The 63,564-nt window shown below is 43.1% G+C and overlaps 1 protein-coding gene across 1 annotated transcript; it reads right to left on the bottom strand.

Moving 5' to 3' along the window:
* Positions 1-3,681: 3,681 nt before the first annotated feature.
* ndp (norrin cystine knot growth factor NDP) lies at positions 3,682-40,347 on the bottom strand. The gene is given in 4 exon segments (XM_034187106.1): positions 3,682-4,670; positions 4,673-4,811; positions 14,029-14,455; positions 40,229-40,347. Coding segments are annotated over 3 exon segments (429 nt in total). The 5' UTR covers positions 14,236-14,455; positions 40,229-40,347; the 3' UTR covers positions 3,682-4,587.
* Positions 40,348-63,564: the final 23,217 nt, after the last annotated feature.

The raw sequence follows: 63,564 nt of genomic DNA, 5'->3' as shown, positions 1-63,564 counted from the left end.
CTATCACAGATAAAACACCTACTATCACCACCAAAACATTCAGTATCACTACCAAAACATCTACTATCACAGCTAAAACACCTACTATCACAACCAAAACATCTACTCTCACCACCAAAACACCTACTATCGCTGCCAGAATATCCACCACGACTGCCATAACACCCAATATCACCACCAAACTACTCCCTATCACCTCCAAAATACCCACTATCACCACCAAAATACCTACCATGACTGCCAAAACACCCACTATCACAGCCAAACACCCCTATCACCGCTAAAACACCACTATCACCGCCAAAATACTCACTATCCCTGCCAAAATACACACTATCCCTGCCAAATCATCCACTATAACTGCTAAAACACCCATTGTCACCAGCAAAATATGCACTATCATCACCAAAATACCCGCTATCACCACCAAAACATCCGCTATCACAGATAAAACACCTACTATCACCACCAAAACATTCAGTATCACTACCAAAACATCTACTATCACAGCTAAAACACCTACTATCACAACCAAAACATCTACTCTCACCACCAAAACACCTACTATCGCTGCCAGAATATCCACCACGACTGCCATAACACCCAATATCACCACCAAACTACTCCCTATCACCTCCAAAATACACACATCACCACCAAAATACCTACCACGACTGCCAAAACACCCACTATCACAGCCAAACACCCCTATCACCGCAAAACACCACTATCACCGCCAAAATACTCACTATCCCTGCCAAAATACACACTATCCCTGCCAAATCATCCACTATAACTGCTAAAACACCCATTGTCACCAGCAAATATGCACTATCATCACCAAAATACCTACCACGACGCCAAAACATCCACTATCACTGCCAAAATACCCGCTATCACCACCAAAAATATACACAGATAAAACACCTACTATCACCACCAAAACATTCAGTATCATCACCAAAACATCCACTATCACAGATAAAACACCTACTATCACCACCAAACATCCAATCTCACCACCAAAACACCTACTATCGCTGTTAGAATACCCACCACGACTGCCAAAACACCCATATCACCCAAACTACTCCCTATCAGCGCCAAAATGTACGCTATCACCACCAAAGTACCCACCATCACCGCCAAAATATGCACTATCACTGCCGAAATGCTCACTAACCACCAAAATACCTACCACGACTGCCAAAACACCCACTATGACTGTCAAAATACCCACCCTTACCACCAAAATACACACTATCACTGCCGAAATACACACTATCACTGTCCAAATACAAGCTATCACCTCCAAAATACACACTATCAACTACATTCAGTACCAAGCCTCATTTCTTTAAAAAATTCCATATGGTCATAAAAGATCATTAAGATCCATTCACAGCTTTTTGAGTTCAGTGTTATGTCTGTATGTTGCTACATAAAATCTTCAAATACAACATTCTTCTGGATGGGCTGCATAATATATTCAAGATTGCTGCAAAAATGATCTATTATTTCAGAGGAAATTATTCATTTGCTTGCAAAATGTTATCGAAGTACATTATAATGAAAAATAAATTTGAACGAGATGTTCCTGAATGCTTCAAACTTCTTCTGGAAGTTTGATCTAAAATTTGTTCTGGATCAAATTCAAAGTAAAATCGCTCATTTTTCTAGGATGCCATCCATTTTCAAATTTTTATCAACATCTTCTCACAACTTTTTGAGATAAATGTTGCTATGTGCCAAACATTCTTCTAGTTCTCAGTTCCAGAATATATTCCAGATCACCTCCAAAGTGGAATTACTTATTTCTTGGCACATTATGCATCTTCTCATCAAACTGAAATCCATTCAATAATTTTTGAGTTGTCCTGCTAACGAGCAGTGAAAGCCAGGAGTCTGCACAGAGGTTTATTATCAACAGGAATGAAACACTGAAGTTTTCATTTGCATTCAGCACATGTTGGACACACTGGAAGAGGGACACGCTGCTGAAACAAGCGTGAAGTGTGTGTCTAGTCTGCATGTGTCAGGCCGTGTGCTTTGATCCAAGCAGCTGCTGAGACTCTGGTCACTCAAAACACGTGTTGTACAGGTAAACAAACAGGAGGACTGGACATTAACGCTGACTACAGATAAAATGCCAGAATCAGCCCCAATCAGAGCCGCAATGATCACTGGGATCTTGTTATTGTCATTAAAGAAACATTGCAGTTGAAAACTCTATTTTTGTTCAATTCCAAAAAAAAAAAAAAAAAAAATGGTACTTAGGTACTAATTGATAGTAAAAAATTAGTATCAGATTAGAAAATAATTTGCAACATTACTGATACTAAAATAACAAATATATATTAATAATATTTAATGCTGTTGTACCTGCATTAATGGTAAATGTCCACCAGATGAAGATATTGGTCCATTTCAAGAACCTTGAGTACAGTTTGCTGTGGCACACGACAACAAACCTGTTGCTTATAGTTGTTGTTGATGTGTGTATAAGCTCCCATCAAATTCTCTGACTATTTTGGTAAATTGTCTGCAGGAAGTGAAAACTTGGTTGGCTCAAAACTTTCTAATTCTCAATGAGAATAAAACTGAAGTAGTTAGTTTTGGCCCTGCATGGTCATCTGGTTCATATGATGTGCTTGGTCCTTTGTCTTCCTGTGTGCATGATTCTGTCAGAAATTTGGGGGTCATTTTTGACAGCTCCTTCAAAATGGACAAGCAAATTAATTCTGTGGTAAAGGCCAGTTTCTACCAACTTCGAATTTTGAGAAAAGTGAAGGCTTACCTCCCAGCGTGTGATTTTTGAGCGAGTTATTCATTTGTTTATAACATCTCATTTAGATTATTGTAACTCACTCTACTGTGGACTGGACCAGTCGTCTCTAAAGCGTCTGCAGCAGGTTCAGAACGCTGCTGCATGACTGCTCACGGGGATGAGGAAACGAGAGCACATCACCCCTGTGTTAGCCTCGCTCCATTGGCTCCCAGTCACATTCAGGATTGATTTTAAGATTCTGCTGCTTGTGTTCAAGTGTTTAAATGGTTTGGCTCCCGAATACCTCTCTGAGCTTTTGACTCCTTATGTTCCGGTCAGATCAGTGAGGTCAGAAAGCCAGCTTTTATTAAATGTGCCCAGATCTCGATTAAAAACTCGAGGTGTTCGGGCTTTTTCGGTGGCTGCTCCTAAACTCTGGAACAGTTTGCCTTTGCCTATCAGAGCTGCTCCATCTCTAGAGTCTTTTAAATCTGTTCTTAAGACTCATTTTTATGCTTTGGCTTTTAATACAATTTAAGCTGTGTGTGTCTGGTTTTATGTGTTTTCGTATATTTTGGAATTTTAATGCTCTGTTTTGGTGGTATGGTTTTTGATATTGTTTTTACTGTGAAACACTTTGGGCAGCTGCTGTTGTTGTAAATGTGCTATATAAATAAAATTGACATTGACATTGACATTGTTTCTGTATTTTTGTTTTTGCACTGTGAGAGACAACTTAAAAATAGTGTTGTCATTTATGTTATTGTTTTAATCTTTGTTTTAAAAAATGCTTTATTTGTCATCCCCCCACCCCATGATATTGAAAATAGTTGAGTATTGTCCAGAGTATCAGTATCTAATTTGAAATTCTGGTATCGTCACAACCCTAATCCAAACTATATATCAGGACTTTGAAATATTTGTGTTTTATTGCAGAAGAAACCACACTTGGAACAACTTGTTCATTTTAAATTCAGACAAAACCAGTTGTGCGTTCTGCATTTGTGAATGGCACACACATCGGGAATGAACTACATGTAAGAGTGATGTCATAATGACACTTCATGACACATGACATAAAAACCTCCATTTTTAGAAAGGCTGAAACTGCAGTTTTACCAACGTGGACGTGAACATCACGAAGGTTCAGACGGATTCGTGAGCACTGAACCCGCTGACCGTCTGTTGCATGTATTTATACAAGCTGCCAAACAAACAAACGTTTGTCGTGTTTGTGTATTGTCCACCTGGTGATGTCAGAGCTGACCGCGTTTTACAGCCAGTCTGCAGGGATCCTTAAAGCTCCACTTATTCTCATCGAGCCTCATCGTATCCCATGATGCTTTTCAGAAAAGTCTGCAGGGGCTTCATGGAGCTGGCAGCACTGTTACAAACATTTGTAATGAGCTCAGTGCGTGTGTGTGTTATGAATTATAGAGGCTTGCAGTGAGAGCAAGGAGGGTCTCAAACCCATGGGGCGCCTGTCAAAACACGCTTCCATATGGTTGACACTGATTGTATTTACTGTACAGTATCTATGGCTTAGTGGCGAGGAAGCGGCGGGATGGCGTTGAAGTACCGAAGGTTTGTTTTCAAAGATATCCTGTTCTGTTTGAGTCCCAAAGGCTGCAGGTCAACCTTATGGCCGGTCTGAGGGTGTACGACTGCTCCAAGCGATCATCCCCCAGACAAAAACAAGCGTCTCAAGTTGTCGTCCTCCCGGGCAGGTTTTTGATCCAGTAATCAACCAGAACACTGCGTTAAAGCTTTGGGCCAAGAGGATGCTGGGTCTTCACGGTTTGGGAGCTGCTGCTCCCAGCTCAGCTGCACTCCTCACAGTTGCAGGCCAGGATGTATCTGTAGGTGGCGGTAATGCGCGTGCCGCCGGCACAGCGCAGCCTGATGCCTTCAGCTTGGATGTGTGCGGCCGGCAGCAGGAGCAGGTGCTCTTAAAGGGCTGTTTGAGCACCGAGCTGAAGGAGATGAGCGGGTCGGAGCGGGTCGTGTGGCTGCAGTGACCCTCGCAGCGCGCCAGCAACACCATCTGAAACACAGCACAGAGCGAAAAAGCACTCAAAGAGCGTATAACCCCGCCAAGATTCAACAGACTTTATGTTCCTGGTGAAAGTTTCCTGTTTTACTGTGAAGGTGGTCCTGTGATCCTGATCTGGTTCTCTCAGCTTTTATTGCTGATCTGTAATCTTGATCTTTGATACTGACGTTTGAGCCTAATCACTAAACTTTGTTCCTGATGATCAATGTTTGATCCTCATCTTTGGTCCTGAGTGTTGACCTTTGATCATGTTTGCTTGTGGTTGCTGACCTATGATCCTGATTCTGATGTTTCTTCTTTCATCTGTGATTAATGATCTTTAATCTCAATCCTTGATACTGGCCTTTGAGACTGGTCACTATACCTTTATGCTGATGACCAGTGTTTGTTCTTCATCTTTGATCTTGAGTGTAGACTTTTGTGTCTGACGATTCATGTTTCTTTGTGATTGCTGATGTGTGATCCAGATCGTTGTTCTGGATCTCTCATCTTTGATTGCTGATCATGAATATTCATATTTGATACTGACATTAGGGCCTGATCATTGCACTTTGATCCTAATGTCCAGGGTTAGTTCCTAAATCTTAATCCTGAGTATCTTATATGTTTGTTCCATGTGATCCTAATCCTGATCTTTGTTCTGGTTCTCTCATCTGTGATTGGTGATCATGAATATTGATCTTTGATACTACTATTTGGGCTTGATCATAATAAATAATAAATTTTATTTGTACCACACTTTATAATTGAATGCAAATCTCAAAGTGCACATAAAACAGCAATAAAAGAGATAAGATAGGATAAAATTACAATACATCATACATACATTAGTTAAAAACTAGCTGTAAGCTTTTCTAAAAAGGAAGGTTTTTAATCCTTTCTTAAAAGCATCCACCGTCTGTGGGGCCCTGAGGTGGTCTGGGAGGGCATTCCACAGGCGGGGAGCAGCAGCCTCGAAGGCCCGGTCCCCCATGGTCTTGAGCCGTGTCCTGGGCGGGAGCAGACGGTGCTGTTGGCCTGACCGGGTTCTGCCAGAGGTATGTGGAGTGAGGAGGTCAGTGAGGTAGGTGGGGTCATCACCATGGAGACAGTGGTGGGTGTGCAGAAGGATCTTGTGCTCTATACGGAAGTGAATAGGAAGCCAGTGGAGGGTGTGAAGGATGGGGGTGATGTGCTCGTGTTTCCGCACCCTCATCAGGACCCTGGCAGCGCTGTTCTGGACATACTGGAGCTTTTGAATGCTTGTGCCAGGGATCCCGATGAGGAGTGCGTTACAATAGTCCAACCTGGAGGAGACAAAGGCATGGACGAGCCTCTCCGCAGCCAAAAGGGAAAGTGAAGAACGGAGTTTGGAAATATTACGGAGGTGGAAAAAGGAGGTTTTGCAGATGTTATTGACATGATTGTCAAAAAAAGCTGGGGGTCAAACCTGACCCCGAGATTGGTAACAGAGGGAGAGAGAGGAATGCTGTGGCCAAAAAGAGAAATTGAAGTAATGAGAGAGGAGTGGAGTTGGTGAGGAGTACCGGTTTGAATGGCTTCAGTTTTTGAGCCATTCAGCTGCAGGAAGTTCTGTCTCATCCATGCCCCTATCTCCTCCAGGCAGGAGTTGAGGCGGGAAATGGTGGCAGAGAAAGGAACGGAGGGAGTGATCTTGATGTAAAGCTGTGTGATCATTGCACTTTGTTCCTGAGTATTGAGCTTTGATCCCGATCACTCATGTTTGTTCCTGATTGCAGACCTGTGATCCTGATCTTTCTTGTTTATCACTCATCTTTAACTTTAATCTTTGATCCCAATGTCCAAGTTTATATCCAAAACTTTGATCCTGACCATTCATGTTTCTTCCTGATTGCTGACATGTGATCCTGATCTTTGTTGTTTATCACTCATCTTTAATTTCTTATCTTTGATCCTACCTGCTAAACTTTGATCCTGATCACTCCTTTGTCTTTGAACCCTGACAGGCAGGTTATGTTTTCAGTACTGATGGTCTTGGTTTAATCTAGTCATGATATACATCGATTTTTCTGGACCATAGAGCAGGAGCGAACCGAGGCATCCAGGGGTACAAGGAAAATAACAAACTGAAAAGGAGCGCTCATGTTAGTTTTACACAGCAGAATTTTCCCACTAAAAACTCCTTACAAATGCACATCATTATTTACAAAAAAAGAGAGTGAGGCCCAGGAGCACAGTGAACCTTGCCCAAGGGACATGTGTGATTTTCCTGCCTGACAGGGAATTGAACCGAGGACCCCGTGGCCACAATTTTTGTCTCTCTGACGTCTGTCATGTGATACACACAGTTTAACTGTGTGATTAAGCAAAAAAAAAAAAAGACCAATTTAATCCAGAATCTCAAAAAAGAATCTCACCAAAGTGTAACAGGTTGATGATAATGTCGATCGTTTTGCCAAATGTTCTGAAAGTCAGTGACAGTGTTACGAAAATCCTTCCAGCAAACAAAGCGGTTGGTGCACAACACTTTTATAGAAACAACACAACTATGCTTGAAGTAAAATGTAGGTTAGTTAAAAAAAAGTTGAAGGTAAAAATTACTTTTCTTAGCTTCAGATCTGCACCATAATGTAATTGGTTCTTGGTCTTTGTCGTCTTTGGTGGTCCACCCCCCACCACTCAATATCCAATAGGATTGCTTGTATGAATGCTGGTGATAATCCAAGCAGCCAACAGTCATCGGTCTGAAACTGTCCTGGCGGAGTTCAGGCTTTCAGCTGTGGAATGCACAGTCAAATCATTCAGCACTCTTCTTCATGACCTTCAGGTTTATCCTGCTTCAGGGTTTTCTGCGCACAATGAGGCAGTGTTTGAGTCCCGTCTGAGACTCAACCACCTGTTTGAAACATCTCCCGGACGAGGTCCTGCACCTGCAGGCTGAGCGATAGCGACGAGGCCGCTGGCTCGCTCCTGCACCTGCTGACCCTCAAAGCGCCGGCCCCGATCACACACGTGGAAGCCACGTTTGAAGTCCATATGTTGATGCCAGACTCATGTATGTGGAGCATGTATGCGGTGAGCCGGGAGAAACGTGGAGGGAAGAAGCTTTCCTCACACCCGCGCAGTGTTGTGACTGTCCCGCTGTGGGTTACCACATTCCTGGCGCCGCTCTAAACACTCTCCTGTGTCATGTCCTTCACTCAGCTGCTGCGTGCTGCCACCCGTGTATCCACTTTGACAAAAGCCTGTCTGGGGCCACAGCAGGACGGACATTTGTCTTTGTCCCGCCTGCGGATCAGCCTGCTGAACAGAGATGGCTCCTCGTCTCTGAAGTCTTCCCGTTCCTCCGTTCATTCATGACGCGTTGGATATTAAAAGAGTGGCGAATGTCTGCGTGTGCAGAGTGGACTGGTCTGCAGCTCAGGTTAGACCTGTTCAGCATCTGAGGCCACCGTACTGATGGAGCTGAAGGAAAACTTTAACAGCATTGACTGCAGCAGATCTGAAGGGATTGAAAGGCAAAGCTAATCAATTTATCAATTGATTTACACCCTGAATAAATTTTGTGTCAAAACTCAAAGAAACATGTCAGGTCTGGAAGCATCTATTGGTTCTACACCCAGAAGCCACCTTGGGTCCTCAATGGCAACCACCCAAGTATCCTCACGCCTACCTCAGCCAGGTCAAATGTGGGCGTGACCTTTGCCTTCAATTGCAGTTGGGGTCCACAACACTCAGAAACCTGCATGCTGGGTCACACACTGAGACACGCGCCACATAGCCAAAAGGCTGAAGATCCCTCACAATGCAAGTGCAAGCAGCAGCTCCAGTGGAACCCAAGGATTCTCCGTAGAGACTTAGTACCAAAACATCTAGTCCTCATCTTAAATCACCAGTTATCATCAAAGTCTCACAACCATATAGCAAGACAGGAAGCACCTGGACCCTAAAGACTTGGACCTTCATTCTCCTGCAAAGATATTGGAATCAGCAAACGCCTCTGTCCACCAGCCTTATGTCTCCATAAGCTCTTCCCAGGTGTCTCTTGATCTCAAAGTCCGAGGACTCAAGATATGAATGTCAGTGCTGAGACAAGTGAATGCCTCTTCAAGTTCAACACTCAATACAGACACACCTCTGATGGCTGAGTCCAGTAAGTCATTAAAAGCATAGATCTTAGTCTTTACCCAGGACCATTGCAAACCAAAACACTGCAATTCCTCAGTAACTTTCTGAAGTGCTGCACTTGGGGTATCCATTGATTCCACAAAGATCACAACATCATCTGCACAGTGAAGGTCTGTCACCCTTTTCTTGCCAACAAAGGGACCAAATATGTTAGTTTCTACAATTCTACCCAACACCCAGTTTGTGCAAGCACTGAACAGTGTTGGAGCTAGAACACATCCCTGAGGAATGCCAATTTTCAAGAGCTTCTGTCCCTACTCTGTACAGCACTGTCAAGTGTTTTCTTGGGGATCCCACAAATTCTCAGGATGTCCCATAGAGGAGCCCAGCCAACCAATTCTAACACTTGGAGAAAGCTGACATAGGCTGCAAAGAAGCACAGTCAATATCTTGAAAAAGACTTTGTGTCTCAAGATAAAACTTGAGACACAAAGTCACCTCACCAAGACCTCAGACAATGTCCATGTTGGGTGCATTTCAATAGCAGCTGTGGCCACCAGGGGGCTGAGTCTCTGGAACATAGTGTGTGTGACAACACCTCAATGTCTTCATAGATCATGATGAAATTTTCTAGTGTAAATTACATCTTGCTAAGACCTTTCACAAGGTTGATGCTGGGCTCTGTGAAGCAGGTTGGAACTAGTATTACCTTTGTTATTAAAACACTCTTTGAGTGAGTTCAACTTTGACCCACATGAGGGAAGCGGATGATCTGCCGCCATCTCCACACAATCAGAACTAAAAACAACTCCAAAAGAACACGTCACTCACGCGAGGTGAGCTGTGCTGGTACAACAACAGGGATTTAAGTGAAACTTACATTTCTGGCAGGATTCAGTGGATCATCAGTCTGTTTACACAAAGTGGCCGCATCCAATTTATTTGACGTAGATCACCGATCACGAGTGCAAAAACCAGACAGAGCACCACGTCCCGTGTATCCACTTTTCATTTTCAATCTTCACTCCATTCCTTTCCCCTGGCAGAGGTCATCCACCTCAGCCAAAACTAAATCCCAGCTGAGACCCAGAACATGTGTGCAGTGAGACCCGAGTCCAGCACCACACACAGTGCCTAACACATGGAGCCTGACATACAGAGTGTGACACACAGAGCCAACCTGGTCTCGTGGCAAACCGTGATTCAACTGCACGAAATATACATTAATCTATTGGTTTGTGATATTGTGACAAAAAGCGCCTCATTTTCATCACGGCAGCACAAATTCAGTCTAATTCATTCCGTGATGGCTGCACGAAATTAAAAGTGAAGCGGGGGGTCGGGTGGTTATGGTTAGGGTGGAGGGAAGGAGTAGGATTAGGTTATGGTTAAGGTTAGGGTTGGGGGTAGGAGTAGGGTTAGGTAATAATGAGTTTACAAAAACCCATCATGAAATTTGACTCATTTCGTCCACAGGAGCATGAAAAAAAAAGTGACACTGGGCTGTGAGGCCTGACCCATGGAGCCTTACACATGGAGCCCAACACACGAGCCTGACACATGGTGCCTGACCCACGAGCCTGACACAAGGTGCCTGAAACACGGAGCCTGACACACAGAGCCTGACACACGGAGCCTGACACACAGACCCTGACACATGGTGCCATGACACACGAAGCTGAAACACGGAGCCTGACATACCACAGCCTGACACACGAGCCTGACACACAGCGCTTGACACAACGGTGCCTGACACTCGGAACCTGACACTCGGAGCCTGACACACGGAGCCTGACACACGGAGCCTGACACATGGATCCTGACACACAGAGCCTAAACACGGAGCCTGACACACAGAGCCTGACACACGGAGCTTGACACATGGTACCTGACACACGAAGCGGAAACACGGAGCCTGACATACAGAGCCTGACACACAGAGCCTGACACACGGCGCCTGACACATGGCGCCTGACACTCGGAGCCTGACACTCGGAGCTGACACATGGAGTGTGACTCCCCTCAAGCAACGAGGAGGCGATCACAAGTCAACACAGACACCCAACAGACGCAGGAGGTTCTTTAATGTCATTAAAAATGTACAAGAGAAATGTCAGGAAGAAGTGAAATTCATTCATTCATTTTTTTTCACTTGCTTTTCCACTTAAGGATGAGTGGGTGAGTGAGTTAACCACTCGGCTAATACTGCTGGAGATTCGCTGAAGATTGTGTGAGGAACAAATAGTGCGAATGTGCCACATTTTCATTTGCATCAAACACTACCCAGGTTATTGGTACCTGTCTGAGATTTGAGTGTCTTCTGTTTTTTATTTTAGTCAAAACTGAGAGATGAGAGAAATCAGCCTCCCTCCTCTCTCTCTCTCTCTCTCTCTCATCATCTCTCTCTCTCTCTCTCTCTCCTCTCTCTCTCTCTCTCTCTCCTCTCTCTCTCTCCTCATCTCTCCTCCTCTCTCTATCTCTCATTTTGCTTCATTCTAGCAAAATTTAATTAAATGAGAGGTGATGGTCGAGTGGTTAAGTGTTGGGCTTGACACCAGAGGATCCTCAGTTCAAATCCCAGCCTGACCTGGCGAGGTCCTTAGTCCCCTAGTTCAGGGGTGGGCAATCATGTGCCATGAAGGGCCAAGACCCTGCAGGTTTTCCTTGCAACCAATCACCTCAGCAGGTGATTTCATGAATGATCAAGTGTTTATGCTGAGGGGAGAAGCTCAGCACCAAACCACCTGCTGAGGTGAGTGTTGCAAGGAAAACCTGCAGGGTCTCGGCCCTCGTTGCCCACCCCTGCTCTAGTTGCTCCCGGTGTGTAGTGAGTACCTTGCATGGCAGCAGCCTGATATCAGGGTGAATGTGAGGCATTATTGTAAAACACTTTGAGCATCTGATGCAGATGGAAAAGCGCGATATAAATACAGTCCATCAATTAAATGACACATTTTTGAAATCTCATTTCAAAATTTAGTTTCCTCTGGCATTAGCTGTTCAAAGCTAATGCTAATAGGCCTAAACAGCAAACATTCACCTGCAGCGAGGTGGTTAAAAGCTGTGAGATGATATTAAACTGATCCATCAGCCTGCTAGCAGCTTACGCCACTCGCCCTATTGAAGTGTCAAATCCTGCAAAATCTTGCAAAACTTCGAAGAGTTTGCCGCGCTGTGAGATGTCATTAACATTGAGAAATGCATTGAGTCAGACTGATCAGGCTGCACTTTAACCGCTGCACACGGACAACAGCATTAACATCGCAACATAAAACTCTTTGTATATTACTGCCTAAAGCTCTCGTGAATATATTATCTGGGTTTATAGACATTGTTATTGTGTTTGTTTTATATAAAAATGTGAGAAGCTCAGGTTGTTTCTCCGATATTTTCAATGGGAATTGCTTTGAGCTGTGATCACTTCCTGTTCATGTCGTTGTGGGGGAAAGTGAAATTTGGTCTTTAACGTCCTGTTTATTGTCCTTTAAAACACTGTTTGTCCAGTTTGTTCCAGAGTAATATGTATAAATGTCTGAAATTCAGTTTGCATTCATGACGATCCACGCAGGTGAACTCTCCCCCAGTGCATAGTAAATGGACTGCATTTACAACTCCAATTCCAGTGAAGCTCAGACGTTGTGCAAAATGTAAATTAAAAACAGAATACAATGATTTGCAAATCCTTTTCAACCTATTTTCAATTGAATACACCACAAAGACAAGATATTTAATGTTCAAACTAATAAACTTTATTGTTTTTGTGCAAATATTTGCTCATTTTGAAATGGATGTCTGCAACATGTTTCAAAAAAGCTGGAACAGTGGTATGTTTACCACTGTGTTACATCACCTTTCCTTCTAACAACACTCAATAAGTGTTTGGGAACTGAGGACACTAATTGTTGAAGCTTTGTAGATGGAATTCTTTCCCATTCTTGCTTGATGTACAACTTCAGTTGTTCAACAGTCCAGGGTCTCCGTTGTCGTATTTTTCGCTTCATAATGCGCCACACATTTTCAATGGGCAACAGGTCTGGACTACAGGCAGGCCAGTCTCGTACCCACACTCTTTTACTACAAAGCCACGCTGTTCTGTTGTTAACTGACAATGGTTTTCTGAAGTGTTCCTGAGCCCACGCAGTAAGATCCTTTACAAAATGATGTTGTTTTTTTAATGCAGTGCTGCCTGAGGGATCAAAGGTCACGAGCATTCAATATTGGTTTTCGGCCTTGGTGCTTATATGTCGAAAGTTCTTCAGATTCTCTGAATCTTCTAATTATATTATGGACTGTAGATGATGGAATCCCTAAATTCCTTGCAATTGAACATTGAGAAACATTGTTCTTAAACTGTTGGACTATTTTTTTCACGCAGTTGTTCACAAAGTGGTGATCCTTGCCCCGTCTTTGCTTGTGAATGGCTGAGCCTTTGAGGGATGCTCCTTTTATACACAATCATGACACTCACCTGTTTCCAATTAACCTGCGGAATGTTCCAAATAGGTGTTCTTTGAGCATTCATCAACTTTCCCAGTCCTTTGTTGCCGCTGTCCCAGCTTTTGTGAAACATGTTGCAGGCATCCATTTCAAAATAAGCAAATATTTGCACAAAAATTAAAAATTTTATCAGTTTGAACATTAAATATTTTGTTTTTGTGGTGTATTCAATTGAATATATGTTGAAGGGGATTTGCAAATCATTGTATTCTGTTTTTATTTACATTTTACACAATGTCCCAACTTCACTGGAATTGGGGTTGTATATCGCGCTTTTCCAGCTGCATCAGAAACTCAAAGCGGTTTACACATCAATGCCTCACATTCACCCCGATGTGAGTCTCCTACCATGCAAGGTGCTCACTACACATCGGGAGCAACTAGGGGATTAAGGACCTTGCCCAAGGGTCCTTAGTGATTTTACAGTCAGGTTGAGATTTGAACTGAGGATCCTCTGGTGGGATTTGAACTGAGGATCCTCTGGTGTCAAGCCCAATGCTTTAACCACTAGACCATCACCTCCCCTGCATGCTGGGATTGGCTTCATCCTGACCGCCACCTTCATGTATCAAACCATCACCTTTACGAGTCGGGTCAGTATGTTCTGCTGGCCTTTCTTTACCTTGGAGTTGCACTTGTAGATTGGGTGTGTGATTGTCTCCACAAAGTGGTGTCTCATGCAGCGTTCAGGGTCAGCCTCGCCAAGGTGTGGGTGCACCGCTTTGTTGGCTTTGTTACTGTTGGTGCCATGGACCAAGCCCAGTAGGGGGCAGCATATCAGGACTAGCAGCAGACCAGACTGGGGGCCCACAGAGAGTGAAGGTTTCATGGTGGGGCCACCCCGAGGGTTGTGGTCCACACGGGGTTCCAACACCTCGGTCACTTTGTTTCCGCCTGTTTCTCTATCACCAAAAGGCGACGTCTCACTGTCACACTGACGGCTGCTGGTCGGCTGGAGGTTCAACGTCAGGATGCTGGAGGGAAAAACACAGGAGGGGGAGGGGCTGCTTTGGAGGGCTACATCATCTCACTGTCTGGATCCCATCAGTCTGGAGAAGAAGACAAATAGCAACATGTCAGTGGAAACCTGAAGTCATTTGAATGTGTCCAGAGGAGCAGTTGGGTTCAGTGTGTGAGGTGACGCTGAAGAACAGCCAGAACTACAGACTGAACCAGAGTCCTTTTGATTGTCGGACCACCTGAGTGATGTCCAAACCTCCTCTTGTGTGAGAACAACAAAGCTCAGTGGTTTTATGACAACCTATTGCAAAGTCCTGAGAAATCTTCACAGCAGTGGTGGCTCCAGGGTTTATTTTCAGTGGGTATGTAGGGGTGGTAACATTTTTTTACCAAGTGTGCATTGTGAAGTAATTTCCCAGCAACTACTACTTAAAAACACACAAAACAACAGTTATGCCTGGGTCCCACTGAATAATGAAGGATGACTAATGAGCCACGCAGCATGTTTTCTTTGCTATGAGAGGGTTTCTTCAACTATCGTGGGAGTTTCGTGGCTCTGAGAGGCATTATCTTCAGTTAACGAGGCTCCTCTCTGAGCGTGGCGCTAATTTCAAGAAATTCAAAATTTAGCAACAAAAGCGTGGGGCAGTTTGTGTACGAGTTACTGCGACGACTTAGAGGCATGTTTTGTGGTGCTTACGAGGCTGCTAAAAGCCCATTATCCATGTGTCTGGCAGCTATGCAGGACCTGAGAGGCTATTTTTGGAGTGGCTGCCCTCTTGCACACACAGTTCCACCTGCTCTGTGAGCCAGACACTGTATATAAAATAATTATTTTATAGCAGATTACTAATTTTCTGCCAAACCTTGGATGCTGAAAACACCTCTACTTGCTTGTGGAATCACAGAGAACTGTTTCATCTGGATGTTTTTTTTTCCTCTCTTTCCTGCTCCATGTGGAATGTATTTTGAACAGCTTAAGGTAACTATTTTTAATGTTTTTATAGCTTGATAAAACAGTTTCTGGCTGTAGAAGTATATCTATAGTTGATTTAATATCTTGTTAATGGATCACATGAGCTCCGCTGTGTGTGCGCACTGAGCCAGTGACTCATCATCACGCTCCAAATGAGCATTTAGGCAGAACGCCAGGTCACAAAAGAGTAAATTTTCAGTCAATATTGGACAAACACAAAGTTAAAATTTAGATGGCTGCGTGAAAGTGGATGTGTGTTTAACTGATTTCACCTGCTCAAAGTGATGTTAATCAGTGAAATCACCTGCTGGAGTGGGTGGTTGCACAGAAAGCCTGCACCCTCTCGGCCCTTTCTGGAACCGGTTTGAGACCTGTGCCCTAGGAGGTTAAACCTACAACTGTCCTCCCCTTAAATGAGGCCTGCCCACCAGCATATACATTTAGTCACGTCCCTCGTGATGCGAAGCAAGGCGGGGGTGTTGCTCTTATTTATAAATCTAGGTTTAGCTTATTAGCTGTTGGGGGCTACAAATATCACTCGTTTGAGCATTTGATTCTCCGCTCTGCTCAGGATATTACACATTGCCAAGGTCAGAAGAATAAAAATCAGTCGTATTACTTTGTCACTGTATCTAGGCCTCCTGGCCCATATTCTGAATTCTTAGATGAATTTGGTGCATTCATCTCTAACTTGTCAACTAGTGTAGATAACATTCTGATCATTGGTGACTTTAATATTCATATAAATAAGCCTTCTGATCCCCTCTGCAAATCATTTATGGAAATTGTGGATGCATTAGGATTTCGGCAATGCATTCAGGATTCAACGCACATTACTGAAAATACCCTGGATCTGGTTCTCGCACATGGTATTGCTGTCACGAATATTGACATCATGCCTCTTACATCAGTGGTGTCTGATCACTCACTTATTAAGTTTACAGTTTCGCTGCCGTGTTTAGTGGAAAAACAACCTTATATATCATTACGGCGATGCATCAACTCCTCAACTAAGACTGAACTCGAAGCTAGACTGCGTGATGTCTTAGCTTCACATTTGACAAATACCCAGTCAGTAGACAGACTTGTGGATAGTTTAAACTCAGTGCTCAAAACTACACTCGACATGATTGCACCACCTGTGTTAAAACCGTGCTCCCCCAAATCACAGTCACCTTGGTTCAATGATTATCTACGTGACCTCAAGCATAAAGCAAGAGGTCTAGAACGGAAATGGCGTTGTTCAAAATTAGACGTATTTCACCTTGCGTGGCATGATGCTATCTTAGACTGTAAGGATGCATTATTGACTACAAAGCAGACTTACTACTCTGATTTGATCAACAAAAACAAGCATAACTCAAAGTTCTTGTTCGACATGGTGGCAACACTTATGCATGGACAACCACCTGTAGTTCGCTCTCCTTTTACAGCACAAGATTTCCTGGATTATTTTGGGAAGAAAATAGAAGACATCAGGTTAAACATATCCCGGCATGCCTTAATCCAGCCACTACACCATGCTGTTGATGTGGGCGCCCCTACTGAGGTATTACCTAGATTTACAGAATTTGATAGTATCTCACTAGGCATGCTGACAAAACTCGTAATGTCAACAAAAAGCACAATCTGTTTATTTGATCCTATGCCAAGAAAACTGTTTAAGGACCTGTAGCCCACTCTTGGGCCGACTGTGCTGGAAATTATTAATCTTTCTTTAACTTCTGGATCTGTTCCGAAATGTTTCAAATCTGCAGTGATTAAACCATTACTTAAGAAACCTAATCTTGACCCTAGTGTATTGACAAACTATCGTCCGATATCAAATCTATCATTTTTCTCTAAAATTCTGGAAAAAGTGGTGTCACGGCAGCTTGTAGACTATCTTACTGAGAATAATCTCTTTGAGCCACTGCAGTCTGCTTTTAGAAAATATCATTCCACAGAGATGGCTCTCACTAAAGTGATGAATGATCTTCTGCTTACAATGGATTCAGACACCACTACGGTTCTGTTGCTGTTAGAGCTCAGTGCTGCATTTGATACCGTGGATCATCATATTCTACTTGATTGGCTGGAAAATCATTTTGGGATTACTGAGAGTGCCCTTGCATAGCTGACGTCATACTTGACCAGTCGTTTTCACTGTGTTTTGTACAGTAACACTACCTCTAACCTTAGTGACATGAAATTTGGGGTTCCACAGGAGTCCGTCTTAGGCCCCCTGCTTTTCTCCCTTTATATAGCACCCCTTGGGCACATATTGCGGCGTTTTGAGATTACCTTTCACTGCTATGCAGATGATACTCAGTTATACATGCCGATAACTGCTGGTAATCTCGTTCACATAAAATTCTTAGAAGATTGTCTTGCAGCAGTGAGAAGTTGGATGTCTAGAAACTTCCTACTTTTAAACTCTGATTTGAAATGATGGTTCTTGGTCCAGTGAGACATCGGCATCAATTTGACCAGTTAACGCTCAGCCTCGGCTTGTGTGTCATACATCACACTGACAAAGTGAGGAACCCTGGGGTAATGTTTGATCCTCCATTGTCCTTTGGCCTCCATATTAGAAATATTACTAGGACTGCTTTCTTCCACCTGCAAAATATAGCGAAGATTTGTCCCATCCTGTCTATGGCTGATGCTGAGACCCTGATCCATGCATTTATCACTTCTAGATTGGACTACTGTAATGTTCTATTTTCAGGTTTACCACAGTCTAGCATTAGGGGTCTCCAATTGGTTCAAAATGCTGCAGCCAGACTTTTGACACGAAGCAGAAAGTTTGACCACATTACACCCATTTTAGCATCCCTTCACTGGCTTCCTGTCCCAGTGAGATCAGATTTTAAGGTTCTGCTACTAACCTATAAAATTATTCATGGACTGGCACCTCCCTACCTAGCTGACCTAATTAAACCTTACGTACCGGCCCGGGATTTACGTTCTCAGGGTGCAGGACTACTTTGTGTCCCTAAGGTGAATAAGAAGTCTGCGGGTCACAGAGCTTTCTCTTATCGTGCCCCTGTTCTGTGGAATGATCTCCCTGCATCAATAAAACAGTCAGATTCTGTGGAGACTTTCAAGTCCAGACTTAAGACGCACTTATTTTCCCTTTCATATGGCTAGCATACTGGTACAGTTTTGTTTTATGCTTTTTAGTCTTTTAATTCATTTATTAGTAATTGGAGTGGGCTGCGGCCTCAACTTTACCTAAATTCTGGGTCTTTTAGTGAAGTTTAGGGCTAGTGGCCGGTGATCACCTTAGTATTTCTCTGTTTTTCTTGTTGATTAATGCTGGCAAATTATACAGTATTTTTTTGTCTTTCTGATGCCTGATTGTTTTTTTTCTCTCTGTTTAAGGTGCAGCTCCATCCAGAGATGGGAGTTGTATTCGTGTTGGCGATCCTCCTGTCCTGTGTGCCAATAGCATTTCTTGTATATTAATCCCTGAATTGTTCTGTGAATTGTTCTGTAATTTATGTTTGTAGCATGGCCCAAGCAAAGGGTCACCCCTTTGAGTCTGGTCTGCTTGAGGTTTCTTCCTCAGAGGGAGTTTTTCCTTACCACTGTTGCTCTGGGGGTTGGTAAGGTTAGACCTTACCTGTGTGAAGTGCTTTGAGGCAACTCTGTTGTGATTTAGCGCTATATAAATGAAAATAAATTGAAATTGAAACTGAAGGACTGGCTTAGTTTCACCAAATCCCCAAATAATAAAAAAAAAAAATCCCGTTGTTTAGCTCTTCAAATGACATAACGGCACGCATATTCTGACATTTTAAATGAGACATGTTGTCTCATCTACAGCCTAAAATTCACAGGGATACATTATTATTATAAATTCACAGTTCACAGGGATACAGAAGACAGTTGAAATAAAAGCTGGAACCAGTTTAAGTTTGCTGGTTTTGCACAATAAATGACTTACAGTAACCATTTATAAAAGTCATTTTTCTGTTGATCTGCTCGTCCTTTCAGCATGAAAGAGAAAACGTAACGATACCCGTACAAACACAAGAAATTCGTCCTCATTATTTTCTCATCATCTTGAACATGTGTTTTTGTTAAACAGACAAGAAATTTCGGTCCTGGCACGAAGGACTGGCAGCTTCAACACGTACAATTACACTCCCGGACCGCTAGCAAACACCAGATCTCTCACAAGCTGATCAGAGGATCTGATTAACAAGAACAACAGCCATTAGAGGGCTTAACAACTTAACAACCAGCCATCCCTTAGATCTGGACCTCTGTCTCACATAAGAGAGGCATATGACCTTTAATGCCAACATGTTTTCGGTCAGACGCACTTACGCCATGTAATGGAACACTTCTGCACAATGACAAACTTTGGACAACTTCCTCAAATAATCCAAGCAAGGAGCTTGAACAGCACAGGATATGCACAAAGGTCAGGTAAGGTCAGGGAGCGTTCACTGGTCCCACATTAAACACGGACAAATCAAGGTACTGGAACGGACCTAAAAGGGTAGAAATGTGTTGTACGGTACAACCACTGGACCTTTGAACACTGGCACACTCGAACATTCCCGGTGACCACATTTAAGACCATTTGCATACTTTCCAAGTTACTTTTTCTCTGTGAGTGTAGGGAACTGTCTTGGATCCTAAATGGCAACCACCAAGACAGATGACCGATCCATCTCCATCTTTCAAGGGTACCCATCTTTCTCGCACAGTACTGGTGGAAAAGACTGACTGAAAAGTAAGTCCACACCAGAGAACCTTCATGCACGGTCCCACGGAAAAGGCACGATATGATATGTAAATTAAATGAAATAAATTATAAGGAAGGAAAAAACAAAAATAAAACACTACTGTGTGAATTAAACGGTAGATGATTGTCTTTTCTTGCCCTCAGCAGACAAGAGTCCCCATCGTCATGATTGACATCTTTAAGTATCGTTGACAGAGGTGATGAATAAATTGTGGATCTGCTTCTAAATCAGAACCAGCAGGTCCACAATCAGTGTCGAGAAATGATCATTTTCACACTATCGAAAACAGCGGAATGGCCCATCTGCAGCTTCAGTTTTTTTCAGGGACGCTGTTCCAACGCTGGCGAGAAGTGCGTATATATACTGTATATATATATATAGAGAGAGAGAGAGAGAAAGAGAGAGAGAGAGAGAGAGAGAGAGAGAGAGAGAGAGAATTGTCCACCATTTAATTCACACAGTAGTTTTTTATGTTGTTTTTGCCTGCTTTATAATTTATTTTAGTTGTCTTTCCTCATTACCTGATTGTTGCCAAACTTGGTATGTGTGTTAGGCATGATGACTAGTGCTGGGCTGAAAAGATCGATTTGAAAAAAAAATACATACATATATATATATATATATATATATATATATATATGTGTGTGTGTGTGTGTATATATACTCGTATGTGTGTGTGTGTCGATCTGCGTAATCGATCTCTGGGAATCAAAATGATAATCTATTTAAAATTGGCGAATCAATCTTTTCAGCCCAGCACTAGTCATCATGCCTAACACACATACCAAGTTTGTCAACAATCAGTTAATGAGGAAAGACATTACTGTATTGACAAAATGTTTACAAAGTATGCACCAGTGACCTTCACCTTTGACCTTTGGAACCCAAAATCTATAGGGTTGTTGGGGTCATTAAGTGTAATGATATTCCAAGTTCACAAAAAAAAAAAAAAAAAAAAAACTGACTCATTGGATGAGCTAAATTCAGTTATGAGCAGGACTTCCATCTAATAAATATATGTAGCCCCAACTCAAATAAAGCACATCTATGCAAGATCATTTAATTTAGTTAGGACTACATACATTAATTAGGTGGAAATCCTGCTCATAATTGAATTGAGTTCATCCAATAAGTCAGGTTTTTGAGTGTTTGGTGACAACTGGGTGAAGACAACTGAAATATCAAAAGACTGAGTGAGTGACTGCAGAAAAGGAACTGATAAGAAAATGACTCGGCAGCACCGGCTGACGTGTTAAGACACCCTGTGCACCTGTCTGAAAGGAATGTCAGCTATGAGTCACCTGAAGCCTTGAAGCTGATACTGTTAGAGCAGCTGAAGGAAAACTTAAAATTCTAATTCGTGTTTGTAGTACTGAATTAAACAAACACAGGAGTGACAAAAAGCAAAACCTCGTGGGTGGATATGATCATTCAAATCACCCAGTCAGGCAGACTGCAGTTACTTTGCCTTCTCGCTTTCTAACTTGCACAAAAACAAAGCGATGACGTTCCGCTGATTGTCATCGGGCGGCTCCAGACAGCTGAGGCATCCCTGAGCTAACCACATTAGCATGCAAACAGCCTCAAATGTATTAGAGCAGAACATCCATCACTACAGGGTAACCACACATCGTAATTAACATCTCCGTCGGCGACTTCGAAAGCTGCTCATATCTATACGCAGCTATGACTGTCAGCTGGCTCACATAATAGGAGCTTTTAGGAAGATTTATGGAGCCAGAGTTCATTACGGCACAACGAGCCGTGCTGCAAAATACAAGCAGAGATGTGCGTCTGATTTTGCACCTGTGGTCATGTTGAGTGTTTTAGTTTTTGCCTGACAAAAATGCTGCTTTTACATCCCTGATGATGAGTATTCAGACTCTTAATATGTGTCTCTCTGGTCAATAGAGGTAATATACACAGCCCAGTCTCACGTTTTTTTTCGTGCTCCCTTGACCAAATGAGTCAAATTTTCGTGACGGGGTGGGTGCTGTAATTTGGGCGCTTGCAGTTAATATCTATGCATGTGAAATACGGTAATATAATATGCCCGAATGCATGTTTTATTGGGCGAGTGCTTTTGGCACTAATCTAACGCCATACAAATGTGACCAGAGGACGTATCTTTGTGGCCGGGACGGTGGTGGGATTCGAACACCGGACTACTCGAACTGAATACCAAAACTCTACCAGGTCAACCAAAGGGGATTCCCCGCTAGCGAAGCTAGCAGGAACATCTTTTCAATCTGGACTTCACCTTGCTACATATTTTCCCATCATTTTTTACTTTGTCCCGAAGTCACAGGTGCATTTAAGCATGTTCTGTGACTACCCACATCCTGCCGACAACGCCAGTTTGTGACCGGAGGACCTATCTTTGTGGCTGGGACGGCGGTGTGATTTGAACACCGGACTGCTCGAACTGAACCAAAACTCTACCAGGTCAACCAAAGGGGAATTCCCCGCTCAACAAGCTAGCAGGAACATCTTTTTAATCTGGACTTCACCTTGCTACACAAACAAAGTTTGTACCTTACATGAGCCTGTCTGAACAAGCCCAGACATGTCCCATTGTGCCAACATTCCCAATTAATCTAGTATATCAAAAATATCTGCAAGTTATCATGATAAAAAAAATTCCAACAAGTCCCAAAACTGTAAGTTCTCTAGTTTTCATGTCTATCGATGATAATTTTTCAGAGCTGAACATGAAGCAGTTTTTATGGCGTTACTGATAGAAACTCTACTCATTCCCTTACTCATGTCTGTGCTAACTCTGCTAATCGCAGCAAACATCATAACCACAAGCTTAAAAATCACATAGTAGCCTAAAAGTATATATATCTTAGAAAAACATGTGATCAGAATACATTGTTACAAACAAGTTCAGCCAACCAATTCTTGAGTCAACAACATGCTAACTGTCCAAGCTAGCTACGCTGTGACTCAGCATTCTTTTTTTTGTGACTTGAGTCTTTTCACACTACTTATTCTCAAAGCACTAGCAGTTTATTTCTTGTAATATCAAAGACTAAACACAACTGTATAACCTTTTTTTTTTTTTGTCAAATTACAAGTCTAGTCTCAGAGCAGTTTTTCATTTTGTCAGATAATGTTGGTATCATCACCTTGTCTGTCCCCAAAGACACATTTGTCCCCACATTTGTGTTTTATTGTGAACGTCACGTTGGTGTTTTTGATGATTGTTTTTGGGAGTACTCCTGGATCATAACCAAGTATGTCAATGGGTGGGCTGCTTATAGTTCTCAGTTTTGAAAGAAAAAAACAGCCATGTTGGCCACACAGCGCTGCAAAACCCAACCAGGCATTCAACTGAATCACTGTGAAATTAAAGTAAACAACATTCATTTGATGATGGAGGAAAGCCATGTCCAGGGCGAGGCATTGTCCAAAAAGCCCCTCCACCAATCAGTGTGCTCAGATTTTCCATCTGATGCAGTTCGTGGTGTTTGTTGTCTTTGTTACAATGAGCTGTGAAACATTTGAGTTTGACAGATGGTCTTGAAACTGTAACACTGAGTGAGGTCATGGTTCATGATTTTGGTACATGGAGACGACTAAGGCTAAGTTCAGCTGGTCTGATTCATCATCCTAAAGCCAGTGCGGTGATGTTAGTGACATCGAGCGAGAGTCAAATCAGCAGAGTCCTAAGACAAGAAAACGGGCCACAACAGCAGCTACGTGGGTTGTTCTTGTTCCTACACAGTCCCAACAGGGTACGACTGATTTACGCCCAAATGATGTGTTCCTTGTTCACGTCTTTGGAGGATTCCTATGGGTCACTCTAACGTCATCAGATAGCTGTGGAGTTCAGATTTGTTGCGATAGCAAACATTTTTTTACAACATAGGAGCAAAATTCCAGTATCAATTCTGTGCGATTTGCCACAGGTTGTAGCAGTTATGGCTAATGTTACGCTAGTTATGGCTAGTTAAGCCTATACATGCTTAACACAAAAACTGCCATATTAAACTACATAGTAAAATTACTCAGTAGGTAGCAGTGTGGGTGGCTTAGTGGTTAGCACTGTTGCCTCACAGCAAGAAGGTCATGGGATCGATTCCCACCTGTGGCCTTTCTGTGTGGAGTTTGCATGTTCTCTCCTTGTTTGTGTGGGTTCCCTCCGGGTGCTCCGGCTTCCTCCCACATCCAAAGACATGCAGGTCAGATGAATGGGAAACTTTAAATTGTCCGCAGGCGCGGATGTGAATGTGTTTGTTTGGCTACTTTTCTTACTCCTCAATAAGAAAAGTAGCTATTGGCTGTCCTAAAAGTTGCCAGAAGTCGCTAGATGGCGTCATCAGCTAATCTGCATATTATGACATCATAAGTGAATGTAGGGGGAAAAAAACGTTGTGGGAGAGACCCCTGAATACATTATCAACCTTTTAATATTGTTTGGTAAATTCCATATTCATAAATGCAGAGTGCTGAAAAGGAATTTACACAGACCTTTGGCTGAATTTGAACAATATATAAGCAGTATTAAGCTTATAGATTCTGTCAAATGTCATAAAACTGTCACGCGCTATAAGGAATTTTTTAAGATAATTAATGTTAAAGAAACCCTTTAACTTTTATTATTGTACAACGTATTTTATTTTGTTTCTTTATTTTGTGTCTTTCTATTTATAATGATAATACTGTGAATGGTATTGTGGCCTTGTCCTTTGTTCTTTTACTGTTAATATATTTGTTGAAATACAGTTTTGAAAAAAAAAATGTGGGAGAGACAAAAAAGTGATTCTTGGTTTGTTTATTTATTTTGCCATTACAACTGGCTATCACTCCTCAAAATAAAATAACTTCTCAAGGCCAGGGCTTCTCAAAGTCTGGAGACTAATTAGTCACATCGCAACATCGCGTGTGCGTGTTTGAACGTGGAGGATTGCAGGTATCCCTCTGCTCAGTGCTTTGGGCTCTGTGGCTTTGCAGCTGCAGCGGAGGTGAGGAGACCCGCTGCATGGAATGACGTTGTTGTTGTTGTTGTCCATTCGGCTGCTCCCGTTTTGTTTGGGGTGTTCTGAAGAGGTCTCCCATCCAAGTACTAACCAGATCCTGCACTGCGTAGCTTCTGAGATCTGGCGGGATCAGGCGTACACAGAGCAGACCGGCTGCGATGGATGGAATGATACATTTGTGTAAATGTGTGATGGACAACACAGTGGATGGTGTTTGATGCAGGTGAACACAGACTGCTGGCCTACAACTTTGGAAAAATACAATAAAAACATGAGATCATGTGTTTTTTTTTCCATCAGCTCTTTAATATTGGATTTTTCTACATTGTCGTAGTATATTTTTATAAATATAAAGTTTCCAGCTTCCAACCTCAAATCTGACTGTCTGCAGTTTTCAGTTTATCTGGAAAACCTCGTCTTGTTGTTTAGCACAAACAGCCCACGCTGCTACTGCTGCTGCTTCTTCATTGGAGGTAGCCTCAAGAATTTATCATCAGACTGAAGCAATGCTCAGAATATAATGGTGCAAATGAAGTCACAAAGGCAACTTTTGTTGGAGAGGTAAAAGTGAAACAGTCTGCACAGTGTCATCACGCGGCCACCCAACTGTTGCGGCCGTATGTTGTGTAGAAGACATTTTCTAATTGGACCACGTGTAGCTGCTCACTTTGTTCTGAGCAGTGGGGTGCATGTATAAATATCTGCTGCCCACCTTACTTATGAGTTGTTGTACACACAGTCACGCATGCATATGTGCACGTTCTGCTGCTCTGAGGCTTTGAGCGTTGCTGGGATGACGGTGTGGTGGCAGGCCGCCCGGTCCAGAAACCAGAGCCTCAGAGGGATCCTGGGCTTTACGATCTGGGCCGGCCAGCAGCTGAGCACACAGCTGTCACCCAGGACCGTCAGGGAGGCCCTGAACACAAGAAGGTGGATGAATCAGAAAGAAGTGACAGGTAGAGTGGGCGGATACGTACCCCTGTCAAGGAGATTAAGGCCCTGTCACACATTGATGATTTAGCCTGTGTATGCCGACCATATTAAAAACGCTGGCATACGCTGGTGTGCGTCTAATAAATTAAATGTGTTCACAGCAGATTTTCATGAAAACCTGAGGAAATGGGGCATGGGCTAGTGTAGAACATATTTATTTTTGGTGCAGATCCAGATTGAAGGGAGAAAACCTGACTTTGATCCTTATTGATAATCTTTGGCCTTACAATACAAAATCAAAGCAATTAGCGATCATGATAAAAATAGATGCAAATAGAAACAAACAGAAGCAAACAGTGGCCACAACCCGGACCCAGATAAATAGCAGAAAATGAATGAATGAATGAACTACGATCAAAAGTAAGAGACATGACCAAAGATGAGTGATCAGAATTAAAGCTCAATGCTCACAGTCAAAGATGAGCAATGAGGATCAAAGGTTAGTGATCAGGATCAAAGATTAGCAATGGAGATCAAAGGTCAGTGATGAGGGTCAAAGATGAACGTGTTGGGAAGGTGTCGTAGCACGGACCCACAACAGGGGGCGCAAAGGAACGGACAATGAATAAGCCAAAGAGTAACAATTTAATGTTGTGACAACACACAACTAAATTCACACAAAATATAAATAGACAATTAACACCAGGTGACGTGTGGGCAGGCTCGAAGATAGAAGACCCCCGACGAGAGATGAGCCGCGTCCCACACGGCTTCCACCACCAACAGCCTGAAGAACACCGGAGCCGCCAAGTCCCGAGTCCCCAGGTGGCCTCTGTCTTCGGCTGTCGACCGTGGTACTGCTGGCAGAAACAAAGACAGGATGGATGAGTGTGAATTCGCACACTCAGTAATCCCACAGTCTGTACACAGTTAGGAGGGAGAACCTCCACCTCCAAGTAGGAACACACTAGCAGCTCCTGTTACCACTTATCTGATTGGAGTGTGAAGCGTAGCCGTCGCTGATCACACCAAACGCCAATCCCACAGATAAGGCAGACACAACAGGATAACGGCTGCAAAAGAAGTTCAGATTATTACTCAACGATTTGAGTCAGCAGAGAAAATTACCTCTTCGGTAGCTGATTTCTCAGCGGGGAGGTGGAGTTGCAGTCCGGCTTATGTAGGTGGTGTGAATGAGTGACAGCTGGTATGATGAGTGACAGCTGTCACTTCTTCTGGGTCTGGCGCCCTCTCGTGCTTGGAGCCCGCACTCCAAGCAGGGTGCCCTCTGGTGGTGGTGGGCCAGCAGTACCTCCTCTTCAGCGGCCCACATAACAGGACCCCCCCCTCAACGGGCGCCTCCTGGCGCCCGACCTGGCTTGTCCGGGTGTCTCTTGTAGAAATCGGCCAGGAGGGCCGGGTCCAGGATGAAGCTCCTCTTCACCCAGGAGCGTTCTTCAGGTCCATACCCCTCCCAGTCCACCAGATATTGGAACCCCCGGCCCTTACGACGGACGTCCAGGAGCCTGCGGACTGTCCAAGCAGGCTCCCCGTCAATGAGCCGGGCAGGAGGCGGCGTAGGTCCAGGTGTACAGAGGGGCGAGGTGTGGTGTGGCTTGAGGCGGGACACATGGAATACAGGGTGGATCCGCAGTGAAGCTGGGAGTTGGAGCTTCACTGCGGCCGGGTTGATGATTTTGAGGATTTTGAATGGTCCTATGTATCTGTCTTTCAACTTCGGGGAGTCCACACAGAGAGGGATGTCCTTTGTCGAAAGCCACACCTCCTGCCCGGGCTGGTATGTGGGGGCCGGGGAATGCCGGCGGTCCGCATGGGTCTTGGCCCTCATCCGGGCCTTTAACAGGGCAGAGCGGGCGGTCTGCCACACCCGGCGGCACCTCCTGAGGTGGGCCTGGACCGAGGGCACACCGACCTCTCCCTCCACCAGCGGGAACAATGGGGGCTGGTACCCCAAACATGCCTCAAAAGGGGAGAGGCCGGTAGCAGATGAGACTTGGCTGTTATGGGCATACTCGATCCAGGCCAGATGGTGACTCCAGTCCGCCGGGTGCGCGGAGGTGACGCAGCAAAGGGCCTGCTCCAACTCCTGGTTAACCCGCTCTGCCTGGCCGTTTGTCTGGGGGTGGTACCCGGACGAGAGGCTCACGGTGGCCCCCATCTCCTTACAGAAACTCCTCCAAACTTGCGAAGAGAACTGGAGACCACGATCTGATACGATGTCCGATGGTATCCCATGCAGCCGCATGACGTGGTGGACCAGGAGGTCTGCTGTCTCCTGGGCCGTCGGGAGCTTCGGGAGGGCCACGAAGTGGGCCGCCTTGGAGAACCGGTCCACTATCGTGAGAATGATGGTATTGCCCTGGGACGGCGGGAGGCCCATGATGAAGTCCAGGCCGATGTGAGACCAGGGGCGGTGAGGCACCGGCAGGGGTTGGAGGAGTCCTGAGGTCCTTCGATGGTCTGCCTTGCCCCTGGCGCAGATGGTACAGGCCTGGATGTAGTCCCGAACGTCGGTTTCCAGGGACGCCCACCAGAAGCGCTGCTGGACCACTGCCAGCACTCCGGGATGACAGGAGAGCTTGGATCCGTGACAGAAGTCCAATACAGCAGCTCTGGCCTCTGATGGGATGTACATTCTGTTCTTGGGGCCGGTCCCCGGGTCCGGGCTCCTTGCCTGGGCCTCCCGGACGGTCTTCTCCACGTCCCAGGTGAGGGAGGCCACGACAGTGGACTCGGGGATGATGGTCTCGATGGGGTTCGACAGCCCCGCCTTGGCTTCTTCTTCGTGCACCCGGGACAACGCATCCGATTTTTGGTTTTTGGTCCCGGGGCGGTATGTGATCCAGAAGTCAAAGCGCCCGAAGAACAGAGACCAGCGGGCTTGCCTGGGGTTCAGCCGCTTGGCGGTCCGGATGTACTCCAGGTTCCGATGGTCCGTGAAAACCATGAAAGGCAACGACACCCCCTCCAGCAGGTGTCTCCACTCTTCAAGAGCCTCCTTCACCGCGAGGAGCTCCCGATTGCCGACGTCATAGTTCCGTTCAGCTGGGGTCAACCTGCGGGAAAAATAGGCACAAGGATGGAGAACCTTATCAGCCTCCACGCTCTGGGACAGCACGGCTCCTATCCCTGAGTCAGAGGCGTCCACTTCCACTATGTACTGGCGATCAGGATCAGGCTGCACCAGAACTGGTGCAGTCGAGAACCGGCGTTTCAACTCCTTGAACGCGGCTTCGCACCAATCCGACCAGGTGAAGGGGACCTTGGTGGAGGTCAGGGCAGTCAGGGGGCTAACTAGCTGACTGTAGCCTTTAATGAACCTCCTGTAGAAATTTGCAAAGCCGAGGAACTGTTGCAGTTTCCTGCGGCTTGTTGGTTGGGGCCAATCTCTCACCGCCGCAACCTTGGCCGGATCAGGGGCGATGGAGTTGGAGGAGATGATGAACCCCAAGAAGGACAAAGAAGTGCGGTGGAACTCGCACTTCTCGCCCTTCACAAACAGCCGGTTCTCCAACAACCGCTGTAGGACCTGACGTACATGCTGGACATGGGTCTCAGGGTCCGGGGAAAAGATGAGTATATCGTCCAGATATACGAAGACGAACCGATGCAGGAAGTCCCGCAAGACGTCATTTACCAAAGCTTGGAACGTCGCGGGGGCGTTAGTGAGGTTGAACGGCATGACCAGGTACTCAAAGTGACCTAACGGGGTGTTAAATGCCGTCTTCCATTCGTTTCCCTTCCGGATCCGAACCAGGTGGTATGCATTTCTAAGATCTAACTTCGTGAAAATTTGGGCTCCATGCAGGGGCGTGAACACTGAATCCAACAGAGGTAACGGGTATCGGTTGCGAACCGTGATCTCGTTCAGCCCTCTGTAATCAATGCATGGATGGAGTCCGCCGTCCTTTTTGCCCACAAAAAAGAAACCAGCACCCATCGGGGAGGTGGAGTTCCGGATCAGCCCGGGAGCTAAAGAGTCCCGGATGTAGGTCTCCATTGATTCGCGTTCCGGACGTGAGAGGTTGTACAACCTACTGGACGGGTACTCAGCGCCCGGGACCAAATCGATGGCACAATCGTACGGTCGGTGCGGGGGAAGAGAGAGCGCCAGATCTTTGCTGAAGACGTCAGCGAGATCGTGGTACTCCTTTGGCACCGCCGATAGATTGGGGGGGACTTTAACCTCCTCATCAGCCGTCATGCCGGGAGGAACCGAGGATCCTAAACACTCCCGGTGGCAGGTTTCGCTCCACTGCGTCACAACCCCGGATGGCCAATCTATCCGGGGATTGTGCTTCACCATCCACGGAAATCCCAAAATCACTCGGGAGGTAGAGGGTGTTACATGGAACACGATCTCCTCCCTGTGATTTCCAGACACAACCAAGGTCACAGGCTGTGTCTGATGTGTGATTAACGGAAGCAGGGTGTCATCTAGTGCTCGCACCTGCAATGGTGACGGCAGAGCCACCAGGGGGAGCCCTACTTCCTTTGCCCATCTGCTATCCAGCAGATTCCCTTCCGACCCCGTGTCTACCAGTGCTGGGGCGTGAAGGGTTAGATCCCCACAAAGGATCATTACTGGGATTCGTGCAGATTTGCGGGGTTTCCCCGTGTGCGTGTTATGGCCCACCCTTAGCCCAGTTTCTAAGGACGGGCGTTGTAGTTTGACCATTTGGGGCAGTCCTTCTGCATATGCTCACAAGATCCGCAGACAAAACACTCCCTGCGGGCCAGCCTCCTTTGTCTGACGTTTGTCTTTACTTTGGCCCTGCTCGTGTCCATAGCCTCCTCAGCAGGGGGAGCTGTAGCCACACGGAGCCCTCTGGCAGTGAAGCGTGGGGACGACGTCACCTTTTCGGAACTGGAAGGGGGAGGGACGGCTCGTGCCCAGTCACGCCCCCCGGCCTGCTCCCGACGATGCTCATTCAAACGGTTGTCTAAGCGTATAACCAAATCGACAAGCCCGTCAAAATCCCGCGGTTCCTCCATAGCCAGCAGGTGCTCCTTCAGGACCGGAGACAGTCTATTTACGAAGCCGGCGCGGAGCGCAATGTTATTCCAGCCGGACCTCGCTGCCGCGATGCGGAAGTCGACTGCATACTCGGCTGCGCTGCGACGCCCCTTCGAAGCGGTCTCGCCTCTGTTGGGATGGTCAAAAACTTGTTTGAACTCCCGTACAAACCCAGCATAAGACGTTAGGAGCCGTGAATTCTGCTCCCAAAGCGCCGTAGCCCAGGCGCGTGCCTCTCCTCGAAGCAGATTAATAACATAAGCCCCCCGGCTGGCGTCTGACTCGTACATGACAGGACGCTGTGAAAAGACGAGCGAACACTGCATGAGGAAGTCTGCGCACGTCTCGACACAGCCTCCGTACGGCTCCGGAGGGCTTATGTATGCTTTAGGGGACGGTGGGGGGGGTCGTTGAACGACCAGTGGAACGTCTGTTATGGGCCCAGGACCAGCAAGAGGAGTGGCTGCAGCAGCGCCCTGATCGCGCGCTTCCACCCTGGCGGTGAGAGCCTCCACCCTCCGGTTAAGGAGAACATTCTGCTCGGTCACCAAATCCAGCCGAGCCGTGAAGGCGGTTAAGATCTGCTGCAGCTTACTCAACATGCCTCCCGCTGACGCCTGCGCTCCTGGCTCTTCCATTGGCCGTTCAAGCTCGGGTTGACGCCCCTCGGAATCCATGACGAATGGCCGAGAAATCCTGTTGGGAAGGTGTCGTAGCACGGACCCGCAACAGGGGGCGTAAAGGAACGGACAATGAATAGGCCAAAGAGTAACAATTTAATGTTGTGACAACACACAACTAAATTCACACAAAATATAAATAGACAATTAACACCAGGTGACGTGTGGGCAGGCTCGAAGATAGAAGACCCCCGACGAGAGATGAGCCGCGTCCCACACGGCTTCCACCACCAACAGCCTGAAGAACACCGGAGCCGCCAAGTCCCGAGTCCCCAGGTGGCCTCTGTCTTCGGCTGTCGACCCTGGTACTGCTGGCAGAAACAAAGACAGGATGAATGAGTGTGAATTCGCACACTCAGTAATCCCACAGTCTGTACACAGTTAGGAGGGAGAACCTCCACCTCCAAGTAGGAACACACTAGCAGCTCCTGTTACCACTTATCTGATTGGAGTGTGAAATGAAGCCGTCGCTGATCACACCAAACGCCAATCCCACAGATAAGGCAGACACAACAGGATAACGGCTGCAAAAGAAGTTCAGATAATTACTCAACGATTTGAGTCAGCAGAGAAAATTACCTCTTCGGTAGTTGATTTCTCGGCGGGGAGGTGGAGTTGCAGTCCGGCTTATGTAGGTGGTGTGAATGAGTGACAGCTGGTGTGATGAGTGACAGCTGTCACTTCTTCTGGGTCTGGCGCCCTCTCGTGCTTGGAGCCCGCACTCCAAGCAGGGCGCCCTCTGGTGGTGGTGGGCCAGCAGTACCTCCTCTTCAGCGGCCCACATAACACAATGAGGATGAAAGGCGAGGAATGAGGACCAGTGTTCTTGGTCACCTCTATGACTAAGGCCCCCTTTAGACGGGTGGGCAGCTCTAGAAAAACTACTGGTGGATCTGAACATCTTCCTTTTATAGATGATGGAAGCCACTGTACTCAGTGAGGATCAGTGATCAGGGTCAAGATGAGCGATGAGGATCAAAGATCAGTGATCAGGGTCAAAGATGGGCAATGAGGATCAAAGGTCAGGATAACAGGTCAGCAGTCAGATGCTGAACAATAAGGACCAAGGTGATGATGAGGATAAAAGGTGAGTGTTCAGGATCCCATGACTGTCTGTCTGTAACCGGGTGTAATTTGGTCCAGATCCAGATAATGATCCATTTCATAAAACAAAAAACAATCATTCTCACAGTATATCAAATTACAGGATATAAAGTCAAATTTTGAGTAAAACAGATCAACAAATAAGTTTTATTTAATTATATGGCATCTTCTTAAGATTTTAAGTTGGAAATAACTAAGGCATCTGAAGTGAAAACATTATAATTATGAGATTTTAAAAAAATTAAAAATGATTATAAATCTGTAAAAATTCCTAAATATGACAAAAGTTAAAACTATTTAAACTGTTAAAAAATTTTCATAATTAAAACTTTAAAGGTCACAATTTTCACTCTTAAGAAAGTTGAAAGTTTGGGATTTCACAATAACTATAACTTTAACAAGATGAATTTTTGACCTTTTATCGTATCTGACTGACTTCTGCCAAAATGTTTATAAAATATCTGATTTTTCCTTTTTTTATAGTAAGTTGATTTTTTTTCAACTTGTCATAATTTTGATTTTAAATGTATAACTTTTATTAGGCTCCAGCGCCTCCGTGACCCTGAACTGGAGTGGGTGGGGGGGTATAGAAAATGGATGGATGTTGTGACTCAGAAAGTCAAAAATTCTATTTTTATTACAGTGTTTATATCACACAATTATGACAAATACAAAAATAAATATTGACTTTGACATCTTTTAACTGAGAAAAATTTACCACAAGAATTATTTTCACTTTCACTTTTTATCAGTTTTTGCCCTGGTGGATGATTTCACAAGTGGTCTTATTTCCTCCCTTTCCTTTCCACACTTTCTTCCTTCCTTGTTTGCTTTCCTCCCTTCCCTTCATTCCTTCTTTCTCTGTTTTCCTGTCCTCTCTTGTCTTGCTCTCCTCCTTCTATTGTTTCAGCAGCTTTTAATAAACTAGAGGGCAGATTCCTGACTGTGTTCGGACCCCCAGAGCAGACAACAGTCAGGCACGCGGAGCGCCGAGCTCTCTGACTGTTTCCTGACGCCAAACCAACTCGTCACATACGCATCGTCGCTGGCCCTCCGTTAGCCTCCCCGAGCGGCAACCTCCTAAAAGCTAAGCTCCTCACTAAATATATCCTCTCAGTAAAGATAAGACAAACAGTGAGGATTTGAGAGCAGAGTCCAGCCAATCATAGGCAGCTGCGTGAGGCCGAGCTAAGCTTCCGATAGCTTTACAATTCAGGCTTCTCCGAAGGAGAGGAGCTGTAGAGACAAAGGAAAAGACACCAAGGACACAGAAGTCCTAATGTAAAACACCAAAAATACCAGAGGTCCGTCCTAATGTAAGACCCGCGGGGGCAAAGGTGCCCCATTTGAATGTGAGACGCCAAGTACTCAGAGGTTCATTCCTAATGCAAGACAGAGGACTCGGAGGTCCAGTCATAATGTAAGAACCTTGAGGGTAAAGGTTCCCAGCCTGAATGTAAGACAGCAAGCACTCGGAGAATCATTCCTAATGCAAGACACAGAGGACTCAGAGATTTCAATTTATTTTCATCTATATAGCGCCAAATCACAACAAAGTTGCCTCAAGGCACTTCATACAAGTAAGGTCTAACCTTACTAACCCCCAGAGCGAGAACACAGGCAACAGTGGTAAGGAAAAACTCACTCTGATGATTTGAGGAAGAAACCTCAAGCAGACCAGATTGCTTGAGCCATGCTACCAACACAATTTACAAAACAATTTACAAAACGAAATCCAGAGATCCAGTTATGATATAAGACACCCAAGACCTCAGAGGTCTAGTCCTTATGTAAGACCCTCAAGGACAAGAGTAACCAGTCTGAATGTAAGATGCCAAGTACTTGGAGGTTCGATCCTAATGTAAGACACAGAAGATCAGAGATCCAGTTATGATGTGAGCAGGGTTGGGTAGGATTACTTTGAAATGTAATCCAAAAGTAATCAGATTACAAGTAATCTAAATGTATGTACATACATGTAATCTACGTGTATTCTTTCAAAGTAATCCTACCCAGCCTTGGATGTGAGACACCTTAGATCTCAGAGGACTAGTCCTAATGTAAGACCCTGAAGGGCAAAGGTGCCCTGTCTGACTGTAAGTACTCGGAGGTCGAATCCTAATGTAAGACACCATGGACTCAAATGTCTACTCCTAATGTAAGACACTGATGGCACATTTGTCAGGTTTTGTCCGGTCCTAATGTAAGACACTGAGAACTCAGCTGTCCGAACCCAATCTTAGACCGCTGAGGGAAAAGGTGACCAGTCTGAATGTAAGACGCAGATGGCTCAGACCTGGAGTCCTAATGTAAGACAGCAAGGACTCAGATGACCCATCCTAATGCAAGACACAGAGTAAATGGATGTCTAGTCCTAATGTAAGACACCAAGGACTTGGATGTCCAGACTGAATGTAAGACCCCTGAGGGAAAAGGTGACCAGTCTGAATATAAGATGCTGATCACTCAGAGGTACAATCCTAATGTAAGATACAGAAGACTCAGATGTCCACTCCTTATGTATGACACAGAGGACTCTGATGTCTAGTCCTAACGTAGGACACAGAGGACGTGTCCTCTCACTCATATCCACCACTGTAATAAACGATCCACATCGACTGATTCTTCTGGATCTGCATGGTCTACAGAAATATCTGTCTTCCCAATGAAGTCCAACACATCAACCTATGGTCCAGTGACATTTGACCTTTCACTCTTGTGTGTCTTGGTGCAGTGGTGGCTCAGGTTCTGGCTTTAACTCAGCTCTGATTGAAGCCAAGCCCGGGGTTTTTCTCTCCATCCTTTATCAAAAAACACCAGGATGAAACCAGATCAATCCTCCATTCAGCTCCGAGCCTGAGGTGCTCCAAAGAGTGAGTGAAGGAGTGGTGTTTGTTTTATCACACCGGACCAGATTTCTCTGGGCCGCAGAGATCCGTCACACGCTCATCGAGCAGGTCGGCATCACGGATCAGCTCGCCAGCCTGCGGTCCACATGGAGCGTCCATTTGTCAGAAATACATTCCTGCAGCGGTGAAACATCACGAACCGGCGCTCGGAGCTCCGACACCACAAATAAACATGCTCATAATGGGCCTCGGCACACAAGATGAAAATCAGACACGACACACAGACGCGCACATGCAAAGCCGCCGCGCACGGCATGTAACAACACTCAGGTACTGTTTGATATTTGATACTCAAAATATTTTTGACAACAGACAGATGACGAGAGGCTTATTAACCCTCACCACACACATACTCAGCTTAGCCTTGCTAGCTCACACCATCAGTCTCGGCACGACGTGGGGCTTCTGTCGCTGCGTGCATGTTACCAACCTTTGGTCGTGAAACCTTTTTTTTTATTTTTGATATTTTGGGAAGCCGGTGCGCCCAAAACACATGTTCAATCTGAGATTCTTTTTCAATTTTTAGTTGTAATACAACTTCACAAATTATCACAATGAAATAAGAAGTAATGCCACATTTCCACATAGCGTACGTGTGCGTAGCCATGACAACCATTTACCCGTCCATTTCTGTAGAAGCCTTCCTGATGTCCATCGTGTGTACAAAGCGTCTGAAATTTGTCTCCAAGTGCGTTGAATTTTTTTTATTTTTACTGTTAATTTTGGAAAGCCCACCCGGGCCTTGTGCTAGGAAGCCAGCTTTGGAAAGCTAACAAGCTAGCTCCTTTGTTTCAATTTCTTTACTGCTGATGGTCAAATATTGTAGTTGGAAAAGGGGGAAAAAGATATTTTAGCGACTTCAATACATTGTTAGTTATGGTTTGACAAATTTGTCGCCTGTTGTTTTGGTGGTATGGTGTATATAAGGTGGTATCCCGTTTCCTTATCCCAATGAGCTTCCTCAAGTGGAATGTTTGCTGTTTGTCACCATGACTGGACAAAAACTACCAGGCTGATCGTCATAGAACTTTGTGGAGGGTTGAAGGCTGAGCCGAGGAAAAACTGAACATATTATGGACTTGGATCTGGATCTAGGGGCAGATATGGATACTGACAAAAATATTGTAGGATTTAGTACAAATCTGCATAAAAGTTTGAATCTAGTGGAACAAAAACAGTTTTGTGGGGGTTTGAAGTTGAACAGAAACAGTGCTGTAGGTTCTTCACGGTCATCGCTGGCTTTCAGGCTTCGGAAGATAATCACCGGGAATTTTTGTCAAAATGTCAAATAACTTTTAGGTACATCAACAACCCGGACAATACAGAAGACTATTTTTTTACTGGAGCCACTCTGACCACAGTGTAGGTTCAAGCCCGGGACACCACCTCAAGCTGTCCACAGTTATCAGCTGGTTGCTCAGCTGATTTCCTGCTATCTGTTCATTGTCTGGCTTGTTTCGGACGCCCTACTTAAACTGTTTTCACCTGCCCACACACCGCCGTGCTGCAAGCCTGTTTGCGCCTGCCTCCACCCCAGCTCCTCCTCCATCGCTGGCTCTGACTTGATCAACTTCATGTTTGTTGTCACTGATGCCTGCTCAGTTCTCTACACTCTCAGGGGGTTTGTTTTGGTTCTTTTTGCTGCTCTGTGTTAGTGCAGGGAAGGGCAGGGAAGTCCCAAAACACATCCATCCTGCCACGTTTGGTACTGACAGAACTGCTGTTTTTGAAGTTACTTTCATAATTTACAACATTTTGGATAAAAAAGCAAATGTCCTTTGCCTCCATATTTTTTTCTTCTTTATTGGAGGGGGTCAAAGCCTTGGACTAGAGGATTTGGGTCTTGATCAATAATCAGATCAAAGTTTGGATCAAAGAAGCACAATCAGGATCAAAGCTCAGCAATCAGGGTCTAAACTCAGCAATCGGGATCAATGGCAAAGAAAAAGGATGAGTGATTGGGATGAAAAACCAGGATGAAGGGTCAGTGAACAGGATCAAAGGTCAGGGATCAGGATTAAAGAAAGGAAAATGTCAACACAGACTATATAAACACCAGAGTGTTGGACCTGGGCGGAGGTTTTCTCATACAGCATTAAGATATATTAGTCAATGTCAAGATAATTATTGTCAACCTTTTCGCAATATTATGCATTTTTAAAATAAAACCAGTACATTTACACCCTTTTGGTGAGTCGCCTCGTCCTGCTCCCAGCCTTTTGTTCTTCTCCTGAAAAGTTCAAAGGCCACTTTGATCCTCAGAGAAAAACACTTTAGCCTTTAGTTCCTGTAACAAAGTGTTTCTGGATCACTGACATCAAGTGCAGTTTGATGTTTGCATCACAGTTTTCTTTCCTCCCTCGTGTCAGTCGCTCTGTCACTCTCACCTCCTCCAGCTCCTCTTTGTCTCTCTCTCACACATCTCACTTTCTTTCTGTTTCTCCAATTTGCCCGTCGTTCCGACTGGCTTCCGGTCTCATTTGTTTTTCTTTTGCTTGCTCTCACTCTTTTTACAGACATCTTGTTTTGTTTTTTTCATTTTCATTTTAAACGCTCCTCTTTCTCTCTCACACAGACACCTCTGTTGCTCACTTCAGTGGAAGTGATAGCTCCTCACCTCCTCCTCTCCTCCTCCTCTCCTCCTCCTACCTACCACAGAGTCTATTATATCCATCAGTGTCTCCTTCCAGCATCAGCCAGCAGCCTCAGGCTCCAACACAACAGGCCAACCCCATCATACGCGCGTGCACGCTCACGTGGGAGCACCCACCACGTGCACGCGCGTGCTAAGAGCTCCATTGGCTCCTTCCAGCCTCGCTGTCAGCGCCTGATTGCTAAACCCAGCGGAGACAAAACAAACATTGTGCGTCTTAATTGCAAGCATCGTCGGTGCACACGGAGCAATAAAAGAGGAATGTGCACCGGATCTTCAGGATGCGCTGAGTGAAAGATTAACTGACAAATACTGTTAGATATTGCAGATGGTTATAGGCACGGGTCCCATATTAATCAATACCAACATAAATAACAATTAAAAATTGGACCAGGGGCTGCAGGTGAACAGGAGTCAGACCTTTATGATGTCATAAAGTGAGACAGCTCCTAATCACATCAAAGCGTGATCAAACTTGCAACGTGAAAGAAACTGAAGTGATAAAATAAGCCAAAAGGAGAGGCAGATTTTTTTCTGCTCTTTACTGACACAAAGACCATCTCTCCATGAAGTTCCACAACAATTAGGAACTGAAGTTATTTAACTTTTAACTTCAGTAAACAGGAAAAAAAAAGGGCCGATCCCTTCCTCCTCGTCCCTCCTCTGTGAAAGTAACTGCATATTTCCATCATCAGTTTAATCGTCACGAAATTAAACTGCTGATTAAACACGATTACTGAATCTGCCATGGAGGAAAGCAGCCACATATCCTGATCTTTATGACATCATAAAGTGGTTTCTAAAGAAATTAAAGTAATCTGTCATTAACACAATTAAGGCATTAAGGAAAAGAAAACTTTAGAAGTTGATCCACGTCACATGACTAAAGAAGTGTCTCTTCACAAAGATCTAAATCTGCCTGTTACATCTTGAGATTTTACAGACAAACAAAAGGTTACGATCATGTAACCTCCGCCCTCTTCTGTTGTTGGGTGGACGTAATTATTCTTATCATCAATCTTGGACATTTTTGTCTGACTGCTTGGTGCAATTAAGTTTGAAAAATAAAATGCCAGACCTTAATTATTTTTTTTTTAATTAATCAAGAAATTTTGAAGTGCAGAAAATAGAGAAAATCAAAATCAAAAATAATTAATTTAAAAAATTAAATAATTAATAAGTAAATAATAAGAAAATAAATAAATAACAAAATACTAAAATCATCACATTTATTAAGCTTGACTTGGATATATTTGTGTTTGTGCTCCATTAATACCTCAGTCTCATTTTCAGCATTTTTGTTTTATTTTTTAATTCATTTATTTTTTTGATCAATTTATCAACAAATCATTTCAGCATTCAAGAAGTTACATTACATCATCTTCATTTTTCTCTGAAGCCTTGGATCGTAAACTCGTCTTAGCCTAAAAGCAAATCAAACAGTTAGATAATATTTACAGCCAACACCCAGTCAGATAAAAAGTTAATGACGAATTGATGACTGTCAAAAAGTAGGGAAGAAAGTCTTTATGATCAGATTTGTTATGGCTTTTTTCCCCTAAGATTTAAAATAAAAAGACTCGTATTCAGCTGACATTTCTGGTCCCGTTCAGTTTCTGTCTCTCCTGCACAATATTCACAAGGATCAGTTTTTAATTTCTGCACATTTTCTGCAGTTGTACCTTTTTTTCAGGATTATTCACTCTAATTAGGAGAACGTGTGTTATTTCATGTTGCATAAAGACTCGTTTTTAGAAGAATATTTTACTATGTTAAAGCATGCAGGCTGAAGCTGTGAGGACTCAGCCAGCATGTCCAGGGTCTCAGACTCAGGTGGCTTACCTTTCAGGCTGGGCAGCTGAACGGCACCGTGGGCATCCCGGGAGTCGACGATCCTGCAGACAACATTGAATTTTTGAAGTCTTGTTTTAGGTGCAGCTCCTGTCTCCTGTTTCTGCTTCTGTCTCTGTCACGCAGACTGTCTGAGCTTGCCTCCCTCTGTCTCACTCACCTCCTCTCTCTCTCTCTCTCTCTCTCTCTCTCTCTCTCTCTCTCTCTCTCTCTGCATTCTATCTCTGCACCCCCCCCCCCCCCCCAGCCTACAACAAGCCATTTACATTTTAGACATTTACTGATTCATGTTGGAACTACAGTCAGAATCATCATTTAAAGGACAAGTTCACCTTTTTTTTACACTCCAGTCATATTAAATATGCGCGTCTCACAGCTCTAATCATCTCAGACACTCAGGGAAAATGTCTTTTTCCACAAAATGATGATAAACAAACGCCTGTGTATGAATGAGGAACCTGTGGGCCAAACGCCCCGTCAACTCCAATTTATTCCTTCTTAAGTCATTTTCTTCAAATCAGTCTTTCTCAGGCACTCGCGTGATTGTGAACAATGTTTTAATGAACAGGGTTGTTAAAAATTGACCCCTTCAATTTTTACCATTGAAGTCATGTGTGTGTGTGTATAAAACCGGGTTAAATAAACTGAGTGGGTGGGTGGAACTGGATCCTGGAGTTTGAGCGTTTTCTGGAGAGGATTCCGAGCAGATGGTGCTGAAAACATGAAGGCCGTCTTGCCCAACTCAGTCCGTATTTCCGGAGTAGCACCTTGAGACCTGAACCCGTATGTTTAGGATCAGGATTCACAATCTTTTATCGCTAATATAAACAAAATTCACCTTGTCTGGAAATAATTCAGAATGTTGACACATGTGGGTCAAAACACAATGATGTTTCCTAGCATGCTGTTTCGCAGGTCAAACGCCACTGTGATGCTACATATGCTACTGTTAGCATCATGGAAACAAAGGAGCGCAGTCGGTTGGTTAAGAACTCCTGATCAATTATGCAAATATTTCACACAAACATTTTGTTGGATATCTGCTCGTGATGTGAGATGACACTCGCACAGGTCTGCTGTGTACGTTATCAACGCTAACAGACGTTATAACCACAGATTTACAACCACAACGGGTTCACGTGATTTGACAAAATGAGGCAGCTGGAGGAACAAAGGATTTGTCAAAGATTTATTAGGTGTTTGAGGTACATGACAGAAGTAAAATGAATAACAGGAGATTTGTGGGATATTTTCTGAAAGTCTGAAAGGTCACCCCTTTAAGATATACAGCAAATTTAACAGAGTTAAACAGACTCTGCAGTGTGTCCACATGTGCTCCCACTTCAAATAGTGCTCAGTCAAATCATGATGTCAAATCAGCTCTATCACAGTGTAATATCAGCAATATCATAATGTCAAATCAGCTCCATTGTGTTAAATCAGCTTAGTCAGTGTTAAATCAGCACTATGAGTATAAACTCAACTCTATCACAGTGTAAAATCAGCTATATCATGATGTCAAATCAGCTCTATCACAGTGTAATATCAGCAATATCATAATGTCAAATCAGCTCCATTGTGTTAAATCAGCTTAGTCAGTGTTAAATCAGCACTATGAGTATAAACTCAACTCTATCACAGTGTAAAATCAGCTATATCATGATGTCAAATCAGCTCTATCACAGTGTAATATCAGCAATATCATAATGTCAAATCAGCTCCATTGTGTTAAATCAGCTTAGTCAGTGTTAAATCAGCACTATGAGTATAAACTCAACTCTATCACAGTGTAAAATCAGCTATATCATGATGTCAAATCAGCTCTATCACAGTGTAATATCAGCAATATCATAATGTCAAATCAGCTCCATTGTGTTAAATCAGCTTAGTCAGTGTTAAATCAGCACTATGAGTATAAACTCAACTCTATCACAGTGTAAAATCAGCTATATCATGATGTCAAATCAGCTCTATCACAGTGTAATATCAGCAATATCATAATGTCAAATCAGCTCCATTGTGTTAAATCAGCTTAGTCAGTGTTAAATCAGCACTATGAGTATAAACTCAACTCTATCACAGTGTAAAATCAGCTATATCATGATGTCAAATCAGCTCTATCACAGTGTAATATCAGCAATATCATAATGTCAAATCAGCTCCATTGTGTTAAATCAGCTTAGTCACTGTTAAATCAGCACTATGAGTATAAACTCAACTCTATCACAGTGTAAAATCAGCTATATCATGATGTCAAATCAGCTCTATCACAGTGTAATATCAGCAATATCATAATGTCAAATCAGCTCCATTGTGTTAAATCAGCTTAGTCAGTGTTAAATCAGCACTATGAGTATAAACTCAACTCTATCACAGTGTAAAATCAGCTATATCATGATGTCAAATCAGCTCTATCACAGTGCAATATCAGCAATATCATGTCAAATCAGCTCTATCACAGTGTAAAATCAGCTATATCATGATGTCAAATCAGCTCTATCACAGTGTAATATCAGCTATATCATGATGTCAAATCAGCTCTATCACAGTGTAATATCAGCAATATCATAATGTCAAATCAGCTCCATTGTGTTAAATCAGCTTAGTCAGTGTTAAATCAGCACTATGAGTGTAAACTCAACTCTATCACAGTGTAAAATCAGCTATATCATGATGTCAAATCAGCTCTATCACAGTGTAATATCAGCAATATCATGTCAAATCAGCTCTATCACAGTGTAAAATCAGCTATATCATGATGTCAAATCAGCTCTATCACAGTGTAATATCAGCTATATCATGATGTCAAATCAGCTCCATTGTGTTAAATCAGCTTAGTCAGTGTTAAATCAGCACTATGAGTGTAAACTCAACTCTATCACAGTGTAAAATCAGCTATATCATGATGTCAAATCAGCTCTATCACAGTGTAATATCAGCAATATCATGTCAAATCAGCTCTATCACAGTGTAAAATCAGCTATATCATGATGTCAAATCAGCTCTATCACAGTGTAAAATCAGCAATATCATAATGTCAAATTAGCTCCATTGTGTTAAATCAGCTTAGTCAGTGTTAAATCAGCACTATGAGTGTAAACTCAACTCTATCACAGTGTAAAATCAGCTATATCATGATGTCAAATCAGCTCTATCACAGTGTAAAATCAGCTATATCATGATGTCAAATCAGCTCTATCACAGTGTAAAATCAGCTCTATCATGATGTCAAATCATCTCTATCACAGTGTAATATCAGCAATATCATGTCAAATCAGCTCTATCACAGTGTAAAATCAGCTATATCATGATGTCAAATCAGCTCTATCACAGTGTAATATCAGCTATATCATGATGTCAAATCAGCTCCATTGTGTTAAATCAGCTTAGTCAGTGTTAAATCAGCACTATGAGTGTAAACTCAACTCTATCACAGTGTAAAATCAGCTATATCATGATGTCAAATCAGCTCTATCACAGTGTAATATCAGCAATATCATGTCAAATCAGCTCTATCACAGTGTAAAATCAGCTATATCATGATGTCAAATCAGCTCTATCACAGTGTAATATCAGCTATATCATGATGTCAAATCAGCTCCATTGTGTTAAATCAGCTTAGTCAGTGTTAAATCAGCACTATGAGTGTAAACTCAACTCTATCACAGTGTAAAATCAGCTATATCATGATGTCAAATCAGCTCTATCACAGTGTAATATCAGCAATATCATGTCAAATCAGCTCTATCACAGTGTAAAATCAGCTATATCATGATGTCAAATCAGCTCTATCACAGTGTAAAATCAGCAATATCATAATGTCAAATTAGCTCCATTGTGTTAAATCAGCTTAGTCAGTGTTAAATCAGCACTATGAGTGTAAACTCAACTCTATCACAGTGTAAAATCAACTATATCATGATGTCAAATCAGCTCTATCACAGTGTAAAATCAGCTATATCATGATGTCAAATCAGCTCTATCACAGTGTAAAATCAGCTCTATCATGATGTCAAATCATCTCTATCACAGTGTAATATCAGCAATATCATGTCAAATCAGCTCTATCACAGTGTAAAATCAGCTATATCATGATGTCAAATCAGCTCTATCACAGTGTAATATCAGCTATATCATGATGTCAAATCAGCTCCATTGTGTTAAATCAGCTTAGTCAGTGTTAAATCAGCACTATGAGTGTAAACTCAACTCTATCACAGTGTAAAATCAGCTATATCATGATGTCAAATCAGCTCTATCACAGTGTAATATCAGCAATATCATGTCAAATCAGCTCTATCACAGTGTAAAATCAGCTATATCATGATGTCAAATCAGCTCTATCACAGTGTAATATCAGCTATATCATGATGTCAAATCAGCTCCATTGTGTTAAATCAGCTTAGTCAGTGTTAAATCAGCACTATGAGTGTAAACTCAACTCTATCACAGTGTAAAATCAGCTATATCATGATGTCAAATCAGCTCTATCACAGTGTAATATCAGCAATATCATGTCAAATCAGCTCTATCACAGTGTAAAATCAGCTATATCATGATGTCAAATCAGCTCTATCACAGTGTAAAATCAGCAATATCATAATGTCAAATTAGCTCCATTGTGTTAAATCAGCTTAGTCAGTGTTAAATCAGCACTATGAGTGTAAACTCAACTCTATCACAGTGTAAAATCAGCTATATCATGATGTCAAATCAGCTCTATCACAGTGTAAAATCAGCTATATCATGATGTCAAATCAGCTCTATCACAGTGTAAAATCAACTCTATCATGATGTCAAATCATCTCTATCACAGTGTAATATCAGCTATATCATAATGTCAAATCAGCTCCATTGTGTTAAATCAGCTTAGTCAGTGTTAAATCAGCACTATGAGTGTAAACTCAACTCTATCACAGTGTAAAATCAGCAATATCATAATGTCAAATCAGCTCTATCACAGTGGAAAATCAGCTCTATCATGATGTCAAATCATCTCTATCACAGTGTAATATCAGCTATATCATAATATCAAATCAGCTCTATCACAGTGTAATATCAGCTATATCATAATGTCAAATCAGCTCTATTGTGTTAAATCAGCTCTGCCAGTGTTAAATCAGTACTATGACAGTGTAAAATCAACTCTATCATAGTGTTAAATCAGCAATATCATAATGTCAAATCAGCTCTATCACAGTGTAAAATCAGCTCTATCATAATGTCAAATCACCTCTATCATGATGTCAAATCAGCTCTATCACAGTGTAAAATCAGCTATATCATAATGTCAAATCAGCTCTATTGTGTTAAATCAGCTCTGTCAGTGTTAAATCAGTACTATGACAGTGTAAAATCAACTCTGTCATAGTGCTAAATCAGAAAACTCATAATGTCAGATAAGCTCTACAACAGTGTAAAATCAGCGCTATCATAGTGTTACATCAAGTATATCATGGTGTTAAATTAACTCTATCATAGTGTTAAATCAGCTTCATCATAATGTAAAATCAGCTCTATTGTAGCATAAAATAAACTATTTTCTTGTGTTAAATTGATCAAGTTGATTTAACACTGACATATTAATTTTACACTTTGACAGACCTAATTTAACACTATCAACACTAACACTAACATTAACACTAATGTTACACTAGGATAGAATTCATTTTACACTATGCTTTAGCTAATTCAACACTATGTCAGAATTAATTTTACACTATGATAGAGCTAATTTAACACCATGACAGAATTAATTTGACACTATGATGGAGCTAATTTAACACTATGACAGAATTAACTTTACACTATGATAGAGCTAATTTAACACTATGACAGAGTTGATTTTACACTATAAGGAATGAGACCTAATGCACTCACTGATGAATCTATTTTAGTTTTTTTTACTTGAATTGAGTGTGTAGATGCAGTATAAATTCATCCACACTTCAATTTAACTTAAATCTAAACAGGACTGACGTGTCAGAATTAAATTGTGGATGTCTGATGATGTCATAGATGTGTTAAAGCGAGTCTTTGCACTGAGTTTGAGTGCATACCTAAGCTGTTGTCTGTGAGCGCCGCCCACTGACAGATGAGGGCAGACTGAACCCACCATCAGGTCTCTGTGATGTCATCAGGTATGTTAATGAAAGAGACAAAAGGGGGGAACACCTTACATTTTGGGAATTTTTCGATATCCACACATTTATTTAGTAAAACTGTAAACATGCTTACAGTGAGCAACCTGGAAGCCCCGCCCACCAGGACAGTCCTCACATGCGGATCATGACACAGCAGTCATACATCACACGGGGCAGCTGACGCGGTGACACGCTCCACGACAGCAGATGGGAATTCCAGGCCGGGACGGATCTGCTCAGCCCATCAGCACGGAGCGGACCAAAAGCTGCAGCCAGTTTTACGAGGTCAGGGTTATAAAACTGTTAGCAGATCTGCTTTATTTAAAAACAACTGGTCCCCGAGGCCGCCCTCTTCACGCACTTTCTCCTGCTATTAGGGGGCGGCCGGGGGGGGTGCAGGTTGGACGAGGGGTGTTGGGGGGTGTTAAGTGGGAGGTCAGAAAGATCCCGATGGAAGCGTCCGTCTTCCAGCTGCAGTGAGGTTTGGAAGATGAGGATACAGTCTGACACCGGCGGCCTGTACGTGTAATCACATGTGTCAGGGAGATTTGTGGTTTTAACTCAATACTCAAAAACACATTTGTAGAAATGCTGATGGTTTAAAACTGAAGATACAGACGTTTACCGCCGTGTTTTGCTGCTTTATTAGCAGCATTAAAGCTCCCATCTCACTTTCATAGATTGACATCCTGGAAGGTCGAACGCGACGTGTGCGGGACTAACCGTAGCACGGCCCAAGTGTTATTGTAGCGCAACCTTAGTGCTTCCCAAAACGCATGAACGATGATGTTAAAGGCTGTCAAAGTCAAAGTTTGTGACAGAAAAAAAAAAGAATTTTCAAACATCCTAATAATCCTGCTACAGTTAAAACCACGGCACAATAACGGAACATCCCAGTTCTTTCCGGACACTCCCCCACAACATTCCAAGGTGAGGACAAGGATTTAAACTGTGACCTTTTAGTCTGCATATTTGTAAAAGTGAGAACTAAGAAAGCAGTTTTCACAACATTTTGAAGAAATAAAAACAATCTACTCAATTTTTTTTTTTGGGGGGGGGGGGGGTTAATGGTTTGTTAACACAAGTGATTTTAGTAAAACCTGGTGAAAAAGTTGCATCTGGCCTTGAAGACATTCCAATCAGTTTAGCCTGAAAAGAGGGCGGAGCCGGAAGAGTAAAAAACGTTTAAACATGCAAGGCAGTTTAGTGATCAATAATAATAATAATAATAAAAACTTGGTGAAACGATAAGCGGAGGTATTGTTTTAGATTTTATGCTCATGCCAGACCAAAAGGTAAATGAAAGAAATTTAAAAAATTGATTTAAAAAAAGTTGTCAGTTAAGGCATGTTACGGAAAAAGTGTTATTCAGAAAATGGTATAATATGGAATGTAAACAAAATCTGGAAATTTTAACATAATAATTTTCCTACTTTATTTAACTTTTAAAGAAAGCAGCATGTATAAATAAAATTCATTAATTACTATTATATTATTATTGTTGTTATTATTATTATTCTCCTTAATCAGAGTAAACAGATATAGAAAATTAATGGTGATTACCCCACGAACAAATCCCAGATAAGCATTGAAGATGAGTGAGTGCATTATTATTATTATTATTATTATTATTATTATTATTATTATTATTACCCCTTAATCCTCTTAATCAGAATGAAGATATAGAAGATTAATGAATTATTATTATTATCCCCCCTTAACCAGAATAAACAGATATTATACAAATAATGAATGTTTATGAGTTCAATGGTACGAATATTTCATGAAGTGACAGATGGATTGTACCATTCAACGAGGCGCATTATTTGTTTTATATAATGGCTAAAATAGATCCTTGTTATATGATATTTTATTAATTTATAAACAACAGGAAAGACTTACATTTTGGCATTCCACTGCTGCTTAACAGTCCAACACAAACTTTAGGAGTCCAAAATTGTGATGATGCACTGACTTCGTGCTTCCATTAAAAAAAATATAAAAAAGACTTCATGTAGTTCCTCAGTCCAGTGAAAAATCACGTCAGCTTTTCAGCTTTTCATCCTAACAGCTCTTCATGCCTCCAGACAGCTGACAGCTGAGTGGATTTGTTGTGTGTGTGTGTGTGTGTATGTGTGTGTGTTAGAAGAATTAGCACCGTCAATTAGCTCCTTCAAATTGTCGTCCGTCAGCAAAACAAACTCTGCATGTTTACCTAAACTCCGCCCCTGCTAGTGGGCGGAGTTTGCAGCATGCAATGGTACAAAACATCTTCTTCTTTGTCTTTCGGCTGTTCCCGTTAGGGGTCTCCACAGCAGATCAATCGTTTCCATCTCACCCTGTCCTCTGTATCTTCCTCTGTCACACCAACCACCTGCATGTCCTCTCTCAGCACATCCATGAACCTCCTCTTTGGTCTCCCTCTTCTCCTCCTGCCTGGTGGCTCCATCTTCAGCATCCTTCTCCCTATATACCCTGGGTCCCTCCTCTGCACATGTCTAAACCATCTCAATCTCGCCTCTCTGACTTTGTCTCCAAACCGTCCCACCTGAGCTGTCCCTCTGATATGTTCATTCCTAATCTTGTCCATTCTTGTCACTCCCAAAGAGAATCTCAACATCTTCAGCTCTGCCACCTCCAGCTCTGCCTCCTGTCTTTTTGTTAGTGCCACTGTCTCTAAACCATACAACATAGCTGTCTCACTACTGTTTTGTAAACTTTCCCCTTCACTCTTGCTGATATTCTTCGGTCACAAATCACTCCTGCCACCTTTCTCCACCCACTCCATCCTGCCTGCACTCTCTTCACCTCTCTACCACACTCTCCATTACTTTGAACAGTTGACCCCAAATATTTAAATTCATCTACTTTCACCACTTCTACTCCTTGTAACTGCACTATTCCACTGGGCTCCCTCTCATTCACACACATGTACTCAGTCTTGCTTCTACTGACTTTCATTCCCCTTCTCTCCAAAGCATATCTCCACTTCTCCAGACTAGACTCAACTTGCTCTCTACTCTCACTATAGATCACAATGTCATCTGTAAACATCATAGTCCATGGGGACTCCTGTCTGATCTCATCTGGCAACCTGTCCATCACCACTGCAAACAAGAAAGGACTCAGAGCTGATCCTTGGTGTAATCCCACCTCCACCTTGAATGAGTCTGTCATTCCGACTGCGCATCTCACCGCTGTCACACTATTCTTGTACATGTCCTGTACTACCCTAACATACTTCTCTGCCACTTCAGACTTCCTCATACAATGCCACAACTCTTCTCTTGACACCCTATCATAAGCTTTTTCCAAGTCCACAAACACACAATGTAACTCTTTCTGTCCTTCTCTGTACTTTTCCAACAGTATTCTCAGAGCAAACATTGCATCTGTAGTGCTCTTTCTCGGCATGAAACCATATTGCTGCTCACAGATCTTCACCTGTTTTCTAAGCCTAGCTTCTACTACTCTTTCCCATAACTTCGTGCTGTGGCTGATCAGCTTTATGCCTCTGTAGTTACTGCAGCTCTGCACATCACCCTTGTTCTTGAAAATAGGAACCAGCACACTTCGTCTCCACTCCTCAATCTGGTTAGAAATTCTACTGCCATCTCTCCTAGACATTTCCATGCCTCCATTGGAATGTCATCTGGACCAACTGCCTTTCCACTCTTCATCCTCTTCATAGCAGCCCTCACTTCTTCCTTGCCAATCTGTTTTACTTCCTGATTTACTCTCACCACATCATCCAGCCTTTTCTCTCACTCATTTTCTTTATTCATCAACTCTTCGAAATATTCCTTCCACCTTCTCAGCACACACTCCTCACTTGTCAGCACATTACCATGTGCATCTTTTACCACCCTAACCTGCTGCACATCCTTTCCAGCTCTGTCCCTTTGTCTGGCCAATTGGTACAAGTCCTTTTCTCCTTCCTTACTATTCAACTTCTTGTACAACTCGCAATATGCCTTTTCCTTTGCTTTTGCCACTTCTCTTCTCGCCTTACACCGCATCTCCTTGTACTCCTGTCTACTTTCTTCATCTCTCTGACTATCCCAAAACTTTTTCGCCATCCTCTTTCTCCTTATGCTTTCCTGGACCTCTTCATTCCACCACCAAGTCTCCTTGTCTTCCTTCCACTGTCCAGATGTCATACCCAGTACTGCCCTAGCTGTCTCCCTCACCACATCTGCAGTACTCTTCCAATTGTCCAAAACTGCTTCCCCTCCAACTAGTGCTTCTCTCACCTGCTTGCTAAATTTCACACAACAGTCTTCCTCCTTCAGCTGCCACCATCTGATCCTTTGTTGAGCTCTCACCCTCTTCTTCTTCTTTACCTCTAAAGTCATCCTACAAACAACCATCCTATGCTGTCTAGTGACATTCTTTCCTGCTACCACCTTACAGTCTGTGATTTCTTTTAGCTTGCATCTCCTATAAAGAATGTAGTCCACCTGTGTGCACCTTCCTCCACTTTTATATGTTACCCTGTGCTCCTCCCTTTTCTTAAAGTAGGTATTCACCACAGCCATTTCCATCCTTTTTGCAAAATCAACTACCATCTGTCCTTCCCCATTCCTATCCTTGATACCATATCTACCCATTACTTCCTCATCACCTCTGTTCCCTTCACCAACATGCCCATTGAACTCTGCTCCTATCACCACTCTTTCATGCTTGGGTTCACTCTCCACCACCTCATCTAACACACTCCAGAAATCTTCTTTCTCCTTTATCTCACAACCTACCTGTGGGGCATATGCACTGATGATATTCATCATCACCCCTTCAATTTCCAACTTCACACTCATCACCCTGTCAGACACTCGCTTAACCTCCAACACACTTTTAACATACTCTTCCTTTAAAATGACCCCAACACCATTTCTCTTTCTGTCCTCACCATGGTACAACAACTTGTACCCACCGCCGATGCTCCTGCTCTTACTTCCCTTCCACTTGGTCTCTTGCACACACAATATGTCTACCTTTCTCCTCTCCATCATATCAGCCAGCTCTCTCCCTTTACCAGTCATACTACCAACATTCAAAGTCCCCACTCTCATTTCCACCCTTCTAGTTTTCTTCTTCTCCCGCTGTTCGTGGCAACGTTTTCCTCCTCTTCTTCTTCGTCGTCTTCGCCCAGCAGTAGCCCAATTTCCACCGGCACCCTGTTGGGCAATAGCACCGGTGGTAATGGTGGTAAGGGCAATGGTACAAAACATATGGAATCAAATTGCACGCTAAATGCAACGCAGCATAAATGGCACAAATAATCCATGTCACATGACATAGAAAGCACCAATCAAATGACAAGGATTCACTCAGCCATTATATAAAGAAAATTAATGAATTATTATTATTGTTATTGTTTTGGTCTTTGCTGGGAAATGCACTTTAATGACTTTAATCACTTTCATCTCTTGACTGAGAAAACGTGATTAGATTTTGGGGATGATCAAGATCTGTTTTCCAGACTTTAGTTAATGTTACAGCGTGTTTCGGGTGCTGACGGTTTCTACTTCAGTTTGTCTGTTGTGAGTAAAGTTTTAAACTCCTTTGAACTGAATGTCATGACTGGGAACAAACTCTTAAGTTTGTGATGAGATCTCCATCAAGCATTTTTTAAAATGAGGAGAAACGGTGGAACTGATATCTGGTGTTTAAAAACTAGTGAACATCTTAATAGTTGATGGAAGGAAGCTGATGGAAGATGGAAGCTTGATGACGTGTCGAAGTAGAATGTGGTCATTGTTGTAGATGTGACTTTGTGTTCTTCACAGTGTTGAATCTGACTTAAAGAACATGACCGCCAATGGCTCGTATGTAAAACATACCGTTTTGTGCTCGGAATGATTTTTCTTTCCTGTCATCATAAGTACAAATCACACGGCGTGAAGCATGTTTGACTTCACTCATCGCAGACGTTCTGCATTCACATTTGACACGGGTTCATATGTGCAACAAAGAGATCATTTCTCAAACGTATTCATCACTCGGCATTTAGATTCTGCACACAAACCGTCTGCTGAGTTGTTAGCCGGAGTCACGCAGAACGTTTGCGTCTGGACCGGAATCTTAATTTGTCTTCATGTGTGAAGGATTTTATGACGGTGGAGGGACCGTATGTTTGGAAACGATGAAAACAGCCAAGTGGATCCGAAGTGTAATGACCTCATCCATCATCCTCACATGGCTCAATATGAAGACAGAGAGCCTGAAGACACAAAGTGACACAACTCTGATGAATGCAAACTGTCAACCTGAGACACCAGAGACCAGGATTCACAAACCTGCTGCCAAGTCATGACAATATCACATCAACCCCATCCGACCCCGCCATTTATGAGCGGTTTTCTGGAGCTTTATGGTTTTAATCAACAATTTAAATGAGGAAAAATGAGACATAATCCTCTAATTGAGCTGTAGATGGAAGAAGCAGTCAGGCAGATAAACCCTCTACAGCCTGAAGATACATTCTTCCAACACATTTCTCACAGATGGATGGGGAGCAGGTTGGGACGAGGAGGTGAAACATGGTTAGGGCTGTGATTTGAACTGATCCACTGGAGGTCAAATTGAGGATGCTTTGAAAATGCAACATGCAAGAGATGAAAAAAAAAAAAAAACAGGCGATGTTCATCAAAATCAGAACAGAATGAAACGTGTTCTGCCCTGTTAATGTTACGAGTTTTCGTGTCGAAAAAAGTGAACTGAAGTGAGAAGAAAACCAGTGTATGATAACATTAACAGAGTTAATTTATTGCCTTGTGCACCCAACGTTTTTAATAACTGAATAATGTGAACCAACTACAGTCAGCATTCAACATTAAAACCTGTCCGGTCAAGAGCATGCATTGGTGCCATTGGTTGGCAATTCCACCACACCTGAGAACCCCCTTAGATCCTAGATGGCAACCATCCAGAAAGACAACGGGTCCATCTTCACCTCTCCAAAGTAACCATCTGTCTGCTGCAGCCAGGTGAATTGTGGGGATGTCCTTGGTCTTCTCCAGCCACTGGGATCCTCAACATTGATGCCAGATCATGTCCTTAATGTTGTAGCCTCACAATGCAAGTGATACTCCTCATCTTATTCTTCCCAAGTAACCATTACGTTTGTATAGTCATTCATGCGATACCCAAGGATCCTCTGATGAGACCTAAATGGTAAATGGACTGCATTTATATAGCGCTTTTCCATCTGCATCAGACACTCAAAGCGCTTTACAATTATGCCTCACATTGAAGGTCATACAAGGCGCTCACTATACACCGGGAGCAAATAGGGGATTAAAGGCCTTGCCCAAGGGCCCTTAGTGATTTTCCAGTCAGGCGGGGATTTGAACCCATGATCTTCTGGACTCAAGCCCAACACCTTAACCACTAGACCATCACCTCCCCTAAGACCTGGTTCCAATAACATGTAGTCATCGTCTTCGCTCAGTGTCCACGTCTCTCAACCATACAGTGAAACAGGAAGTATCAAAACTGTAAACACTTGCACTTTTGTTCTTCTGTAAAGGTATCAGCATCACCAAACAGTACCTCTGTAAACGCAACCTCGTGGCTCTATGAGCTCTTTCCAGGCATCTCTGGTTTGCAAAGTCCAAAATACCAGAGACATGAATGTCACTGCAGAGATATATGAATGCAAAGCTTGTGCAGAACTCAAATTAGATTTCAACACCAGATCTGTTGAGGTTAATAATGACAACAAAAAGTACTGTTGTTCAGCAGGGTACGAACAGAAACTGTGCTACTGTTGGGGCAAAGAAAAAGAAGGAGAGGAAGAAGACGTGCCCAAAGGCAGCAGGAGAACAGGAAGGCTACAAGTGTGGAGGTGGGGCTCAGAACTTTGAATGCTGGCACTATGACTGGTAAAAAGAGAAGACGAAGAGAAAAACATAGATATAGACCTTTGAGGCCCTTTGATGCCAAGGTTTATCCCCAGATTCCATAGAATGATGTGGACAAGAGTCTACGACTCCACCTGGACGGGACACCAGTCCATTACCGGTTACAGGCACCCATTTATAGGGTAGTCTGAGGTATCAAACCCAGATCTACACATTGGTAACCCAACTCCTTAACCCACTAAACAACATGCTCTGTGACCATAAATGACAATGAGGGTCGTGTGATAGAAAAATGAGCAACTTCTGAAGTAATGTATTTTTAAAAACAGAATTAAAAAAGAACCAATAAATAAATAAATAAATAAATAAAATAAGTTTGAGGTGAGGTTCATTCATTATCTCCACAGACAAACACATACGTATGTTCTGGTATGTAAAGTCGAAACTCTCTGGGGAAATAAGGGGAGCAAGCTGCTTACGTGGAGCTTAGTGGGTCAAAAGTTTAAGAAACACAATTACCTGAAAGACCTCGTATGACCTCCGCATTTCTCACCTTCTGTTCCCTCACACCTTCGACACAGATTGATGGCTCCTGGCAAGAGAGAGAGAGAGAGAGAGAGAGAGAGAGAGTGGTACCACTGCCACACACCATCGGCAAACTCCTAGAGACAAACCGACAGAGATCTGTGTTTTGATTGCACATTCAGAATGTGCACAGCATCAAATAAAACGGTAATAACTCACCTGGACAGAATGTGAGCGCCTTAAGCTCACGTTCATATGAGAGGCAGTGACAGAAACAAAATGCTTTCAGATGACGTATCGTAATAGCACATTAAGAGAACGGCCCGAAAAGCCAAATGCGAATCCCATATGCAGAACAGGCCGGACGTGGAATTCAGACAGCAAGGAAAAAAGACGGAGGCCGAACAAAAAGAGATACAAAGCAGCTTTCTGTCAATGTTTGTAGCTGGAAATATGACCAACAGTAAAAGGAAAAAGTCTGTCATCTTGCCCTGAGGTCACAGCTGCAGGTCACGCTCATATTAGCTCTACGGGGACTGAAAGTCCTTAGTTTGAAGCGCTGTTACACTGGGTTATATTTTTATCTCTGTCTATTTGCTGTTTTATTTTTATTTCTTTGTGTCTATTAACTGCAAACTTTCAAAGTAAATTTCATTATGTTCCGTATAACTCTGTGTGGTAATAATTTAAGAGACACATGCCAGGAGTCAGACACACACGTGCCGCCGTGCTCAAACATACTTTCATTCCCCTTCTCTCCAGTGCATATCTCCACCTCTGCAGGTCTGCCTCAACCTACTCCCTACTTACTCTACATATGATGATGTCATCTGTAAACATCATAGTCCATGCAGATGCCTGTCGTAATGTTACAGTTGTGTGAATTTTTACACGAGTCAGCATAAACTGCGATATTTGAGGCGATAAAAGTTAACAGTGTCTATTAGCTTCCTGGCTCAAATAAGTGCTTAAAAAATTCTAACCTCCAAAATCTAAAACTAATGAGCATTATTTGTATAGTGATTTCTGTAAAGATACAAGCTTTCTGACACTTAATAACATGAAAACAAATAAAATTAAACAAGAACTAATAATCTCTTTAGATGAACATATACATTTTGTGTGTGCCAGGCTAATCATCCGTGAATGAACCCTGACCTATTTTTTGGTCTTGTTTACATTACAAACCAACACACTTTGGGGTCAATCAACAATAAAGAAATGCATCAAGGAAATGTAATTTTAAAAATATTTTGGAGATACAGTGCACATCGAACTTACGCTATTCTCACTTTTTTATATAGATTTTTTTAAACAAATTTTTTTTGAAAGAAATATTCATCTTAATAGTGTTTCAACAATGCAGGTTAAGCCCTGGTCCCATCAAATAATGAAGGATGAATAATAAGCCACATAGCATTTTTTTTTTTTTTTTTTTTGGTAGGAGTCCAGTTATTCAACAATCGTGGGAGAATAGTGGCTCTGAGGGACTCTTAGAGGCAGAATATTCAGCTAACGAGGCTCATCTCTGAGCGTGGCACTATTTTAAAGAAGTATAAAATTTAGCAACAACAGCGTCGGGCAGTTTGTGTACGAGGTATGACGAGGACAAAGGAGGATTTTAGAGGCACGTGTGTAGTGAGGACAAGGCTGTTAATAGCCCATTATCCAAGCAACTGGCGGCTACAACAACTGGAAAGGCTATTTTTGACAGGCTATTTTGGATAGGCTCCGCCCTCTTGCACACTACAATCCCACCTGCTTTTTGCGCTGGACACTTTATATAAAATAATTATTTTGTAGCGGACTAATCTTTTTCTGTCAAAGCTTGGATGTTGAAAACACCTCTAATTGCTTCTGGAATCACAGAGGACATTTGGAGCTTTTTTCGTGTCTCTGTCTCGTGTGCTGAGGTGGAGAACATATTTGGAACAGCCTAAAAGGTAATTATTTGTAATGTTTATATTGTAATAGCTTGATAAAACAGTTGCATGTTCAATCCTTCTTTATAAGCAGCTGTAAAAGTATGTTTATGATAGATTTAACATCTTGTTATAATGGATCAGATGAGGTGCGCTCTTTGCATGCTGACACAATGGCTCGCACTCAAGTCGAGCATTTACGCAAAACGCCAGCGTGCAAAAGAGAGATTTTGCAGACAATAATGGATGAACACAAACTTAAAAGTTGGATCATGGTATCAAAATAAAGCCAGCGAGAAGAAGCACAAAGGCGACTGTCCAGGAATCCATGGTTCAGTTCTAGCTGGTCTATGGATGTGTTTTGTTTTTTGGTTTTTTTGGGGGGGGGGAGTAATCCACAGTTGTGGGTGTATATAATTACAGCGGCCACCTCATTGTGGTGTCTTTTTTTTTTGGTCACAAAGAGCTGGGTGAACACATAGAATTGCTGCATTTAATGACGCTGTAACACAGGTGAACAGCAGCCTGACATACAGCGCACACCGGCCGAACTGTGCTGGAGCGTCTTTTTTTGGACTGTGTTTATAAAAATGAGACAACATCTTGAATGGATGCTGTGAATTGAAAACCCACACTTTCAAGGGACCAAGTGTGGGAGGGCTGGAGGTTTGGACCAAACCCATGCCTAAACGTGCACCAACGTCACATTACATGGCGCTACATGGACCACATGTGGCTTGACATGGATATGCGGCGACAGGAGCCATTCGAGGCTGGACGGGGCTCCAATGACTGGTCAATCGTGGCTCATTAGAGGCTGATACCTGGGACATGTAAGGCACATAGAGGCTTCTTCATAGCAGGTACGTGATAGACTGACAGATCTATACGTGGCTCATTATTCATGGTTTTATAATTTGGTGGGACCAAGGCTACAGGCTTTTTCACAAATAATGGCAATAATGTTGGCTCTAATATGGAATATTAAACTTTCAACATTTACTTTTTATTTCTTAAACGCCTTTTAGAAGACTGTGTCCATTATTGGACATTGTGAGATCTTGGTTATACCAGTAGTGCACACATTCGCGAATGTCCTTCATATTTTAATGGCAACATGCTCACATCATTCAGTTGGCATTTAAAGGGAGCAAGACAGAACTGGTTCAACCTCAAAACAGACCAGATGTTCAAACCGGACTTTAAAAAAAGAAGCAGCCAAAAAGACGGCCTCTCATTGAAAATACGCTGGGTAACAGTCAGGCATCGGTTACATTTTTAGATTGTGAGTCCCGGGAGGTGAAGACTCCCTCATTCCAAATGATTCCCAACGGCTTTAAGTCCATCTTAGTGCTGCATCACTGACTGCCCAGTTAGCATTTTGTTCGACAGTCCGTGGGGAAGTTAACACGAGTCATTTGGCCGGAGGTCAGATTGCTCCCTTGTTACATCAGCGTGTAAACCAATGACTGTTAAGTCCGCGGCTCAGCGGTTGTCCCCGTCTCAGTCACGTCCTGCCTTGGCTGTAGGCTCTCTGAAATGCAGCCTGTGTGTGCTCCAGAAACACAAATGTGACAGGACATGATGTGTGAGTCATCACCTTGTTGGATTGGAATTAGCGGTCGCACTCGGTCACCGGCCTGTAGGCGGGTGTCCTAAAACCAGTTCGCCTGCACAGCAACTCTGGCTAAAGTCAAAGGTCACCAAATGGAAGTTTAAAAGCTGGGAGGACTGGGTGCCTGTTTTTTAAATCTCACTCCAGTGTGTAACTTTATGACCTACTGAGTTAGATTACACAGATTAAATAGTGGATTATGTTTTATGTCGATCTCATATTTAAACCCGTTCCCACGTGTGACACAAGCTCACAGCTGTACAAACCTTGTCCACACCTTGGAAGTTTTTATAGGGTCTGGGATAAACCAAGATGTTCTGTCATTGTACCACAGTCTTCTTTGAAATGTGGATTTTAAAGATGTTCACAAGAAAAAATAAATTGTAAACTATGACATACTTTGGTAATCTCTTCCACTGCCTGGGAGGAACGTTGTACTGTGTTGTACATGCTGAGCTGTGATACCACCAGGAGGTTTTCCAGACATACCAAGGATGTCCTAAAGTCACGCTCCAGGAGTGCTAAAGGTTGTTTTTGCACACGTCACATAATACAAGTCTGGTGCATTATGTCCTCAAACAGCATGTGAGATCACCCTCGTGGGCAACCGTGATCTTCATACACCGCTGTGTCACAGTTATACACCGCCAACTACCAGTTTGAATATTGGTGAACATGACAATGGGGCTCAACACGTGGGTTCAATTAAGACTCAAGTTTGTCTTTGACCAGATCCAGGTGCCATTTTTTGAGGTTTCATACCTGCTCAATATGTGTTTTTCTGTCATATGCTTGTGGCTAGAACAGAAAGAAATGGAAATCCTGTCAAAATCAGGGTCTAATACCACAATTAAGGACTATGCGGTTATGTAAATGTTTTGGTCCAACTTGGATAGCCTCAGCATTAGAATCATTTATAAGCAAAGCCCCATTGTCACAATACACATCCCAGAAAAAAAAAACTGTCTGTAACCGCACCAAAACAGCATGTGAAAGTCACACTTGTCCATGAATGTGATCCAGCATGCAGCAGTCTAGGATGCTGCGTAATGACATAATGCACCGGGAATGCGATGTTTGCAAAACCAACCACGGCGTAACTCCAGCAACTCGATGATGCTACAGCAGGTGCAACAAAATTACAGTCTCCACTGAAATACAAGATTATCTATTACAATAAGCTCCAGTTGGTTGTTGTCATTTTCCCAACGTTCTTGAAATGGAGCAATATCACCATCGGGTGGATGTTTACCATTATTGCAGGCACAATAGAATTCATCCAGCTCTAATAGAATTTCACCAAGAGCTCTAGTTTCAAAGACAGTAACAAAAAAATTTCATGAAATAAATTTTCAAACATCTTGAAAATTCAGCCACGGCTAAAACAAGACCATGGCAGAATGACAGAATGTCTCAGTTCATCACCCCTCCCAATCCCAGTCTAAGGTTGTCTATGGAATGGACATACACATCCATGAACGTGAGAAGCTCTTCATCATCGTCACAAAAGCTGACTTAAGTTCTGTTTGTATTCTCGGTGACAGACGTGATGCTGTCGAATGACTAATGGTGCACAACAACTTCTGTCTCCATCTGCATGACTGAGTTGCAACTTTAAGTACCTGGAGAAAAAAAAAGGAAATATCATTTTAGGTGATTTATATGTGCCGGGGTGCAGCTGGCAAGTTTGCCTTGAAAATGGGAGCCAGAATTTTAATAAAAATAATCCTGCAGCTGTAATTTACAGCCGGTATAGAATAACTTTCAGTGTTTTTCACCAAAATAATGTCACAGATGCTGCCAAAGACAACCAGCATTTGATGAGTGAAGCAGGTCTGGTTGTGGAGTGAAAGAGGAGACGCACTTAGCGTGCTCGACCCGAGGAGTCAAAACACGAACAAACCCGCCGCATCAAAGAAAACCACCACTTTTACAAGTGGTGGAGGACGCCGTGAGCGTGGACCACAAAGCAGAGGATGATCTTCACGCTCACGCACACACAAGCTCACAGACGTGTGCACGACGCTGCATCATGTGAGATGAGGAGAGCAGCTCTGGCGTTTTGGATCGGCAAAGCGAAGGAGAAAAGGGAGAATGGGCAGGAAAAGAGGGTCTGAAACGATGAGAGTGTAACGAGAAAGCAGCTAAGTGTTTTCCCATGTGCACCCGGGGCAGCGAATGACCCCTTAACTCGCTGTCTAGGCCTCAACTCCTCGCTGTCGGCGCAGAAGAATGGCAGCGATGAGGAAGGACGCTCAAAAATAGGCACAGGCGGCTCTCAGTCTCAGGGACCAAGATATCGCAACAATGTAAGAGACAGATTTCAACAAAACGTTGAACGTGAAGCCTCTGTTAAAGTTTGTGGCCGATTTCCATTAGTGGTAATGAGAACTTTTATTTATTAACTTTTTTAATGACAAAAACATCCAAAACCAGAACTACAGTCATGGTCAGAACTGCAGGCAAGCCTGGAATTAAATGCAAAAGATCTAGCTTTGTGTCATCACAACTGTTCATAAAATGTCCAATATTATTGAAGAAAATTATTTTTTATATGGTAAGTAAATAAAAAAATACAGACTGTTATTGGCAGACACCAGGGGGTGGACACAGTGTGCTGTTCTCAAAAACCTGGCGACTGTGCATGAAGAATGCTTGTGAGGGAAGCCATCAAGACACCAAATGGGTTATAGACTTCTATTGCTGTGACTGGAGAGCTTGTGCATTGTGCAGCTTTTATCTGCGGCATCGCTGGTTGCACAGTTTTGTTTTTATTCGAAGAAGATGTGAAATTTCAGCTACAATTTGCCAGAAGGCACATGGGAGACCCAAGCCTCGACTTGATCTTTTTTCTTCTATGAAAAGTCCTTCTCTGAATTGGAAACTGAATTGAAAACAAAAAATTAAAAAAGAAATCAAATTTAAACTAATGGGAAAAACACAAAGCTTGTCTGTATCCTAATATTTTTTTCCTGTATTCGCTGGCACTGAGCTACATACATGCAGTAAGATAGCATGAGTGTTTGGATGAAGGTCACATTTTAATCAGTGGGGGAACAGAATCCCCCAGAACCCTGTTCAAAGCAGTAAACTGTTGTTTACTGCTTTTTGTGACGTACAAAACTCCACTATGTGCCAGTTTTTACGTCACTTTTTGCAACGTCAGACCAGTGACTTCAGCAGATCGTATGTATGATGACTGAAGTCTGAATTTCTTGCCAAACAAATTCAGCTTTTAAAGAAACCACCTGGCTTTGGCTGCAGACGTGTCGTCGTGGATTTCTCCCACCACATCCTGCGGTTAATATTCCCGTTTGCTGATAACTCCGGCTCAGCCTGGATGAACCAACTAAACAGGTGTGCCGGTCACAGCTTGCACAGCAACGTTTGACACTGAGGCTAGCGTATCAGTTACAAGCAGCCTTGTTCAGGATGAACCATAGGGCCAAAACCTGCTGCTTTGGGGAAACGGTTCTGAGAAAAACAACATCTGAACACAGGTGCTGTGTGATGAGCACTTTCAGGTTCAGGATTTGTTGTCATGAGAGAAGAAGAGGCAAGCGGCCAGTAAACAGTAACAATTCCCTCTGTTCTTCTCAGATATCTCTTTAGACTTCGTGGATGAGCCATGACTACACCACCTTCATGTACATCATACACGGACACTCACTCACACACACGCAGCTTGAGCGTGCACACCGTTGCATTCTTCGAGCAGATCATCTTAGCCCAGGAGACTCATATGAGCTTCCTGCATATCAGTTTTTACGGGGCTGTGTTCCTGAGTAGGACAGCAGGAAAGATGAACACAGAAAGATTCACTAAAATCTGCCTCCAAATTCTGTCTCACATGCTGCAAGCAAGCAACGTCAGACAGGATGATTCATGATCGTGTTGTTGCGATTGCACAAAGCTTGGAACATGCCTGATTTTAAGGATTCCAACAAAACTTCATGCAGTACTTTTGGATAACAAGAAGCCACTGGCCCCTCAAACCTCATATATCAAGGATGTCCCTGAACACTTAAAGGTATGCCCAGGGGTTCCAGTTTTTTTGGCATATTAAATGGGTCAAATAATACACTGTTATGTAATAAACTTGCACTGTTATGCTGATGATACACAGTTCTACTTGCCTGGCAAAACAACTGGTCTCTTTCAGGTTCTTCAGGCTGCACTGAAAGGTTGGCTGTCATGAAAGCGCCAATTTCTAAATTCACAGGAGAATGAGATGTTTGTCATTGGCATTAATCTTGCCCCACCTTGTTTCTTGACTTTTACATCAAAGAAATCAATAAGCTTTTTCTACTTAGGTAACATGACAATGATTCGAACTGTTCTGTCCACGGCTGATCATGAGGCAGTGATTCATGCTTGGGTTTCATTCAGAAGACTTCATTAAAATGTTTCATTTTGTGGCCTGCTGTGCGGACCGACTGCAAGTTTTACAATCCTTCAAAATACTGTTCCTGCAGGAGTTCTAACAGCAAGTAGGAATGTCAGCTGTGTTATTCCAATACTAGTTTCGGGACCTCAGTCAGTACAGTGGGATGTCCACTGAAGGAAGGGTTGGTGCATGGGTTTGATCCCCGAGTAAGACTATGAATCCCTAAACGCTTCACTGTTGGGTCCTACACAGAACCTGAGGCTTACTGGGCCAGTGGTTACCCCCGGATAACATAGCATGAAATAGATGAGAGTCCACAACTCCCTCTGGATTGGATGCCGGCCCATTGCAAGATACTCTCCCAAACCAACGCTGGTCCCCATTTATACCTGCTGGACTGGGACTGGATGCAGATGAAGCGACTTGTCCAAGATCATTGATAAGAGACCCTGAAATACCAGCCTTGTCTCGTGCTTTCTTTTCGTGTTCCTGACACGAAATGACTCACATTTTCGTGACTTTTTTTTACAATTTTACTATTTGTAACTCTACCCCTTCCAATAAACATAACCCTCACAGACCCCCCCCCCACCCCCCACCCCCCACCCCCACATTTTGTGGCCCCATCACGAAATTAATTTGTGCCCTCGTTATGAAAAGCGCTCCATTGTCGTAACCCCATCACAAACCCATAGATTAATGTACTTTTCGTTCCCCAGTCCCACGACTTGCTGTGAGACTGGATTGTCTAAAACTATTATGAACTAGACAAATAAACAGTTACACTAATTACAGCCTGGCCCGTTAATAAGGATGATACGCTAAATACAATTCCAGCTTTCAAATACAAATACAACTTTTCTACAAGAA

This window comes from Thalassophryne amazonica, chromosome 14 (assembly GCF_902500255.1).
Source record: "Thalassophryne amazonica chromosome 14, fThaAma1.1, whole genome shotgun sequence".
Classification (NCBI taxonomy): Eukaryota; Metazoa; Chordata; class Actinopteri; order Batrachoidiformes; family Batrachoididae; genus Thalassophryne; species Thalassophryne amazonica.
This window is presented reverse-complemented; position numbering and strand designations above follow the sequence as displayed.